Genomic DNA, 65,816 nt, shown 5'->3' with positions numbered 1-65,816 from the left:
TAGTACACCTTTATTACTCCCTTCAGGGGATCTGACCTCAACCCCTCCTTCACCTAGTCCACAGATGTCCATCTGTCTCCCCTATAGCAATCCTTTGGGATCCTCCCGTCCACCCAGCACATTCCTCAGCCACTCTGTCTTTCTACAGATCTCACTCCTTAATATACTATGCGTCTGATCTATCATGTTTTTAATATCTCAATGTTCAAAATTTCAAATCCAACAGTAGCAATGCCTCTGCATTTTGTCTGATCACAAAGCTCTGGCCTTTTGTTTCTCTTTTATTTCACACTAACTCTGCATCGAAGTAACCTACACACTGTAGTGGCGTAGTCTGAGCATAAGCATAACTTTTTCTTAGTCTCTTTAAGTTCCATTCCTGTGTGGCAACGGTTCTCTTGAACAGGGCTTCTCCGATGAAATTCCTTCCACTGCTTGTATCAATGCTCATGTTCAGCTTTGTCCATTGACTTTCACTGTTTCTTTCCCCTCATGACCGATTGAATACACAAACTTGTCGGATTCAGGTTTATTCACAGCTCTAACTGGTTTGTCAGTTTTAGCTTTGACTCTGTCTTCATGTTTGTCACCTTGCTTTTGTTCTTTTGTTCTATTTCTTTTTTCTACAGACCCTGGCAAAATTGTCTGTTTTCTTACAGACAAGCATTTAGTTGCATTAGCTCCACATTCAACTGCTTTGTGTGTTGTCAGTCCACATCTGAAACATTTTGTGCCGCTATTGCATTCCTCTGTATCAGTGCTTTTGTTTCCATTTCGTGCTCTACCTCTCTGTTTATTAGCATTTGCACATCCTCCAATAAAATAAACATGACTGTCTTTAGCCTTGCCAAAATGATTAGAAGGCACTCTTGATTCTGTCTGTGCTGCTTCAAATATTCTAGCAACGGTGAGAGCTCTTTGTAGTGCTAACCCTTTTTCCTGCAGCAATTTATCTCTGTCTTTTGTATGCACATTTTTCCGCTAGCTGATCCCTCAACACGTCTGACTCCAGTACATCAAACTCACATGATTTAGCCAGTTCTCTTAATGCATTCACATAAGCATCAATAGTTTGTCTTGAGCCTGTACACTTTGTCTGAACTTGTGCCTTTCCAACACCACATTTCTCTGTGGTGTAAAGTAGGCATCAAGCACAGCTACAGTCTGTGCAAATGTACCTTTTCTCCCGGTAGATTGGCGAATATTCTCTGCACTGGTGCTCCAATACAACGTAGCAATGTAGCTTGTCTTACCGCGTTCGTGGCTCCTCCGATTCCACTGGCAATTTCAGAGAAGTAAGATTCCATCCATATTTTATTTTCCATGTACATGTCTGCTGCTCCGAGATTCTAACAGATCATAAGCCAGAACAGGCAGCTGCGGTGCTTGGCTCCATCCATCTTCCCATCAATTTTAACCATCTTCCCTGTCCCTGCTGAAGAAAAGCAGGCCCAAACCATGATGCTGCCACCACCATGTTTGACAGTGGGGATGGTGTGTTCAGGGTGATGAGCTGTGTTGCTTTTACGCCAAACATAACATTTTGCATTGTTGCCAAAAAGTTCAATTTTGGTTTCATCTGACCAGAGCACCTTCTTCCACATGTTTGGTGTGTCTCCCAGGTGGCTTGTGGCAAACTTTAAACAACACTTTTTATGGATATCTTTAAGAAATGGCTTTCTTCTTGCCACCCTTCCATAAAGGCCAGATTTGTGCAATATACGACTGATTGTTGTCCTATGGACAGAGTCTCCCACCTCAGCTGTAGATGTCTGCAGTTCATCCAGAGTGATCATGGGCCTCTTGGCTGCATCTCTGATCAGTATTTTCCTTGTATGAGCTGAAAGTTTAGAGGGACGGCCAGGTCTTGGTAGATTTGCAGTGGTCTGATACTCCTTCCATTTCAATATTATCGCTTGCACAGTGCTCCTTGGGATGTTTAAAGCTTGGGAAATCTTTTTGTATCCAAATCCGGCTTTAAACGTCTTCACAACAGTATCTCGGACCTGCCTGGTGTGTTCCTTGTTCTTCATGATGCTCTCTGCGCTTTTAACGGACCTCTGAGACTATCACAGTGCAGGTGCATTTATACGGAGACTTGATTACACACAGGTGGATTGTATTTATCATCATTAGTCATTTAGGTCAACATTGGATCATGCAGAGATCCTCACTGAACTTCTGGAGAGAGTTTGCTGCACTGAAAGTAAAGGGGCTGAATAATTTTGCACGCCCAATTTTTCAGTTTTTGATTTGTTAAAAAAGTTTGAAATATCCAATAAATGTTGTTCCACTTCATGATTGTGTCCCACTTGTTGTTGATTCTTCACAAAAAAATACAGTTTTATATCTTTATGTTTGAAGCCTGAAATGTGGCAAAAGGTCGCAAAGTTCAAGGGGGCCAAATACTTTCGCAAGGCACTGTACCTGCTGGAGCGAGTGCTACGAGTGGGTGATGCTATGACCAGTGAGCTGAGATAAGGCGGGGCTTTACCTAGCAGAGACTTGTAGATAACCTGTAGCCAGTGGATCTGGCGACGAGTATGAAGCGAGGGCCAACCAACGAGAGAATACAGGTCGCAATGGTGGGTAGTGTATGGGGCTTTGGTGACAAAACGGATGGCACTGTGATAGACTACATCCAGTTTGTAGAGTAGAGTGTTGGAGGCTATTTTATAGATGACATCACCAAAGTCGAGGATCGGTTGGATGGTCAGTTTTACGAGGGTATATTTGGCAGCATGAGTGAAGGATGCTTTGTAGCGAAATAGGAAGCCGATTTTAGACCTGCTGCGCCCTACGGTTGAATCCAGCTCTCTGTCTCCCATCGTGTTCATTACACACACACACACACACAGCTTTTTTGTAAAAAATTAAGCAGAAATGGTGCAATGATGGTGAAGCTTTGATGTTTTGTATCTCTATCACTCATGTCTAATGTAAAGCATTTTGTTTATCTTTAGGCACTGCAGTGAATACCAATGCAAACAATATTCCTGTGCCGGCGGGTCTCAAAGTGCATTTTTATTCTTCAGAGTACCATATCTAATTTCTGACCATTATACAGTCAAACAGCTGAGCAGTGGTTATGTATGTGAGTACTGTGATAGTTGAGTGTGGTGCACTGACTGTTGTGCAATAATTAGTAGTGTCCACTCTCTGCCCCCAGCCTGTAGGGGGCAGTGTACAGTGTCTGTCTCTTCCTGGTGAGGTATTGGTGTCCATACTGTCACTCCTGCCACACCGAGATCTGTCTACAGTCGTCCAAGTCTGCCTCCACCTGCTCCGACTGGTCAATGATCACACACTCTGTAAGTCTCTGAGGAAGTGTGTGTGTGTGCGTGCGTGTGTATCTGTGTGTGTGTCTTCCTCTGTCCTCAGCCACATGGTGTGTTCTCATGATCTAAGAGATCCTGGTACCACTCTCTGGACAGAAAAAGAGATAACCAGAGCCGCAACATCACATTCTCTCATACCCACACACACACACACACACACACACACACACACACACACACACACACACACACACACACACACACACACACACACACACACACACACACACACACACACACACACACACACACACACACACACACACACACAGCATGCACTCACAAATACACGGACGCCAGATGAGGTTGGTGGGAAGAGCTATAGTTTGGTTGGTTGTTTACAGTAGCAACACAACTAACTTGTGTGCAACTATGGGGCAAAACAGACGGGGTTGGTTTAAATTGTTGATAACATGTAAACTATATTTCGCCTCCAACGTTTAAAGTTGCACAATGAACACGTATTGTCTGTCAAATACATTGTTAGAGTTGTTGGTTAGCTAGCTAGCACATTTTAGACATATTAGCATAGACGTGGCATCATTAAGAACACCTCAAAACAAAACATGGTATCAAGAACAAGATCAAACGAGTTGAAACAGTTTCTTGTCATTGTTATAGCTATCTGGCCATCCAGAACCAAAACAACAAACGGCCTTCTGCCCCTTTGAAGCATGCGCATTGTTTTCGTGACATTGTCAGCAAACCCGTCTGTCTATAGGAGGAAGGCTCATTGTAATGGCTGGAATAGAATAAATGGAACAATATCAAACACATGGAAACCACATTTGACTTCGTTCCATGAATTCCATTCCAGCCATTACAATGAGCCCGTACTCCGAGGTCCTCCCACCCGCCTACTCTGACACACACAAAGCTACAGTATACCCATGAGCAGAAATGAAAGTCCTTAATTCTTTTAAACTGTATTTCTCTTTAGGGCAAGTTGTTATTGTGAAGAACAGCTCATCTCTAACTGACCAATTGCCAAGCACTGTGGGCGGGTGTCATCCTCCAAGCCTGACTGTTTTTATTTTATTTTATTTTACGAGGCAAGTCAGTTAAGAACAAATTCAATGACAGCCTACCCCAGCCAAACACAGATGACGCTGGGCCAATTGTGCGCCGCCCTATGGGACTCCCAATCACAGCCAGATGTGATACAGCCTGGAATCGAACCAGGGTCTGTAGTGATGCCTCTAGCACTGAGATGCAGTGCCTTAGATCGCTGCACAACTCAGGAGCCGCACTATCTACAGGTGTTGCGGACTGTCAATCACCTCAGGTGTGCTAGAGTAGGTTTTCAATGTCAAGCCTCTCTGGAAGTGAAGTTAACCCATCATCCACTATATCAACTTATTGCACTCAAGATCAGTTAGAGAAGATCAGTTAGAGAAAGAGATCTAGAAATGTAAATGTAATAATGTGAAGGAATTGTGTCCACGTATATGGATGTACACCACCGTTCAAAGGTTTTAGAACATCTACTCGTTCAAGGGCTTTTTCTTTATGTTTACTATTTTATACATTGTAGAATAATAGTGAAGACATCAAAACTATGAAATAACACACATGGAATCATGTAGTAACCAAAAAAAGTGTTAAAACACATATATTTTATATTTCAGATTCTTCAAATAGCCCCCCTTTGCCCTGATGACAGCTTTGCACATTCTTTGCATTCCCTCAACCAGCTTCATGAGGTAGTCGCCTGGAATGCATTTCAATTAAAAGGTGTGCCTTGTTAAAAGTGCATTTGTGGTAAAGGGGTAAACAGTAAAGGGTGGCTGTTTGAAGAATCTCATATAAAATATATTTAGATTTGTTTACCACTTTTTTGTTTGGTTACTACATGGTTCCATATGTGTTATTTAATAGTTTTGATGTCTTCACTATTATTTTACGATGTGGAAAATAGTAAAAATAAAGAAAACCCTTGAGCGAGTAGGTTTTTTGACCGGTGGTGTACATATATTTGCATATTTCAGAAATGCTAGCCGAGTCTACACTCTCAGAAATAAAGGCTTAGATTTGTTCCTAAAGGGCTACAACTGCTTGTCACTGGGGTGGTACCCTGTAAGGTCCTCCCTTGTACTTAGTTACAGGTACTGTACATAATTGTACCCCTGATAGTACGTTTTTCCACAGGTACAAAAGCATGCTTTTTATTAATATACCATTAATCAACCATTAACAAATGCCTCATAAATAGTCTTATAAGTTGACAATAAATTATTTTACAACTACTGTGCTCTACTGTATTGTACTGTACTCTACTCCACTGTACTATATTCTTTTTTTTACTGTACTTTAATGTACTGTACGCTGCTGTCCTCTACTGTGCTGTCCCAACTTGTGAAAAGATGTCCGTGATTAGGCCAAATCTAGGCTGGCCTGGACCAGAAGAAATCTGAACCAATTATAGATGTCTATGTTTGGGACAAATATAGGTCAGTCCGGACCGGACATCTGTGGACATTGAAATCAAGGCCGGTCGAGCCCAAACCTGACGTCTATAATTGGACCAAATCAAGGCCGGTCCGGACGTCTATGATTGATTCAGATTTGGTCTGGACAGGACCAAAAATCTACGTCCGTGGACATTGAAATCAAGGCCAGTCTGGACCACACCAAAAAAAATATCAAAAAAACACAGCCGGTCCGTCGGCCCGTGCTTAGTGGGCAGAGGCATGTGAACACACAAAGTGATCACCGGATAGATTGAGAGGAATAATCAACGACCATTTGAAGAAAAAAAATAGCAGGGAATTGTAGCAGGTCTCTCACCTGTTCTTTCTCTCCCTGTCTATAGGTTGAAGCTGTTGCATCTCTACATCTGTGCCTACATAGAGAGAGATCAGAGACATCTACCCCACTGTTAGACTACCCACAGACCATACGGGGTGGGTGGGTGTACATGCATGTGTGCAATAAAAAAATGCTGGGTTGTTTGGTTGACAACCCAGCATTGGGTCACTTAGTTGGGTTGTTTTCTTTAAAAATAACTATGTTGGGTTGCTGATTCTGGGTTATTGGTGCTGGGTTATTGAGATATGACCCAGATCAGAAGACTGGGGGTGTAGTTTATTAGGGGCGTGGATTTCAGATAGTTACTTTTTGCCACCCATAAGAGGAAATGTAATTCCTGTTAATTTAATCTGTAGATATGTGTGATGTAAATATGTGGGAGGAGTCTCCAGCACAACAATGTGTTAAGCAGTGGCATGTATTCATGGGTGCCAAGGGAAGCCAGACTTCCCCAAAACTTTTACCAAGCTAAAAATACAAAAACAATTAATCTTTTATCTCTGTGCTTTATAATTTTCCTTCAATTAGCAAGAGGCTGAATGTATCTCACCAGAGAAAGCCTCAGAGAGATCGAAACAGGGCCCCTCTGTCTCTCTATGTGTAGGCCATCTATCTGATGCTGTCTGGTCCAAACGAGTATGATGTTGTTGCCGTCCGTAGCATTGAATGGAATGCAAGGGAATCCAGCCAGCCATTTGGCCTCCCTTGATGGAAAAAAAGTATAAAACAATGAGTCAAGTGTTGAGCTAAACTGTGAAGGGTCCTGGCGCACCAAAAAAAAGTGTTAAGGGAAGCCAACTTGGATTTAGGGTCAAATCACATTGAGAGCAAATGTCAATGACAGAAACAACTTGAATTGTTGTATCTCATTGTGTTCTTGTCCTCCGGTGACTAGCTAGCTAGCTAAAGTTGTCCCTTTCCTAAATTAGCCACGGATAGAGATAGGGATTTGGACTTCTGGTTTTACTTAATTCTCCGACCTGATTATAACAGCATTTCTGATCTAACCATTAATTAATACATTGTTGGCATACCGAGTGGCGCAGTGGTCTAAGGCACTGCATCGCAGTGCTTGAGGCGTCACTACAGACCCGGGATCAATCCCAGACTCTGTCACTGGCCAGCCGTGACCGGGAGACCTATGAGGTGGTCTGGCCCAGAGTTGTCCGGGTTAGGTTAGGGGAGGGTTTGTCCGGCCGGGATTTCCTTGTCCTATCGCACTCTTGTGTCGGGCCGGCGCCTGCAAGCTGACTTCGGACGCTCGTTGGTTTCCTCTGACACATTGGTGCGGCTGGCTTCTGGGTTAAGCGAGCAGTTCGGCATGACAGGGTCGTTTTTCGGAGGACATATGGCTCTCTAGGGTTCATAGGGGAAATGCAACGATGGGACAAGACTGTAACTGCCAATTGGATATCACATAAAAGTACAAAAACTATCATACATTGTTCTGCCCCTGGCCTGAGAGGACAGAAGTTCAATATGTAGCAAGATGTGGAACGCTAATGTTAACTAGCTAACATTGCTCATGAATGGAAGTTAGGCTAGCGAGCAAGCATTTAGCCAGGTAGTCTAGGACAACAAAAAATAAAAGCAATAGACCGTGAAAGAGAGGAGGATGGCATTCGAGTTTCTCTACAAGTAGAGTAAGTCAACATATTTTTCTACATGCAGGAACTCACAAACACACAAACACGCACTCGGAAATCCGAACCGCAGCCACATCATATTTACTGTAGCTCACAATGATTGGACTAAATTGTTTTTGGTATCTTTTAGTTGTCACTGTATTTGACTAAGCAGATGTGATTTGAAGATGTTGAAATGTTGAAGATGAAATGGTGCTGGAATAGTGGAGGCAGCTCTTGTATCCTTTGTGACTTGCAGTAACTCTGTGCTTCTAAATCAATAGTTGTTTAGTGGTCTGAAAATGTCGGCAAAACATTAACTTGCCAGACCATGCTGTCTGTTACATCCAATATGCTTTGTTGACTAAACCGGACAGAGGTTGCTATCCGGTTTTGTGATAAAACAAAGGTCTGGTTGAATTTATTCTGCCACTGTGTCTTCTTATTGTCTCTGGCTTTAGGCCTGTATATGAGGGTCGAAAGGCATGTGAATTAACAGGTTATAGAGCAAACAACACAATTATCACAACACATAGGTTGTAATCTGGGCTTTTTTTCAGGCTGCTGCATAAAAGATTAATATGCAAGGGAGATATGTATATAGCTAAGAAAGCAATATTAAGTGTATGTTGTGTAGTAAGCTGTTAGTGGCCCATGTGCCTCACCGTAATAATTTGGTCCATTTTCACCAACGCGGTATTGTAAACACATTGTTCGTGGCCCGGTTTGTGCTTGTTTGCTTTGACAGTGGTACTGATAGTAGTGGTGGTGCTTGGCTTGCACGTGCAAATTCAGAACACACAACATTCTATAATATAATTATGTTATTTAAACGTGTTAAATTAAAAGCTTGTCGTCCCCTTATGCCATAGTGTGTACATCTCAATTATCAGTAGAAACCACATTTGTTTAAGCAAGTCAACCATATCAGCTATGTTTTTTTAAAGGCAGTAAATGAGGCTGAATGAACTGTTTCGCTGCCAGACAAGGCTGCGCTGAACGTTTTAGCAGTGGTAAGGTGTTGGGACTCTGCTGTTGAAACAGCTTTATGTAGGCCCTAACAGTTTGTGGGCACCGTATGTCACCGTTTAGTGTTGTGTTGTGTAGTGGCTTTGCCGGCACGCATCACACATTTTTGGTTTGTTTGCCCCACCAGCATGCTAAAATCGCCACTGAGCTTTATCCAATTGGTCATCTATTTACTTACTCAAAGTATCATACACGTTTTTTTACATGCTGCTTGTTACTGAAAGTTTCCCATGTTCTCTGGCAGCCAGTTAGACAGAAGGGGGTATTGTTCTTCAAGACACTCTCCATGGAAACAGGGGCTTTTTAACTGTTTAGATGTGTTTAGTTATTTCAACGGATTACAGGTAATTCTGTACCTGGTTGGCCGGGTGCCCGGCCCTTGTTTGTTTTGTGCCTGTTCCTCTGGAAGTCGAGAGGCCGACACGAGTGTTCTGAAGTAGTAAAGGTGAGCCGCTTCAACAGCCGCGCGTACCCAGCCCCTCTCCACCCGTCCATCTGGCAAGAGACCCGGAAAGAAGACTTGACAAAATGCCATTTAGGACGACACATTAATACTGTTAGCCCAAGGCGGTCGATGTCGTCCAGGAGAGAATGAATAACAACTTCATTTTTTGTTTACCTTTTTTTGTAACTCGATAAGGTGTTTGACAGTGTAGAAAGACTTGGCTAAAACGCCAGACTTGAAGGAAGTTCGGGAAGATCGTGGTGAAAGGAATTGAATTGGTCAAAAACGTTCTGTTATAATTGGTCATAGTGGTCTGTTCCCGGGTTGTTGTTTGGTGGGGCTTTCCACTCCAGACTAAACCATGTCGTTACCAGCCATGGGTATGAACCGGCAGAGTCTCTGCTCGCTCTTTCACGCTTGTGATGTGGATAATTCTGGACGGATTGAAAAAGAGGAGTTTTTCCAAATCTGCTCAGAGCTCCTTGTCCCGCCGACGGAGAGAGAGCACATTTTCTCTAAACTGGACATCGACAGAGACGGGACAATCAATCTAGCGGAGTTCATGAGCGGCTTCCACCGGATCTCTGAGCAAGTGTACCGAGGGGACATGGAGAGCAAGAGCTGGGGAGTCTCCTCTCAGGCCTGGGAAGATTTCCAGACCCGACTAGGGGACCATGCCCGGTTCATACCCAGGTCAAGTATGGAACACATTACAAAACAATCGTAACAATCGTACCTGCTCATTAATAAACTTTTGATTTACATATTGTCCAAACGTCGTAGGAATGCATGCGTAAAACAGTTTATATATATATATATCAAATATTTGTGTACTATTGTAGTGTTTTAATTCAAACTTTTGGGCTATTCCGGTGTCAACATTTCTCCCACTTGTATTAGCCAGATGTCTCAGGTCAGTCTAGCTTTTGGATGAAATATATGAAATATCTCTAAGATCACCAATAGAAACCCTTGCTGCAACCTAACCCTGAAATAATGAGCGAGAGAAAGGAAAGAAGGAAAGGAAAGTATCAGTGTCCTATGACAGGTTTTGAAATTAGTTCCCCCATTGAGCAGTTGTCCTGGCACCCCTCTAGGGCTGGCATGGGACTGAGCTGTGCCCTGACACGCTACCATGGAGGGGACATTGATTAACACAGTGATTCCATGTTCCCCATCATGTCTTAAATAGACCTCATTATGACTGTTTGATCACCAGCTTCACCAGCTGTAGAAAGTTACCCATTGGAACTAACATCTTAGCTTGATTCTTTGAAAAAGGGCAACTCCTGGGGCCCTCCCTCCATTAGTGATGGTTTTCCAGTGCTGTGGATCAAATGTTCTTATTATTGTGTGATAGAACAGTCATGTCTGTACTCAGTAGGCCTACATCCACCCAGGGTTTCAGATCCAGAGACCAAGGTCACCATACTATTTTCTATTCTCCTGCCCATAGAAGAGCCATGGGTGGAGTAGAGCCGGGGTCAGTAATGGTACCACTCCTAAATAGTTATAGTTTAAGAATATATTCGAAGCAGGTAACTAGATGTGTTATTACACAACAAAGGAGTGAGGTTAGCTAAAGCAGAAACTCAGGCAACCAGCCTAGGGTATAGCTGGAGGCCTGGGGATATAGCCAATACTCTACAGTCATAGACAAACAAACAGCTTTTTCAATCCTCTCACTGTAAAATATTATGTTTATTGGTTTTTGATAGTGTCATTATTAGTAGTAACAAAAGTATTTTGCATTTCTTTAACTTTAAACATTGCATTGAAGAAGGTGTTCCCTCTGTAAATCCTGGATTTTAAGACCCGGGCGTGTACTAGTGACACTGCCTGTTTTGACAGTGCTGTTGACTGTAGGACAGTGAGTCTATATGCTCAGGGATTATAATCTGGTCACCTTGTTGAAGGCACACACACACACTTTAGATATCTCTACCCATCTGACCCAGTTGAATGAGCCATGAATGAGTTTCTTAATTAGGCATAGATTAACATGTAAAATAGCTCTACAAGAAACAACATTTAAATGTAAATGTAAGTACCTGAATAGATATCAGGTAAATACTGTAGCCTACATAGGTATACAGATTAGAGGTCGACCGATTAATCAGAATGGCCGATAAGGCATTTTTGGACACCGATCATGGCCGATTACATTGCACTCCACGGGGAGACTGCGTGGCAGGCTGACTACCTGTTAATAGAGTGCAGCAAGGAGCCAAGGTAAGGTGCTACCTAGCATTAAACGTATCTTATAAAAATCAATCAATCTTAACATAATCACTAGTTAACTACACATGGTTGATGATATTACTAGTTTATCTAGCTTGTCCTGTGTTGCATATAAGCGATGTGGTGCCTGTTAATTTATCATTGACTCACAGCCTACTTCGCCAAACGGGCCATTTAACAAGCGCATTTGCGAAAAAGCAAAAAAAGCAGTTGTTGCACCAATGTGTACCTAACCATAAACATCAACGCCTTTCTTAAAGTCAATACAAAAGTATATATTTTTCAACCTGCATATTTAGTTAATATTGCCTGCTAACATGAATTTCTTTTAACTAGGAAAATTGTGTCACTTATCATGCTGTCCGTGCAACAGAGTCAGGGTATATGCAGCAGTTTGGGCCGCCTGGCTCGTTGCGAACTGTGTGAAGATTATTTCTTTCTAACAAAGACAGCCAACTTGGCCAAACGGGGGATGATTTAACTGACTTGCCTAGTTAAATAAAGGGAAAAAGAAAACACAATCGTTGCATGAATGTACCTAAACATCAATGCCTTTCTTAAAATCAATACACAGAAGTATATTTTTTAAACCTGCATATTCAGTTAAAATAAATTCATGTTAGGGCCTCCCGGGTGGCGCAGTAGTTAGTTAAGGGCACTGTACTGCAGCGCCAGCTGTGCCATCAGAGTGGGTTCGCGCCCAGGCTCTGTCGTAACTGGCCGCGACCGGGAGGTCCGTGGGGCGACGCACAATTGGCCTAGCGGCAGGGCTTGCAAACTATCACGGATTGCAGCTGTATACCAGCTGCAATCTGCCCAGCGAGGTTAACATTCGCAAGGCTGCGGGGCCACATGGAAATACCAGGACCCGGACTGAGAACATGCGCTGACCAAACTGACGTTTTTAACCTATCCTTGACCTGGTAATATCAACTTGTGTCAAGCAGACCACTATCATCCCCGTGCCCTAGAACGCCTGCCTTCGTAGCCATGAAATGATTGGAAAGGCTGGCTCACATCAACACCATACCAAACACCCTGGACCCACTCCAATTTGCATACCGTCCCATCAGATACACAGATGATGCAATCTCTATTGCACTCCACACTGCCCGCAGTCACCTGGACAAAAGGAATACCTATTTAAGAATGCTGTTCATTGACGACAGCTCAGCATTCAACACCATAGTCCGCTCCAAGCTAATCACCAAGCTCAGAGACCCTGGGACTGAATATCTCCCTCTGCAACTGGATCCTGGACTTCCTGACGGGCCTCCCCAGGCAGTGAGGGTAGGCAACAACACACCCGCCACATTGACCATCAACACATGGGCCCTTCAGGGGTGTAAGTCCATATTATGTCAAGAACAGCTCAAATAAGTAAAGAGAAAGGACAGTCCATCATTACTTTAAGACATGAAGGTCAGTCAATCAGAACATTTCAAGAACTTTTAAAGTTTCTTCAAGTGCAGCCGCAAAAACCATTAAGCACTATGGTGAAACTGGCTCTCGTGAGGACCGGCACCGCAAAGGAAGACCCCAAGTTACCTCTGCTGCAGAGGATAAGTTCATTACCAACCTCAGAAATTGCAGCCCAAATAAATGCTTCACAGAATTCAAGTAACAGACACATCTCAACATCAACTGTTCAGAGGAGACTGCGTGAATCAGGTCGTCATGGTCGAATTGCTGCAAAGAAACCACTACTAAAGGACACCAATAATAAGAATAGACTTGCTAGGGCCAAGAAACACGAGCAATGGACATTAGAATGGTGGAAATCTGTCTTTGGTTTGATGAGTCCAAATTTGAGATTTTTGGTTCCGTCTGCTGTGTCTTTGTGAGACTCAGAGTTGGTGAAAGGATGATCTCCACATGTGTGGTTCCCACCGTGAAGCTTGGAGGAGAAGGTGTGATGGTGTGGGGGTGCTTTGCTGGTGACACCGTCTGCGATTTATTTTGATTTCAAGGCACACTTAACCAGCATGGCTACCACAGCATTCTGCAGCGATACGCCATCGGATGTGGTTTGGGCTTAGTGGGACTATCATTTGTTTTTCAACAGGACAATGACCCAACACACCTTCAGGCTGTGTAAGGGCTATTTGATCAAGAATGAAAGTGATGGAGTGCTGCATCAGATGACCTGGCCTCCACAATCACCTGACTTCAACCCAATTGAGATGGTTTGGGATGAGTTGGACCGCAGAGTGAAGAAAAAGCAGCCAACAAGTTTTCAGCATATGTGGGAACTCCTTCATGACTGTTGGAAAAGCATTCCAGGTGAAGCTGGTTGAGAAAATGGCAAGAGTGTGAAAGGCTACGAGGCAAAGGGTCGCTACATGGAAGAATCTCAAATGTAAAATATATAGGCCATACACCACATATGCTACTGCTCCACATACGCTGCTGCTACACATCAGTCTATTATCTATTCGGTCTATTATTTACTTTACCCCTACCTATATGTTCATAGCTACCTCAATTACCTCGTACTCCTGCACATCGATATTGGTACTCCCTGTATATAGCCATGTTTTTTTTACTCTTTATTTGTTATGCTGCATTGTTGGAAAAGTAAGCTTTTTCACCGTTAGCCTGTTGTTTCATGAAGCATGTTACAAATAAAATGTAGCTGTTCTGTTCCAAATATACTGTAGCTGTTCCAAATGTGTTTTAGATAAAAGGCCTTATGCTGTTGTAAGTAACTTGTATTAACATTCTGTCTGTCTGTCTGTCCGTCCGTCCGTCCGTCCGCCCGCCTGCCTGCCTGCTCATTTGTCTGTCAGTCCGTCCATCTATCTGTCTGCCTGCCTGCCTGAATGCCTGTCTGTTGTGTCTGTAGGAATGAGCAGGCAGCCACGCTGTACCAGAACATCAGTATGACAGAGCCCAGGATGGTGCCTCAGTATGAGAGAGTCATTATGAGCTTCACAAGAGAGATCAAGCAGCACAATGCTGAGATGGAGAACCTGGCCCTGGCTGTGAAACGGTACTAACACACACACACACACGCTCACACACACACACTCACCGACAACCACAGTTTACTTAAAACCCACATACTGTACATACACTGTACACATGCAGACATTCTATCATACCGTACACGACCTCAAATACAAATGGGAAGTTTGATATTTTAAGTAGAAATTGTGCACCAATATTGAATTGTATAAAGCCTGTTATATTAAATGAAGTGCTCTTTAATATAGACCACATGGATAATACAATAAATCCGATTTTTATATGAATGAAGGCTTGCTAATGTGCCATAATTCTGCACTTTGACATGTTCCTCTATCAACCCTGTGTCATTATAGGAATATTTTTTTTTACCCACTTTAATGCCCAAATTCCCATCGTTGTAAAGTCCTAGTTAATTTTGTTGCTTTGACAAAGTAATTTCTGAAGATTATTAGTTAACTGAGCAGGTCAAGCATAACATGTCAACCCTGTTACCCATAGATAGACAGGCTAGAAATACATGTATAAAAAATTATTATACATTCAATTGCCACTTCCTGGTGCACACAACAAGCCTCCATTCCCCCTGTCACAAGGGGATTTGTGTCTGGTTTAAGAAGAAATCACCAACTCAGTCACAATCAATCCTGTTACTTTATTTGGCACTTGATAGGCATTTATTGTAGTACTTTTATTTATTGAACCTTTTTCGGTGGGAAAACTTAGGTTGTTAGGTTGAAAGCCAACGTTTATTTGACCAAGTTACACTTCTCCAAAGGCCAACACAGATATAATACATTCAGTTACAGTATTATGTTTTATTTCTGCTCAGAGCCCATGACCAAGCCGCCATGCAGCTCAGCGAGATGGAGGAGGAGATGGATCAACGCATCCATGCAGCTGAGAACAACACACAGCAACAGGTGACACACACACACACACACACACACACACACACACACACACACACACACACACACACACACACACACACACACACACACACACACACACTTGCATGATTGTCAATTCTAACTTTAGAAATGATGTCCATGTTGTCATGCGATCTGGACAGGTTGTGTTCCTACAGGGTTTAGCCACTGATAAGAAGGGTGGAGGTCATCTCTTCACTCATGCTAAATAGAGAGGACTTGTGATCAGATTACTCATTAAACCTCAAACAATCCTCGGCTGTGTTGACGTCTCATATGTCAAGCTGTTATCATATCTAGATTTTATATGCTGAGTTTTATTTATAATCATTTGTTAAAAGTAACTCCAGTGGGATGTTGACGGAAAATGTCCGGTTTCCATACTTCCATGGAACACGCCTATTCCTAGAATCTCCCATTCCTCTACTCTGGGAACAGTCTTATCTCCCCGTGTGTGTGTGTGTGTGTGTAGTTATGTACATTATGTAAGTGTGCTACATCAGCTCTGTTTGTTGTGCAGCTGCTGTATGCTTTAGTCTAAGAAAAGCACCCGCACCTAGACTCACCTGTGTGTTGTGGAAAGGTTGTTGTTTAATTGTTTCAAGCTAACGTTAGCGAACATAAGATGGACATTCAATGGGCTCTAAAGTGCCAGCAGTTCACTCACATTTGCTAGTGAAAGAAATGAAATGCAAATATGAAAAGTAACTGGTCGCATTTGTGTGAGTGGGATATACATTTAATTATGCGTCTCATTAGTTGTATTTTCCATGTAACATTACAAGGATCACGCAACCTGATAACTATAATTATGACCCACATCACAAAAAGCATTACGAAAGTATAATAAAAAAGAAATATAAACATATTGGCATTAAATGGTGTCGGGAGTTTAGAAGAATGAATGAGTGTCCGGTATTAGCTATAGAGGCCATGCTTCTAAAATGCCTTTGCACTAGATTTGAGATTTTATCAATTTCGAAAGTCTGATGTATGTGCCGCAAAGCAATCCAATTGGCACCTTTACATAGGCTGAAACACCGGACTCTTCTCGCGAACAGGTACAGATTCCCTTTTCTTTTTATGTTATTATGGATAACATGTTCATTTGATACTGATGCTCTGATTCAAACATTTGTTCTTCTTATCATATCAGAGTAATAAAAAAAACATGTTTTATCGTGGATAAGATGTGTGTACATTCTTTACCTAAACAAATAACTTGTTATTATTTGTTTAATACAATACTTTTTTTTAACTCAAAGATTAAAGGCCCTTTGTGTGATTTTGTACCATATGTGTAGATGGAACGTTGTCAAGAAAGAAAGTATACCAACCTTTTATAGGCTTGCTTTGGTTCAAGTGCTACAATTGCGATCAGACTCATAAACAGCTTGTGGCACGAGCATGCGGGGAAAAGAAAACCCCAATTGGGTGTTCTGCGCGAGTCTGATACTCTACAAAGTTGGACAGGGTTGGCAGGTCTGCTCATGTTCCTTGATACACCCGGGCCCCCTCCACCTGTCACCCAAACTGCCCTAAAATAGCACAGCTCAAACTCTTATCAGTGGAACATAGAGGAGTGATACAAAAGAACTACAAACAAACACAAGCATACACATGCACACACACAGAAGAACACACTACCGCATTCACACACACACAGAAACACACATGCATGCACATACACTGTGCCATTTGATTTGGATAGTAGTTGGGTGTTTTGACAGTAGCTGTATCTGTATGTTGACAGTGTGTGAACATTTGATGATGATGTTAGACTTTAGAATTGTGTCTTGTATTCTTGTGGAGGCCATAATAGATGGGATGCTGCTACACCGCATTCTATTCTGTTATCTGTAGGAGGCCAAGAGGACTGAGGCAGCTCTGAGTGAGCTGAAGAGACACTATGAGTCTGAGGTGTGTGAACTGCAGCACAAGCTCCAGAAGATGCAGCTGGTGAGTTTACCATTCGACAATTCATCACTTATACAGTTCCACCTAGTACACGCTAAAGATATCCTTTATATTGTAGGTGGTGTGAAATAAATATAAACTTTTCCAATAAAGTCTGAAACTTGATACACAGTTTGGGGCCAAGTTTCATTCTGTTAATGAAAAAGTGAACAATTAACCAATAATGTGGCATCTATTGCCTGGACGACTAGTCTAGCCAGTCACTCCTGTTCACCCACTCAGCATGTTGGTTCATTGGTTCATGAACATGTGAGACATCCAATCAGATTAACTCAATCACAATTGAATGAAATCCATCTATGCTGCTATCTGTGCCATTGAATATTGTGATTCACTGACAGCAGGCAGCGATGTGTGTTAAAGGTATCTACTCCCTCCTCAGATTGAAGACCAGTACAAGAACATCAACATGAAAGATGAGTCTTCAACCCTGAAGAGAAAGATCAACGAACTGACTCTGGTGAGATGGGTCTTCCTGCTAGGCCTATATCACTCTGTACAAATACTTTAACTCTCTTCCATTTCCTGATCTCGCTCTTCTCTCTCTCTGCCTTTTACCTCTCTCTCTCTCTCTCTCTCTCTCTCTCTCTCTCTCTCTCTCTTTTACCCCCCTCTCTCTCTCTCTCTCTCTCTCTCTTTACCTTTCTCTCTCTCTCTTTACCTTTCTCTCTCTCTCTCGCTCTCTCTCTCTCTCTCTCTCTCTCTCTCTCTCTCTCTCTCTCTCTCTCTCTCTCTCTTCTTTCTTTACCTCTCTCTCTCTTTCTTTACCTTTACCTTTTTTTCTTCTTCTACTTTTACCTCCCTCTCTCGCTCTCTTTCTTTACCTTTACTTCCCTCTCTCTCACTTTACCTTTACCTCCCTCCCTCCCTCTCTCTTTACCTATCTCTCTCTTTCTTTAACTTTACCTCCCTCTCTCGCTCTCTTTCTTTACCTTTACATCCCTCTCTCTCACTTTACCTTTACCTCCCTCCCTCTCTCTTTCTTTACCTCTCTCTCTCTCTTTACCTATATCTCTCTTTCTTTACCTTTACCTCCCTCCCTCTCTCATTCTTTACCTTTACCTCCCTCCCTCTCTCTTTCTTTACCTCTCTCTCTCTTTACCTATATCTCTCATTCTTTACCTTTACCTCCCTCCCTCTCTCTTTCTTTCTTTACCTCCCTCCCTCTCTCTTTCTTTACCTCTCTCTCTCTCTCTCTCTCTCTCTCTCTCTCTCTCTCTCTCTCTCTCTCTCTCTCTCTCTCTCTCTCTCTCTCTCTCTCTCTCTCTCTCTCTCTCTCTCTCTCTCACTCCCTCTCTCTCTCTCTCCCCTCTCTCTCACTCACTCCCTCTCTCTCCCCCTCTCTCTCTCTCTCCCTCTCTCACTCCCTCTCACTCCCTCTCACTCCCTCTCACTCCCTCTCTCCCCAGGAAAACCAGCGGTTGAAGCAGGAGTTGATGCAGTCTCAAACTAACATAGCCTTCCTTCAGAGTGAACTGGCCTCTCTGAAGAGTGATCTGACAGACCACAGCATCAACTCTGAGCGGTGAGACACACATGCACACACAAATCATACACATACACTACTGTTCAAATGTTTGGGGTCACTTAGAAATGTCCTTGTTTTTGAAAGAAAAACACATTTTTTGCCCATTAAAATAACATCAAATTGATCAGAAATGCAGTGTAGACATTGTTAATGTTGTAAATGACTATTGTAGCTGGAAACGGCTGATTTTTAATGGACTATCTACATAGCCAGAGGCCCATTATCAGCAACCATCACTCTTGTGTTCCAATGGCATGTTGTGTTAGCTAATCCAAGTTTATAATTTTAAAAGGCTAATTGATCATTAGAAAACCCTTTTGCAATTATGTTTGCACAGCTGAAAACTGTTGCACTCATTAAAGCAGCAATAAAACTGGCCTTCTTTTGACTCGTTGAGTATCTGGAGCATCAACATTTGTGGGTTTGATAACAGGCTTAAAATGTCCAGAAACAAATATTCCATGCGAGAAATTGCCAAGAAACTGAAGATCTCGTATAGTATAACGCTGTGTACTACTCCCTTCACAGATCAGCGCAAACTGTCTCTAACCAGAATATAAAGAGGAGTGGGAGGCCCCAATGCACAACTGAGCAAGAGGACAAGTACATTAGAGTGTCTAGTTTGAGAAACAGATGCCTCACAAGTCCTCAACTGGCAGCTTGATTAAATAGTACCCGCAAAACATCAGTCTCAATGTCAACAGTGAAGAGGCGACTCCGGGATGCTGGCCTTCTAGGCAGAGTTCATCTGTCCAGTGTCTGTGTTCTTTTGGCCATCTTAATCTCTTATTTTTATTGGCCAGTCTGAGATATGTCTTTTTCTTTGCAACACTGTCTAGAAGGACAGCATCCCGGTGTCGCCTCTTCACTGTTGACATTGAGACTGATGCTGATAATGGGCCTCTGTACGCCTATGTACATATTCCATAAAAAAAATCTGCTGTTTCCAGCTACAATAGTAATTTACAACATTAACAATGTCTACACTGTGTTTCTGATCAATTCGATGTTATTTTAATGGACAAAAAAAAATTCTTTCAAAGACAAGGACATTTCTAAGTGACCCCAAACTTTTGAACGGTAGTGTATGTCATGCTGTAACGTAATCTAGTGATGTCATTAGGGCTCCCGAGGCTGTGTCACAACCGGCCGTGATTGGGAGTCCCATAGGGCGGTGCACAATTGGCCCAGCGTCGTCCGGGTTAGGGTTTGGTCTGGGTAGGCCATTATTGTAAATAAGAATTTGTTCTTAACTGACTTGCCTAGTTAAATGAAGGTAAAATAAAAAATAAAAGTAATAATCTAATATCTCCTAGATGTATTCCTATTTGTGAAATGATCAATCTAATTTTTCAGAAGTGACACATTGAGAATCCCACTGAGACACACAACACACAGACACAAAGCCAAAACACACATGTGAGCGCACACACACGCACACAGAGCCTGTGACACCTCATCCCAGCCTGAGCTGTAAGTTCGCCTTGAGCCATCCAGTCACTCAATCAGTCAGGCAGTAGAGGCCACAGCCCCAGGCCAGTGTGACTGTGTGACTGCCTCCCTGCCTGTGTGCTTGGCTGCTCCCTCCCCTCCCTGGGGTGGTAACATGTTTCCAGGCTTGGAACAGGATATCCTAGTGTGACCTCACACTCAGTCTCACAACCTGGTTACCTGGCAACCAGTCTCACACTTCGCCTTTGAACTTGTTCCAGTCAAACTAAGTTTGTGTTGTGAATGTGCCGATTCTTTGAGACTGTTGAAGTGTCTGCTTTTGTCTGCATTATTAGAATGTACATTCTCCTGTTTTTCTCATGTATGTGTTTTGAGAGTGTGTGTAGTATGTGTTATTGTAGATTATGTAGTATGTGTTTTTAAAGGGGAATTTGTAGTATGTGTTATTATAGTTTATGTATTATGTGTTATGAGTGTTTATGAAAGTGTATGTATTAGTTGTGAATGACTGTGTTTGTATGTGCAGGGATGAGGCGATGATGAGAGACTTCTCTGATGAGAGGGAGAACCTGGAGCGACAGATAGAGATCCTACAGTAAGTCTGGCCAATCATAGTGCTTGTCTGACACATAAACAGGAACACTGACAAATGCTCACCTAACCCACAAACAGGAATACTTCAAAACTCACAACTTGATGTCGAGTTGCCTGTATAAACTGAGGAACATGAAGTTGTAAGCCTTGGGAGTTTTGTGAGTCTTAAAGAGTTTCTGTTTTTGAAAACCTCAAATGTCATTTTCCTGAGAAGACCTGCCAACGGCTCTTTTGATCACCTCTTCCCGTTCTTGTCCTCTTCTCTCTCCTCTGTTTCTCTCCCTCTCCCCTCTCTCCTCCTCTGTTTCTCTCCCTCTTCTCTCTCCTTTGCTTCTCTCCCTCCTTTGCTCCCCTCTATAGAACAGCCAACAGGAAGCTCCATGACAGTAACGACGGGCTGCGCAGTTCCCTGGAGAACACCCTCAGCAAGAGCAATAAGGTGAGGTAGACAACCACATAGCCATGGTAACACCAGCATGCTCTCTCTCTCTTGCTCTCTCCCTGCCTCTTATCTTTGTTCTTCCCCGTCCCTCTTTCAATTATCTCCCTATCCCACACCCCTTTTATCCCCCTCTTCCCATCACTCCCTCTCTCTTTCTCTCTGATCTCTCTGCTTTTAACGTCAGGGTTGAATCTCTAATGCCAGTCCTAAGGGCTTGTCTGTTGGAGGAATCAACTGAGCCATGTTTGAGGCAATGACAGACAACAACAAAAACAACAGCAACAACAACATATTTCAGTCTTGACCCCTAACTCACTCTCCTCATAACCTCGTAACTTCCACTCTGTCTCACACACTCTCATCTAAAGATAATTCCTATACTCACACATAGGGTTCAGTACATACAGGTCAGTGCACATGCACGTGTGCACACATAAGTGTATGGACACACACCCAAACATGAACAAAAACACACCCACACACACACACAGTGACCCAGACAGTTGTGACAGTGATGTTGTGGTTGTGTTTCAGCGTGGTAGCAGTGCTTCCCCAGCCAGCACCATTAGCAGGAGGAGCAAGAGTATCTGTTACTCATCTCCATACCGTGACAGGTAAGACAGAACTGGACTAGCAACAGCCTGCTGGTGTGTTTGTGCAGACAGTAATACAGGTACACACTGCACACGTACATGTGTATGTTCAAACTCAAGTTTATGTACAATAATTATCAGGTGGAAGATTAGCATTGGACATGTGCGTGTTTGCATTGTATACTCATAGCCATCCATACAGGACTCATAGCCATCCATACACAAAACAGCACAGTCTATGTTCTAGCTTGGTTGTTGGAGCTAGCTTAGTTGTACGGTGGTTCCTTCTTTGAAAGTTGTGTCATACTGCAGCACACCTTGCGGGCTGCTGCAGAATTCTCTGGCACGTTATTTAATTGTCAGCCATTTTTTCTGTTAATGCAAGTCAGTGCTAGTTTGACCACCAGAGGGCATCTTTGAGAAGCATTTGATAGTCTTCCATATTGGCATTACAAGAGCATTTAACTTCTCTAGGGTAGGGGGCAGCATTCGGAATTTTGGATGAAAAGTATGCCCAAATTAAACAGCCGCTACTCGGGCCCAGAAGATATGATATGCATATAACTAGTAGATTTGGATAGAAAACACTCTAGTTTCCAAAACTGTTAAAATAGTGTCTGTGAGTATAACAGAACTGATTTGGCAGGCGAAAACCTGAGAAAAATCAATTCACAAAGTTTTTTGGGGGGGTTTTGTAGTTTTCTATTCAATGCCATTATAGTATCCATTGACTTAGGACTCAATTTGCAGTTCCTATGCCTTCCACTAGATGTCAACAGTCTTTATAAATGGTTTCATGCTTGTATTCTTATATATGAGGGAGTAAGACCAGTCTGAATGAGTGGACCAGCGACGGGTGGCATAATGTCAAATTTGTCATTTGGAACCACTCGAAATGATTGGTCATATAAAAACCTTGTGTCCCAGATGCATAATGAGTGCTCTAACTCCCCCCTGCGGTGGTCTGGAGCAATGAAGCTGTGATTCCGGGGAACCTCTTAAGTCGATGAACCACTGTAGTGAGGAAAGGTTTCTGTTTCGAGTAGCCTATGTGGATGTTGAGAATGATGTCTGTCTATACTGTCCCAGGTTCTACCAGGCGGGTGTGGATGGTGTGGATGTGGACGGAGACCTGCTGGGCCTTTGTGGAGGTGAAGGTGGTAGGAGTTCTCTGGGGTGTCGGCGGCCCAGTCTGGACACCCTAGCCCTGGCTCTGTGTGACCCGGCCATGCAGGTAAAACGCAGCAGCGAGGTAGACAGCCTGCCCGAGAGCTCCCTAGACAGTGGCATGTCCACCCTGCGTGGCTTCAACAACGAATATGACTCTGAGCAGGAGGTGAAAGGGCACGAGGAGGAACAGAGGGTGGCAGGGAACACAGACAGCCTGGCGGGGGGCCACTCTGACAATGACGTAAGACACAAACATACAGTAATACACATACACACACACTACACCATACACACACACAAGCACTACATACAAACACACACACATAGACTATGCCGTAGTACACACATACATGTATGCACTATACGCACACACACAGACACATGCTTATTACACACACAGACACTCAAACACACACACACACTTTACAGTAATGCACAACACACACACACACACAAAGACATTATACACTCATCGTCATCCACTTGTACTACATACACTTATTGTTACTGATAACGCTCATTATGTATTGATGTTAATACGATAGTGTTAATGTGTCAGGTTGCAGAGATGCGAGATGAGATGGTGTTTGGATCAGACAGTGATTCTGTCCTGGACTGGAAACCTTTGGAGTCAGTCAGCCGGACCAGCTCTGGAGCGTCCACACGCAAAGCCCTCTCTGCCATCACCAATGAGGTACAGGACAGAGGGCAGTGGTGTAAGAAGAGAGGAGAGCGTAAATCCTGGATTGTAGAACTAAAATAAAAGCTCATTTTGGAGCTTTAAAACCATTTTTAAAATAAACAGACACTTGGCGGAATTACTTGGTTAGCAGGCAGACGTAGTAGAAAACACTTGAGCGTAAAATGGTTGACTTAGTTCAGGAGAAACTGTTGATTGTTGACTATGCATGACAAGTGAGTTAACATCATTCCAGTATTATGACATGGTCCAGTACAATACAGTCAAGGTGTGCCTTTAACCTCTTTCACTTTCTTTCTTTCGCTCTCGCTCCCTCTCGTGCTTTCTCTTCCCCTCTCTCTCTCTCTCTCTCTCTCTCTGTGTGTCTCCCTCCCCCTCTCTCTCTCTCTCTGTGTATAGGGTAAAGAGAAGGAGTCAGCTGACCTGGGCTATATGACATCAGAGAAGGCCTACAGGGTGGTGTTGGCTGGCGATGCAGCGGTGGGCAAGTCCAGCTTCCTGCTCCGCCTCTGCAAGAACGAGTTCCGAGGAAACACCAGCGCCACCCTGGGTGGGTGTGTCAGCGTACCTGTGTTAGCTCTCACCTGCTTACAGTATCATTCTATCCACACATTACTTTTGACTGTAAATGGTGAACAAGGAGTTTGTCTAGCTGGACCGCTCGGGCTCGGTTAAGCACGCTTTCACACTACTTTCCCCAACACAGCTTGGCTTGTGAAGTGTCCAAAGGTTCTATTTTTTTATTTGAATTTTTTTATTTAACCTTTAATTTAACCATTGAGATTTAAAATATATATTTTCTAGAGCGTCCTGGCCAAGATAGGCAGCACCAAGTCATTAAAAAAATTACAGACAAACAACATGAAAAACTACAAGTAATCTAGTAAGAGTATAACAAAATCAAAAACAGCTAATTAAAAACATTGACAGGTCAGGGAATCAGTCTCAAGATCATTCAACAGTGATTTAAAAATACCAATCGGGACAAGTTGTTCCAGTTTAAAAGTATTTTGTAAGGCGTTCCAAGACGATGGCGCAGAGTACATAAAATCCCTTTTACCAAATTCAGTTCGGACATTTGGAACAGTTACCAGGATAAAGTCCAGCGAACGAAGGGAATACCCACCACATTTCTGAACACTAAAAATGCCGAAATAAAAAGGTTGTAAACCCAAAATGGCTTTGTAAATAAAAGTATACCAGTGACGAAGCCTACGAGTGACTAGAGAAGGCCAGCCAACCCTGGTATACAAAGTGCAGTGGTGCGTAGAGATTTTGCAGTTTAAAATAAATCTCAAAGCTCCATGGTAAAGGGTGTCAATTGATCTCAAACACTGAGCTCAAACACTGATATATAGAATATCCCCATAGTCTAGTAAAGGCATAAATGTAGCTGATACTAGCCTCCTTCTGGCTTCAAAAGAAAATCAGGCCATATTCCTAAAATAAAATCCCAATTTCAGCTTCAAAGTGGTTGAATATGCAATTTAAAAGAGAGGCCGTCATCAATTAAAATTCCAAGATATTTATATGAGGTTACAATCTCAATCTCCTTGCCCTGACAGGTAGTAATAGGTGAAAGGTTCAGAGGTCTATTTCTTGCTTTAGAAAACACCATTAGTTTAGTTTTGTCAGTATTGAGGATAAGCTTCAATCTACACAAGGTATGTTGATTAGTATAAAAAGCAGTTTGCAAGTTCTGGAAAGCACAACAGTAAATAACAGTATCATCAGCATAAAAATGAAGTTGTGCATTTTGGACATTTTTGTCTAAATCATTTATATAAATAATGAATAAGAGAGGACCAAGTACAGAGCCTTGGGGCACACCATTAAAGACATAAGTCCATCAAATTGAGTGCACTGAGTTCTATCAGACAGATAGTTAGCAAACCATGCAACTGCATGCTCTATCCCATGGTGCTGGTCAAGTATGCATGCTTAGTTGCCTGGGACAGATATAGAATGCATATTTAGATAGTAATGGGATTGTCTTTTGGAGTAGTGTGTTTGAACATCCTCTTGTGTTGATCCTCAGGGGTGGACTTTCAGATGAAGACTCTTGTAGTGGATGGAGAGCCCACCCTACTACAGTTGTGGGACACAGCAGGCCAGGAGAGGTGTGTGTGTGTGTGTGTGTGTGTGTGTGTGTGTGTGTGTGTGTGTGTGTGTGTGTGTGTGTGTGTGTGTGTGTGTGTGTGTGTGTGTGCGTGCGTGCGTGCGTGCGTGTGTGTGTGGACACGTTTTACTATATTTGTGAGAACCAAAAGTCCTCACAAGAATAGTAAACCAACAAATATTCAGAGAAGTGAGGACATTTTGGTCCTCACTTGTAAAAAGGCTAGTTTAGGGGTTAGGTTTAGTGTCAGGGTAGATTTAGGGTTAGAGTCAGGGGTTAATAAGAGCTGTGTGTTTGCATGCATGTGTGTGTGTGTTAGTGAACATGTCTATTTCAGCCAATCTATGTAGTGGTGCTCTGTTAACCTCTGTTAACCTATCCATGTGTGTGTGTGTCCTAGGTTCCGCAGCATTGCGAAGTCGTACTTCAGACGAGCCGACGGGGTCCTCCTGCTGTATGATGTCACCTGTGAAAAGAGCTTTCTCAACGTGAGAGAATGGGTGGACATGATTGAGGTAGTAATGATTTATATAATACATTTTTACATCCAATTGATATGACACTATTCCAAGATGCTCAAAGCACTTCACATTTTTATTTTATTTTATTTAACTAGGCAAGTCAGTTAAAAACAAATTCTTATTTACAATGACAGCCTACCGGGGAACAGGGGTTAACTGCCTTGGTCAGGGGCAGAACGACATTTTTACCTCGTCAGCTCGTGGATTCGATCCAGCAACCTTTCGGTTATTGGGCCAACGCTCTAACCACATATTAAGGACCAAATTCACCCTATCCGCCACCAATGTGTAGCACACATCTGGGTGATACCACGGGATGTAAACATTTTGGGAGGAGAATGACTGTGAGAAAGTCGGTTCGGGTGACTTTTAAAATGACATCGTACTCCAAAATGAATGAATATAAACATTTAAAAGATATGGCAAGTAGAAATCAAACTGGATGGACATCAGAAGTAGAGGACGGCCAGGGTTAAAAACAAACCAAATATAACTATTGTAAAATAGATTGTGTCTGTAAAATGTGTATAGTATGTATAAGCTGGAAGTAGAAGCCTAAGTGTTATTGTTTAATAGTTTACTCTAATTAAGGGGAGGGGTGATAGGGTTTGCGGGGAATAATAAAGGAAGGCATATTTTTTTTAAAGTGTGTATGTATGTATATGTATGTATTTTTATATATATGTACATGTGTGGGTATGTGTATATATATATATATACAGTGCCTTGCGAAAGTATTTGGCCCCCTTGAACTTTGCGACCTTTTGCCACATTTCAGGCTTCAAACATAAAGATATAAAACTGTATTTTTTTGTGAAGAATCAACAACAAGTGGGACACAATCATGAAGTGGAACGACATTTATTGGATATTTCAAACTTTTTTAACAAATTAAAAACGGACAAATTGGGCGTGCAAAATGATTCAGCCCCCTTAAGTTAATACTTTGTAGCGCCACCTTTTGCTGCGATTACAGCTGTAAGTCGCTTGGGGTATGTCTCTATCAGTTTTGCACATCGAGAGACTGAAATTCTTTCCCATTCCTCCTTGCAAAACAGCTCGAGCTCAGTGAGGTTGGATGGAGAGCATTTGTGAACAGCAGTTTTCAGTTCTTTACACAGATTCTCGATTGGATTCAGGTCTGGACTTTGACTTGGCCATTCTAACACCTGGATATGTTTATTTTTCAACCATTCCATTGTAGATTTTGCTTTATGTTTTGGATCATTGTCTTGTTGGAAGACAAATCTCCTTCCCAGTCTCAGGTCTTTTGCAGACTCCATCAGAACTTCCAGAATGGTCCTGTATTTGGCTCCATCCATCTTCCCATCAATTTTAACCATCTTCCCTGTCCCTGCTGAAGAAAAGCAGGCCCAAACCATGATGCTGCCACCACCATGTTTGACAGTGGGGATGGTGTGTTGCACCAATTTGTAAGTCGCTCTGGATAAGAGCGTCTGCTAAATGACTTAAATGTAAATGTAAATGTGTGTTCATGGTGATGAGCTGTGTTGCTTTTACGCCAAACATAACGTTTTGCATTGTTGCCAAAAAGTTCAATTTTGGTTTCATCTGACCAGAGCACCTTCTTCCACATGTTTGGTGTGTCTCCCAGGTGGCTTGTGGCAAACTTTAAATTACACTTTTTATGGATATCTTTAAGAAATGGCTTTCTTCTTGCCACCCTTCCATAAAGGCCAGATTTGTGCAATATACGACTGATTGTTGTCCTATGGACAGAATCTCCCACCTCAGCTGTAGATCTCTGCAGTTCATCCAGAGTGATCATGGGCCTCTTGGCTGCATCTCTGATCAGTCTTCTCCTTGTATGAGCTGAAAGTTTAGAGGGACGGCCAGGTCTTGGTAGATTTGCAGTGGTCTGATACTCCTTCCATTTCAATATTATCGCTTGCACAGTGCTCCTTGGGATGTTTAAAGCTTGGGAAATCTTTTTGTATCCAAATCCGTCTTTAAACGTCTTCACAACAGTATCTCGGACCTGCCTGGTGTGTTCCTTGTTCTTCATGATGCTCTCTGCGCTGAGACTATCACAGTGCAGGTGCATTTATACGGAGACTTGATTACACACAGGTGGATTGTATTTATCATCATTAGTCATTTAGGTCAACATTGGATCATTCAGAGATCCTCACTGAACTTCTGGAGAGAGTTTGCTGCACTGAAAGTAAAGGGGCTGAATAATTTTGCACGCCCAATTTTTCAGTTTTTGATTTGTTAAAAAAGTTTGAAATATCCAATAAATATCGTTCCACTTCATGATTGTGTCCCACTTGTTGTTGATTCTTCACAAAAAAAATACAGTTTTATATCTTTATGTTTTGAAGCCTGAAATGTGGCAAAAGGTCGCAAAGTTCAAGGGGGCCGAATACTTTCGCAAGGCACTGTATATATATTTACCCCGAAAATAAAAGGGGGATTGGAAACGATGCAGAAAATTACATCGATGGAAGCAACAATCTATCCGCAATATTAAAGCTGATTCGCCCTAAAAATAAAAATAAACATTTAAAATGTCATTTCCCCCTACAGAAATGAACCCAATATAACAATAGTCCATATTATCAGGCAGGTGTGCTATTGGGTAATCATTATTATCACCTGGTGTAGCCCACCTGATGCAGCATAGTGGCTATAAATAATTAGGCTGAGGATTGCCAATTTACCCCATTGGGCTAATCATTAACCAGATCACAAACTCTAAAGTCTAAACATTAGGCTATCATGTTGCTAGTTATAGCAATATCCCACTGGGCAAAAACATGTTGAAGCAACGCTGTGTCCATTTCATTGCAGTGTTGAGTTGTGTGATAAGTGTGTGCATCCCATTTGGGACGCACTCAGTTTTGAGTTTTGGATAGAGGTGTTGTTGTGTTTGTTGTCGGTGTTGTTGGCCTGTGTTTTAACCTGCTGTCCATCTGTGTTCAGGACGTGTCCCAGGATGACATTCCCATCATGCTAGTTGGAAATAAGTGTGACCTGAGGGAGCAAGCGCTACAGGACAGTGTCACCTGTGTCCCCACCAGCTTCGGAGAGAAGCTGGCCATGGTGAGACCACTCAACCCCAACGTCTTACTTAAACCTTTACATTAAGTTACATTTACATTTGTCATTTAGCAGATTATTTTATCCAGAGGGATTTACAGTCACGTCTAGTTGTACCCTAGAATATAGCCTGGTCAGGTCAATGTATGGAACTTCGGCCTGATTTGAGAGTTGCGTTGTTTGTTTCCTTTCAGACATATAATGCCCTCTTCTGTGAGACCAGTGCTAAAGACGGATCTAATGTCATAGAGGCCGTGCTGCATTTGGCCAGGTAAGAAATACCGGATCCTAGACATCTCTGTTTTCTCTCTCTGCTAAGTGATTTACCTGTAAATGTGTTGCTCCTTAGAGTACTCTCTGATCTGACTGAGTTTGATACTTTTAAATATTTTTTTACAGGTCCAAAATGTAGAACAACATGTAAAGTTTTGCTGGCCTCTAGTGTGCAAGAGTGTTCTGCACTCTAATTAAGCAATAAGGCACGAACGAGTGGGTGTGGTATATGGCCAGTATACCACGGCTAAGGGCTGTTCTTACGTATGACGCATTGGAGTGCCTGGACACAGCCTTTAGCCGTGGTATATTGGCCATATACCACAAACCCCCGAGGTGCCTTATTGATATTATAAACTGGTTACCAACGTAATTAGAGCAGTAAAATGTATGTTCTGTCATACCCATGGTATACGGTCTGATATACCACAGCTGTCAGCCAATCAGTATTCAGGGCTCGAACCACCCAGTTTATTATGCCCATAAGCAATAAGCACCTCGGGGGTTTGTAAGTTCCGAGTTGCGTCGTGCCTAACAACAGCCCTTAGCCGTGGTATATTGGCCATATACCACACCTCTCGGGCCTTATTGCTTAATTATACTAATGCCAATACAGTGGAGGTATGCCTTTAACTCTTTCTATATTATTCTTCTCTTTTGTTCTCATTCTCCTCCTCCCCCCATCAGAGAGATGACCAAGCAGGTTCATGGGGATGAGAACCAGGAGTCTGTGACTAACCTCTACAGAAGTCCCAACAAGAAGATGCCCACTGTCACCTGCTGCACAGGATAAGAAACCACACAGGAACACTACTAGAGTAACCAAAACTCAGCACCAGAGCAACCACAGCAACAGAACACCACAATACAAGAATACTGTCAGCAAAGACAGAACAAGAGAAAAATGAGACTTCAGAAGAACAGAACACAGGAGAATCCAGTCAGAACACTTGAGTACCATAGCACTAGAATGTCAAACAGCTTATTTTCTCGTATGAGATCAACTGTGCTTGTTTTAAGCTATGTGTGCATGCGTGCACGATTATGCAATTATATGTTTGCATGAGTACGTACATGTGTCTTCTTATGAAGCCTCTGTGTCGAAGCCACGGTCATTTGTATTGCAGATAGCTATTGTATATATCAATGTACAGGTAATGTCTGAAAAGTACCATGTACTGGCAAATTATATTCTCAACAAGTCACTAGAAAGCTTGGGATAGCAGCAATTTACATGACAGATATGATGAGGAGAGACAAATGCATGTGATAGGTGGTGAACAGGAGGGTGGGGAAATGTTATTTTTACAATGGAAGAATGATCTTATTAGCAAGCTGTTTATTGCTAAGGGATAAGGCGGAGGGAGGACCTACAGTTTTGTAGATATAAATATAGAATTTCATTCTAGTTTTGTGATAGTAGACACAGTAGTGTCAGAAACATCCTCCATGTACAACATTTGTGATAAAGAGTAACAACTGCATGTCAAGGAAGGAGTGTCATGATTATCAGTTGAATTCTGATTGTAGGAGCCAAGAGCAACATCTGGAGAGAATGATGTGATTGGATGACCGTGGGAGGAGCAAAATGTCAAATGTATGAATGTGGTGTGAATGAATGGGGCACATTTTATTTCTGTGTGTATATTGTAAAATATTGTTATCATTAATATATTATGTAATGTTAGACTTGCCATTTGGACCTCTCCTGGGTCACTAATGTCACTGTGAGCCCACACCTGTCTGTCTGAGCCCTCTGTGTGGTCATACTCAAAGCGCTTTACTATTAAAATGTAGCATGAACAAAACCCAACGTGATATGACTTCCCTTATCCAGGCAGAGTCTGAACATAATATTTCATGCTGAATATATATACACAGTATATTTCATGTTGAGGGCATGGATTATAAAATAAGTTATAATATAATTTATCTGGAGTGTTATCTACTCTCTTGCTCAGTCACACACACACATACACAAACACACACCCCAAATGTCCACAGAGAGTCACTTCCTGGGGGAAATAAATTAAACAATCAGATAACTTCTTAAATTTGATTTGTTAGGACACCCGTGTCACCCATATTCCCTGAGCATTTTTACGAGGAGCTGCAGCATGTGCCAGCATTTATTCAGGCCATTTGTGTCTGGAAGTCTGGCACAGAGCCCAGCCCCACCTCCCATTAGTTTACATTTTAATGAGCTTGATGAGGCGAGCCTAGTCATTTGTCAAACAAAATGTGGGGTGGGGCAGGCAGGCAGGCAGGCATGGGATACTTAAATAATCACAAATGTGTAGCAGGCAAGGTTATTGTTTGGAATGGATTCATTAATTTGATGTGGGCGGAACAGAAGCGTGTCCTAAGTGGAAATCAACAGGGTATTTTTTATACTCACAGAGCTGAGTCCCACGACTTCACCGTTGAATGGGTTTCAGCCCTGGGTTTGACCCCTGGCACTTGTTTACATGATTTATAAGACACTGGTAATAACTTTATAACAACCTCTGTCTTGGATGGTGTTCTTTTCCCTGTGACGAAGTGCTTAGAGTGGGTTGAAGGAGGGTGATGATGGCCTTCACGATTCTGGATCTGTCACACTGAAGAGCTGTTATTATCAACCCCCCTTGAGCTATCAGCAGGGCTTCTGAAAAGATTGTCCTTGTATGAATATCTAATACACATAACACTCAACCATACCTTATAGAACAAGCACACACAAATTACAAACTCACATGTGCACACACATACACCATTCACAGTCTGACAGGTAGTATTTAGGCTAATCACACGTCTTTAATGAACATTGTCTAACACTACGACATCAACATAGGATCAAAACCCCTTAAACCTGTAATATTACCAGAAACACATCAGCAGTCCAACTAAATCAGAACATCCCGCCATCTGGAGAGGTCAGAGGTTGTTGGAGAGGCCATCGGACTGTGTGGAATTCTGGGGCAGCAGACTGTGTGGGACTCCACACCTCCAACTATTCTCCCCCAAGGCTGTCCTGCCTGGGGTATCAATCACATTATGACAATGTCATCGTCATAGATTATTTAACCATGTCACATAATCTGTGGGGCATACTGTTTTTGGACGTTTTTTTAAATCTATGATTAACTGAAGATACGCAAACGTAAACCTCGGCCTGGTTTGAGTTAATTTATCTCACATTATGACCGAGGTGAATAATAGTGAAAACTCTTTGTCCATCTGACATAACTTTTTGATGTCAAATGTTACATTATATTATATTTCATGTCATGTCTGGAGGGGTAAGAATGCCCAGCTGTACAGGTCACGGGATTCATATGAGTAATAACCCAGGGGAAGGCTCTGTGCTTGTACAAATTATGTTTAATAATACCATATGTGACTCATAACCTGGATTCTGGCTCTTTACATAGCAACATTTTAATATCTGTTTTTTTTACATTGGATAAAAGTATAGACTCAGAGCTACAAAATGGTATATCATACACTGCATTTGAGGAAACAAATTAATTATGTTTTGAAAGTTGATAAACTCATGTAAACTCATTTTTGAGAAAACTGTCTTTCAATGTTTTGGTACTACTATTAGAGAGCCCTTCTTTGTCTACACCCATTCAGCATTGTTCACACCCTCTTAATAGGCTGACCACAAAATATATTTAGAAATCTATGTTATTCAATTATTGCGCCAACGAGCGTATGCGTTGCCAAGGGCTAAAATAGAAGTCCTAGAAGTCCTATACCTATTTCTGACACAGATTGCGCTGCAAGTCCTGCCTCTCCCATCTCCTCATTGGTTTATAGAAGCAGGTACCCACGTGCCATCTCCTCATTGGTTATACCCACGTGGGTGATTGAAAGACGAACTGTTGCCGGTTGTCGTGGTAAAACTATGAACTAGATGCCAATCACTGTATAAGTTAAATGATGAAACGGCCTGGAAGGAGGAGGGGTGACTAGAAACGATTCGGTTGACCGTTTTTATGTGTGGACTAATTGTTGGAGTAGAGGTCCTTGTGCATTTCAGGTAAAAAACAACCTAATGTTTATTATTATATCCCAGGACTAATTAACAAGCAACAGCAAGCTAGCTAAATAGGTCAAATTAGCTAGCAAGTGCAAGCTAACTAGCTAAATTGCCATAAATGTTTAATGCTTTTCAACCTGTCCCCAAATTAATGTAATTGGTTCAGAGTATGTTGTGATATTTTAACCTGCGTGTTGTGATCGCGTTTGGTGTGGGGGGACAAAAGATATATATGCAAGATGGCGCACGAGCGCAGCCGGTTTGGGTTCCGTGTTAGCCCCTCCCATCTCTTTAAGGATTGATCTGTGCGTTCTGTACTAACTAACTTCTGTTGTCACGTTATGACCTTAGTTCCTTTGTTTTGTCTTTTGTTTTAGTATGGTCAGGGCGTGAGTTGGGTGGGTTGTCTATGTTCGTTTTTCTATGATTTTCTATTTCTGTGTTTGGCCTATTATGGTTCTCAATCAGAGGCAGCTGTCAATCGTTGTCCCTGATTGAGAACCATATTTAGGTAGCCTGTTTTTGATTGTGTTTTGTGGGTGGTTATTTTCAGTCTTTGTGTGTCTGCACCAGACAGAACTGTTTCGGGTTTGTTTCTTTGTTGTTTGTTATTCAGTGTTCAGTTTTTTAATGAAATAAATCATGAACACTACCACGCTGCACCTTGGTCCTCACCTTCTTCCCAAGACAGCCGTTACATCTGTACTAACTAACTCCCAGACATTTAGAGAGAACAGCTCACTGAACATTACTCGCCCTAGCAGAGCTGATTAGGCTGTTATGTTATCCAGAGCGTTGGTGACTTCAACTGTGCTGTCAGATTGAATTTATGGACTATGGACAAATGGACAGAGTGTTTCGCATTCAGAGTGCACACTGGACACTTTGGTCAATAAGTAGGGTTGTTCCGAAAGCTCTGACCTCACAACGACAGTCAAGCACCCAAGCTAACTGGCTAACATTGGCTAGCTACTTCCAGACACATAATGAGAGAACACCCCACTCTGACCATTTTACTCCCCCTAGCAGAGCTGGTTAGGCAGTTTTCATGTTATCCATAGCGTTGGTGACTGACTGTGCTCATGGCAACAATTTAATTACGCTTTGTTACTGACATTTACTGACCCCAGACATATACAACAGGTGTTGAGCGTTTAAAAATGAATCCGTTATTATGTGACCTGGCACACGAAGACGAGAGTCTTTTGCTAAGAAATGTAGCTAGATAGCTAGCAAGGTAAACAATGAATCCCAACGCATGACGTAAAGTTAGTTAGTGAGCCAGCCAGCTAACGTTAGCTAGCTAGCTAATGTTAGAGTCACGTCAATTTGAATCTGGTATCAGGATAAATATGACAATGAGTAACAGATTGTATCCTATGTACCTCGCAGGGCAAACAGAGAACTGACTTGTTTGTGACAAAGATAATATAATAATATATGCCATTTAGCAGACGCTTTTATCCAAAGCGACTTACAGTCATGTGTGCATACATTCTATGTATGGGTGGTCCCGGGAATCGAACCCACTACCCTGGCGTTACAAGCGCCATGCTCTACCAACTGAGCTACAGAAGGACCACAAGGATATTATATTATAAGATATTATAAATATACCCTGACAGAAATAGTTCCTGCTTCTGAGCCGGCCTGTCAGAGTTGAGACTGGGCGTGGTTTAAACTCACCCAGCCTATCGTTGATTATTGGTGCAGATGCTGGTCCCAGCCCCCTAAGCGCTTCAGTTGATAGATGTAACTGTTGCTGTGAAGAATATCTATGCGCTCATGCTCGATACCGTTATCTTGCACCTGGCCACTGTTATCTAACAAAAGACTGTTTGTTCTCGCAACACAATGTTCTGAATGTGCCCCCCCAACTCATTGCACAGTTCCTGTCTTCATTTTATTCTGTATTTTTCCATCATGAGAAAGGCCCATGGCCCTGAAACTGTTAACAATGTTTCAAGTCAGCTATGTTGCAAAACACGTACATACACCCACACAAGCCAATAGCAGATAATATTCAATCACATATATGGTAACGGGCTATAATGCATAACACAGAATCATCATACTGACAGTGCACTAACTTGAAATTAAAATACTTTGAGTGGAGTCTTTTAAGACATTTAGCTAGCTAGTTAACTTCTTGCGTCGAGCCATCCCGGATCCGGGATCGTGACTACAGCCTCAAGTCCATTACCATAACGCAACGTTAACTATTCATGAAAATCACAAATGAAATTAAATCAATATGCTAGCTCAGATTTTCAAAATATGCTTCTCAACCATAGCAAAACAATCATTTGTGTAACAGTATTGATAGCTAGCGTAGCATTAGCATTCCGCAGGCACCATTTTCACAAAAAACAGAAAAGCATTCAAATAAAATAATTTACCTTTGAAGAACTTCGGATGTTTTCAATGAGGAGACTCTCAGATAGCAAATGTTCAGTTTTTCCTGAAAGATTATTTGTTTAGGAGAAATCGCTCTGTTTTCTGCGTCACGTTTGGCTACCAAAAAAAAACGAGAATTCAGTCATCAAAACGCCAAACTTTTTTCCAAATTAACTCCATAATATCGACTGAAACATGGTAAACATTGTTTAGAATCAATCCTCAAGGTGTTTTTCACATATCTCTTTGGTTATATATCGTTTGTGGAAGTCTCCTCTCCCCCCTGAATCACATGGATGAATGCGTGCAGCTTGGAGATTACGCAGCAATTTCGACAAAGGACGCCGGGTGGACACCTGGTAAATGTAGTCTCTTATGGCCAATCTTCCAATGATATGCCTACAAATACGTCACAATGTTGCAGACACCTTGGGCAAACGGCAGAACGTGTAGGCTCGTTCAGGGCGCATTCACAGCCATATAAGGAGACAATGGAAAACAGAGCCTCTCAAATTCTGCTCATTTCCTGTTTGAAGTTTCATCTTGGTTTCGCCTGTAGCATCAGTTCTGTGGCACTCGCAGATAATATCTTTGCAGTTTTGGAAACGTCAGAATGTTTTCTTTCCAAAGCTGTCAATTATATGCATAGTCGAGCATCTTTTTGTGACAAAATATTGCGCTTAAAACGGGAACGTTTTTTTTATCCAATAATGAAATAGCGCCCCCATAGCTTCAACAGGTTAAACAATGGACCATAATCACAACTCATGACGTTTCTACCCTGCATGAATCTGCAGGTAGTTAAGCAACCAGGTTCTATGGCTATAACTAGTCAAGCAAATGTGTCTGAGATACGAAGAATAAGATCATACACATAATGTTAGCTAGAAACCCAGCCTGCTAGGGTTGCCAACTGTCCCGTATTAGCTGGGATATCCTTTATATTTAGAGTTGCCAACTGTCGCCTATTAGCCGGGATGTTCCTTATATTGGGCTAAATTGGTTGTCCCATACGGGACCTCCTTTGTCCCGTATATTCATCCAATCACAGTATAGCGTAAGTAATTTCTGTTGTTGTTCGGTCGGTTTGGCATATCAAGGAAATATTGATAAACCTGCAAAAAAAAAGACTGCAGCTACAACAAATAATGGAAATCAAAAAAAGACGTGGGTTAAAGCTGTCAGTGGTGACTCGAGGAAAGCTTTCTGTACTTTATGCAGTCGGGAATTCTCAATTGGCCATGGAGGGAAGAATGACCTAACTCAGCATGCATCCACAGACATGCACAAGAAGGCCACGCTAGCTAAAGTTGCTAGCAATATCGGTGCATTCTTCGTGACGTCTACTGCGGAAAATGACAAAATCTCGGCAAGTGAAGCCTCGTATGTGTACCATACGGTTAAACACGGACTCAACTACAATGGCACCGACTGTCTTGTTAAGTTCAAATGTGCTTTATTTCATGACTCAAATGTTGTGAAGAAGATGCACTTGGGAAGAACAAAAGCTGAGATGATTGCAAGGAACGTTTCAAGATCAAATACTGTGCGGGATATTTTGGATGATCTGATCTGTCCCCGACCGAAGGTGAGCCCGAGTATTTCTCAGTTGCCAGAGATGCCTCAAACAAGGGACATAGAAAAATGTTTCCAGTGTGCGTGAGGTAATTCTCAAATCAAATCCAATTTTATTTGTCACATACACATGGTTAGCAGATGTTAATGCGAGTGTAGCGAAATGCTTGTGCTTCTCGTTCCGACAATGCAGTAATAACCAACAAGTAATCTAACCTAACAATTCCACAACAACTACCTTATACACACAAGTGTAAAGGGATGAAGAATATGTCCATAAAAATATATGAATGAGTGATGGTACAGAACGGCATAGGCTAGATGCAGTAGATGGTATAGAGTACAGTGTATACATATCAGATGAGTAATGTAGGGTATGTAAACATAAAAGTTGCATTGTTTAAAGTGGCTAGTGATACATGTATTACATAAAGATGGCAAGATGCAGTAGATGGTATAGGGTACTGTCACGTCCTGACCATAGTTCCTTTTTATGTCTCTATTTTAGTTTGGTCAGGGCGTGAGTTGGGGTGGGCAATGTTTGTTCTGTTTTAGATGTCTATGTGTTTGGCCTGGTATGGTTCCCAATCAGAGGCAGCTGTCAATCGTTGTCTCTGATTGAGAACCATACATAGGCCGCCTGTTTTCCCACTATGGGTTGTGGGTAGTTGTTTTCTGTGTCTGTGTTTTCACCATACAGAACCGTTTCGACTTTCGTTGTTTCACGTTTGTTATTTTGTGTTCAGTTTAAATAAATTTAACATGGACACGTACCACGCTGCATATTGGTCTGATCCTTCCTATTCCTGTTCCTTAGATGAAGAAGATCGTTACAGGTACAGTACATACATTTGAGATGAGTAATGTAGGGTATGTCAAATCAAATCAAATCAAATCAAATTTATTTATATAGCCCTTCGTACATCAGCTGATATCTCAAAGTGCTGTACAGAAACTCAGCCTAAAACCCCAAACAGCAAACAATGCAGGTGTAAAAGCACGGTGGCTAGGAAAAACTCCCTAGAAAGGCCAAAACCTAGGAAGAAACCTAGAGAGGAACCGGGCTATGTGGGGTGGCCAGTCCTCTTCTGGCTGTGCCGGGTAGAGATTATAACAGAACATGACCAAGATGTTCAAATGTTCATAAATGACCAGCATGGTCGAATAATAATAAGGCAGAACAGGTGATACTGGAGCAGCAGCACAGTCAGGTGGACTGGGGACAGCAAGGAGCCATCATGTCAGGTAGTCCTGGGGCACGGTCCTAGGGCTCAGGTCCTCCGAGAGAGAGAAAGAAAGAGAGAATTAGAGAGAGCATATGTGGGGTGGCCAGTCCTCTTCTGGCTGTGCCGGGTGGAGATTATAACAGAACGTGGCCAAGATGTTCAAATGTTCATAAATGACCAGCATGGTTGAATAATAGTAAGGCTAATAGTAAGGCAGAACAGTTGAAACTGGAGCAGCAGCATGGCCAGGTGGACTGGGGACAGCAAGGAGTCATGTCAGGTAGTCCTGGGACATGGTCCTAGGGCCCAGGCCAGTTGAAACTGGAGCAGCAGCATGGCCAGGTGGACTGGGGACAGCAAGGAGTCATCATGTCAGGTAGTCCTGGGGCATGGTCCTAGGGCTCAGGTCCTCCGAGAGAGAGAAAGAAAGAGAGAAGGAGAGAATTAGAGAACGCACACTTAGATTCACACAGGACACCGAATAGGACAGGAGAAGTACTCCAGATATAACAAACTGACCCTAGCCCCCCGACACATAAACTACTGCAGTATAAATACTGGAGGCTGAGACAGGAGGGGTCAGGAGACACTGTGGCCCCATCCGAGGACACAGGGCCAAACAGGAAGGATATAACCCCACCCACTTTGCCAAAGCACAGCCCCCACACCACTAGAGGGATATCTTCAACCACCAACTTACCATCCTGAGACAAGGCCGAGTATAGCCCACAAAGATCTCCGCCACGGTACAACCCAAGGGGGGCCAACCCAGACAGGCCGACAACAACAGTGAATCAACCCACCCAGGTGACGCACCCCCAGGGACGGCACGAGAGAGCCCCAGCAAGCCAGTGACTCAGCCCCCGTAACAGGGTTAGAGGCAGAGAATCCCAGTGGAAAGAGGGGAACCGGCCAGGCAGAGACAGCAAGGGCGGTTCGTTGCTCCAGAGCCTTTCCGTTCACCTTCCCACTCCTGGGCCAGACTACACTCAATCATATGACCCACTGAAGAGATGAGTCTTCAGTAAAGACATAAAGGTTGAGACCGAGTTTGCGTCTCTGACATGGGTAGGCAGACCGTTCCATAAAAATTGAGCTCTATAGGAGAAAGCCCTGCCTCCAGCTGTTTGCTTAGAAATTCTAGGGACAATTAGGAGGCCTGCGTCTTGTGACCGTAGCATACGTGTAGGTATGTACGGCAGGACCAAATCAGAGAGGTAGGTAGGAGCAAGCCCATGTAATGCTTTGTAGGTTAGCAGTAAAACCTTGAAATCAGCCCTTGCTTTGACAGGAAGCCAGTGTAGAGAGGCTAGCACTGGAGTAATATGATCAAATTTTTTGGTTCTAGTCAGGATTCTAGCAGCCGTATTTAGCACTAACTGAAGTGCTTTATCCGGGTAGCCGTAAAATAGAGCATTGCAGTAGTCTAACCTAGAAGTGACAAAAGCATGGATTAATTTTTCTGCATCATTTTTGGACAGAAAGTTTCTGATTTTTGCAATGTTACGTAGATGGAAAAAAGCTGTCCTCGAAATGGTCTTGATATGTTCTTCAAAAGAGAGATCAGGGTCCAGAGTAACGCCGAGGTCCTTCACAGTTTTATTTGAGACAACTGTACAACCATTAAGATTAATTGTCAGATTCAACAGAAGATCTCTTTGTTTCTTGGGACCTAGAACAAGCATCTCTGTTTTGTCCGAGTTTAATAGTAGAAAGTTTGCAGCCATCCACTTCCTTATGTCTGAAACACATGCTTCTAGCGAGGGCAATTTTGGGGCTTCACCATGTTTCATTGAAATGTACAGCTGTGTGTCATCCGCATAGCAGTGAAAGTTTACATTATGTTTTCGAATAACATCCCCAAGAGGTAAAATATATAGTGAAAACAATAGTGGTCCTAAAACAGAACCTTGAGGAACACCGAAATTTACAGTTGATTTGTCAGAGGACAAACCATTCACAGAGACAAACTGATATCTTTCCGACAGATAAGACCTAAACCAGGCCAGAACATGTCCGTGTAGACCAATTTGGGTTTCCAATCTCTCCAAAAGAATGTGGTGATCGATGGTATCAAAAGCAGCACTAAGGTCTAGGAGCACGAGGACAGATGCAGAGCCTCGGTCCGATGCCATTAAAATGTAATTTACCACCTTCACAAGTGCCGTCTCAGTGCTATGATGGGGTCTAAAACCAGACTGAAGCATTTCGTATACATTGTTTGTCTTCAGGAAGGCAGTGAGTTGCTGCGCAACAGCCTTCTCTAAAATCTTTGAGAGGAATGGAAGATTCGATATAGGCCGATAGTTTTTTATATTTTCTGGGTCAAGGTTTGGCTTTTTCAAGAGAGGCTTTATTACTGCCACTTTTAGTGAGTTTGGTACACATCCAGTGGATAGAGAGCCGTTTATTATGTTCAACATAGGAGGGCCAAGCACAGGAAGCAGCTCTTTCAGTAGTTTAGTTGGAATAGGGTCCAGTATACATCTTGAAGGTTTAGAGGCCATGATTATTTTCATCATTGTGTCAAGAGATATAGTACTAAAACACTTGAGCGTCTCTCTTGATCCTAGGTCCTGGCAGAGTTGTGCAGACTCAGGACAACTGAGGTTTGGAGGAATACGCAGGTTTAAAGAGGAGTCCGTAATTTGCTTTCTAATAATCATAATCTTTTCCTCAAAGAAGTTCATGAATTTATCACTGCTAAAGTGAAAGTCATCCTCTCTTGGGGAATGCTGCTTTTTAGTTAGCTTTGCCACAGTATCAAAAAGGAATTTCGGATTGTTCTTATTTTCCTCAATTAAGTTAGAAAAATAGGACGATCGAGCAGCAGTAAGGGCTCTTCGGTACTGCACGGTACCGTCCTTCCAAGCTAGTCGGAAGACTTCCAGTTTGGTGTGGCGCCATTTCCGTTCCAATTTTCTGAAGCTTGCTTCAGAGCTCGGGTATTTTCTGTGTACCAGGGAGCTAGTTTCTTATGAGACATTTTTTTAGTTTTTAGGGGTGCAACTGCATCTAGGGTATTGCGCAAGGTTAAATTGAGATCCTCAGTTAGGTGGTTAACGGATTTTTGTCCTCTGGCGTCCTTGGGTAGGCAGAGGGAGTCTGGAAGGGCATCAAGGAATCTTTGTGTTGTCTGTGAATTTATAGCACGACTTTTGATGTTCCTTGGTTGGGGTCTGAGCAGATTATTTGTTGCAATTGCAAACGTAATAAAATGGTGGTCCGATAGTCCAGGATTATGAGGAAAAACATTAAGATCCACAACATTTATTCCATGGGACAAAACTAGGTCCAGCGTAGACTGTGACAGTGAGTGGGTCCAGAGACATGTTGGACAAAACCCACTGAGTCGATGATGGCTCCAAAAGCCTTTTGGAGTGGGTCTGTGGACTTTTCCATGTGAATATTAAAGTCACCAAAGATTAGAATATTATCTGCAATGACTACAAGGTCTGATAGGAATTCAGGGAACTCAGTGAGAAACGCTGTATATGGCCCAGGAGGCCTGTAAACAGTAGCAATAAAAAGTGATTGAGTAGGCTGCATAGATTTCATGACTAGAAGCTCAAAAGACGAAAACGTCATTTTTTTTTTAAATTGAAATTTGCTATCGTAAATGTTAGCAACACCTCCGCCTTTGCGGGATGCACGGGGATATGGTCACTAGTGTAGCCAGGAGGTGAGGCCTCATTTAACACAGTAAATTCATCAGGCTTAAGCCATGTTTCAGTCAGGCCAATCACATCAAGATTATGATCAGTGATTAGTTCATTGACTATAATTGCCTTTGAAGTAAGGGATCTAACATTAAGTAGCCCTATTTTGAGATGTGAGGTATCATGATCTCTTTCAGTAATGACAGGAATGGAGGTGGTCTTTATCCTAGTGAGATTGCTAAGGCGAACACCGCCATGTTTAGTTTTGCCCAGCCTAGGTCGAGGCACAGACACGGTCTCAATGGTGATAGCTGAGCTGACTACACTGACTATGCTAGTGGCAGACTCCACTATGCTGGCAGGCTGGCTAATAGCCTGCTGCCTGGCCTGCACCCCATTTCATTGTGGAGCTAGAGGAGTTAGAGCCCTGTCTATGTTGGCAGATAAGATGAGAGCACCCCTCCAGCTAGGATGGAGTCCGTCACTCCTCAGCAGGTCAGGCTTGGTCCTGTTTGTGGGTGAGTCCCAGAAAGAGGGCCAATTATCTACAAATTCTATCTTTTGGGAGGGGCAGAAAACAGTTTTCAACCAGCGATTGAGTTGTGAGACTCTGCTGTAGAGCTCATCACTCCCCTAACTGGGAGGGGCCAGAGACAATTACTCGATGCCGACACATCTTTCTAGCTGATATGCACGCAGAAGCTATGTTGCGCTTGGTGATCTCTGACTGTTTCATCCTAACATCGTTGGTGCCGACGTGGATAACAATATCTCTATACTCTCTACACTCGCCAGTTTTAGCTTTAGCCAGCACCATCTTCAGATTAGCCTTAACGTCGGTAGCCCTGCCCCGGGTAAACAGTGTATGATCGCTGGATGATTCGCTTTAAGTCTAATACTGCGGGTAATGGAGTCGCCAATGACTAGAGTTTTCAATTTGTCAGAGCTAATGGTGGGAAGCTTCGGCGTCTCAGACCCCGTAACGGGAGGAGTAGAGACCAGAGAAGACTCGGCCTCTGACACCGACCCGCTGCTTAATGGGGAGAACCGGTTGAAAGTTTCTGTCGGCTGATTGAGCGACACCGGTTGAGCGTTCCTACAGCATTTCCTTCCAGAAACCGTGAGAAAGTTGTCCGGCTGCGGGGACTGTGCCAGGGGATTTATACTACTATCTGTACTTACTGGTGGCACAGACGCTGTTTCATCCTTTCCTACACTGAAATTACCCTTGCCTAACGATTGCGTCTGAAGCTGGGCTTGCAGTACAGCTATCCTCGCCGTAAGGCGAGCACAGCGGCTCAATTAGAAGGCATCATGTTAATGTTACTACTTAGCTTCGGCTGTTGGAGGTCCTGACGAATCGTGTCCAGATAAAGCGTCCGGAGTGAAAAAGTTGAGGAAAAAATAAATAAATATATGAACGGTAATTAAAAAGTGAAACCCGTAAAGTTGTCAGGTAGCAAAATAGGTTGGCAACAAAACGCACAGCAATTCGAAAACAAGCCTGCAAGTTGTCCCGTTGTGTAAACATTATATTAAGTGGCATTGTTTAAAGTGGCTAGTGATACATTTTTACATACATTTTTCCATTATTAAAGTGGCTAGAGATGAGTCAGTATGTTGGTAGCAGCCACTCAATGTTAGTGGTGGCTGTTTAACAGTCTGATGACCTTGAGATAGAAGCTGTTTTTCAGTCTCTTGGTCCCTAATTTGATGCACCTGTACTGACCTTGCCTTCTGGATGATAGCGGGGTGAACAGGCAGTGGCTCGGGTGGTTGTTGTCCTTGATGATCTTTATGGCCTTCCTGTGACATCGGGTGGTGTAGGTGTCCTGGAGGGCAGGTAGTTTGCCCCCGGTGATACGTTGTGCAGACCTCACTACCCTCTAGAGAGCCTTGCGGTTGTGGGCGGAGCAGTTGCTGTACAAGCCAAATTTCTTCAGCCTCCTGAGGTTGAAGAGGCGCTGCTGCGCCTTCTTCACCATGCTGTCTGTGTGGGTGGACCAATTCAGTTTGTCCGTGATGTGTACGCCGAGGAACTTAACTTACTACCCTCTCCACTACTGTCCCGTCGATGTGGTTAGGGGGGTGCTCCCTCTGCTGTTTCCTGAAGTCCACGATCATCTCCTTTGTTTTGTTGACGTTGAGTGTGAGGTTATTTTTCTGACACCACACTCCAGGGGCCCTCGCCTCCTCTCTGTAGGCCGTCTCATCATTGTTGGTAATCAAGCCTACCACTGTAGTGTCGTCTGCAAACTTGATGATTGAGTTGGAGGCGTGCATGGCCACGCAGTCGTGGGTGAACAGGGAGTACAGGAGAGGGCTCAGAACGCACCCTTGTGGGGCCCCAGTGTTGAGGATCAGCAGGGTGGAGAGGATCAGCGGGGTGGAGATGGATACTGGACTTCCTGCCCGTCAGGAAGTCCAGTACACAGTTGCACAGGGAGAGGTCGAGATCCAGGGTCTCGAGCTTGATGATGAGTTTGGAGGGTACTATGGTGTTAAATGCTGAGCTGTAGTCAACGAACAGTGTGGTTGCGATTGCGTAATCTGTGGACCTATTGGGGCGGTAAGCAAATTGGAGTCGGTCTAGGGTGTCAGGTAGGGTGGAGGTGGTATGGTCCTTGACTAGTCTCTCAAAGCACTTCATGATGACGGAAGTAGTCGTTTAGCTCAGTTACCTTAGCTTTCTTGGGAACAGGAACCATGGTGGCCCTCTTGAAGCATGTGGGAACAGCAGACTGGGGTAAGGATTAATTGAATATGTGGGTACGACATCGCTGATGCACTTGCTAATAAACTCACTCACCGAATCAGCGTATTGGTCAATGTTGTTGTTTAATGCAATTGCGGAACAAATCCCAATTCACGTGATCGAAGCAATCTTGAAGCGTGGAATAAGATTGGTCGGACCAGCGTTGAACAGACCTGGGTACGGGAGCTTCCTGTTTTAGTCTCTGTTTATAGGCTGGGAGCAACAAAATGGAGTCGTGGTCAGCTTTTCCAAAAGGAGTGCGGGGGAGGGCCTTATATGCATTGCGGAAGGTAGAATAACAATGATCCAGGGTTTTACCAGCCCTGGTAGCACAATCAATATGCTGATAGAATTTAGGGAGTCTTGTTTTCAGATTAGCCTTGTTAAAATCCCCAGCTACAATGAATGCAGCCTCAGGATATGTGGTTTCCAGTTTACATAGAGTCAAATAAAGTTTGTTCAGGGCCGTCGACGTTGTCTGGTTGGGGGGGAATATATGCGGCTGTGATTATAATCAAAGAGAATTCTCTTGGTAGATAATGCGGTCGACATTTGATTGTGAGGAATTCTAATTCAGATGAACAGAAGGACTTGAGTTCCTGTATGTTATGATCACACCACGTCTCGTTAATCATAAGGCATTCCACCCCGCCCCTCTTCTTACCAGAAAGATGCTTGTTTCTGTCGGCGCTATGCGTGAAGAAACCAGCTGGCTGTACTGACTCCGATAGCGTGTCTCGAGTGATGGAGTACAGTGCACATATGCTATATGAAGACAATGATGAAACTGCAAATGGCATACATCAAGCTGATGAACTGTCTGGAAAAGCATGAACTGGATATTAGACACATCACAACCTTTGCAGCAGATAATGCCAATGTCAACTTTGGAAAACACCTCTCCGTTTACCAGTTATTGAGCAGTGCCAACAATCACATTCTGAAAGCTAATTGCCCATTTCACATAGCTCATAATGCCTGCAAGCACGCCTGCTGTCAGTGGATATTGAGACAATTGTTTTCAAGAACTTCAGCTACTTCTCAGTATCTGCTTCCCGAAGAGAGGAACTGCGTGCATTTTTTGGCTTTGTTGACATTGAATGGAGTGAAACTCTGCGACGTTTGCACACGATGGCTCTTTCTTCATCTAGCTGTCGATCGTCTCCTGCAAACTGAAACAGATAATACATCCCATTTTTAATAAACCCCCCCTTAGTCAATACATTTGATGTTTTTACATGTTTCTAAGCTATGAGTAACAGTGTTTTTATTTTTTATTTTAGAGTAATAGAATCACTGTCACATAAAACCATGCATGGATAGGTTTCTTTGAACTGAGCTCTTACTTTGTACTTCAGGTCCCTTGGGGAGACTTGTCCTGTGGCACTGAAGATATTTTTGAGTATGAAGAAAAAACGGATGCTGCTGAGATTTATCTGTGCTTTTTCCACAACTGACCAACTGGTAAAAAAGCTGGAGGAAACAACGCTCTGCATCAGATGGTTACGAAGAAGTACAACATTTCAAAATGAAGATTCTTCAGCGGAAAACAGAACAGCTTTTTTTTGGGTACCAGACCAAGCAGCTGATGGACAAACAATTGTCAGCACAAAGGTCCAAGCAGCAACAGGACTTTGTGAAGTTCTATGACACTGTCATTACATACATTGACAAGTGGTTTGATTTCTCACCAGAAAATGTATTGCTGAAACTGAAACCGATCCGCCTCTATGAGGAGCTCTCCTTCACTGACCTGGAGCAGGTGGTGGTTGCCCTCAAAATGACAGACAGTCATTATGGAACAACTCTATGAAGAGTTTTGTGCTAGCCGGGAGGAAATACAGAAAGCCAGACAGGATACCACAAAATCTACCAGTGAGAAGTGGGGGGCAGTTTTCCAAAACCTAGGGAAAGCCAACTTGATCAACATTTTCAGGATTGTCTAATTTTGTCCTCAGTGTGCCAGGCTCAAATATCTTTGTGTAGAGGATTTTCTCTCTGATGACCATTAAATGGTCAGACTCAAGAAACAGATGCAGCACAGAGGCTCTGTGACAGAGCTGATAAAAAATGAACTTCAAATATCTGTGAACTGTGACTTGTCATGTAAGGACTTCTCTCTGGCTACGCAAAAGGACAAAGGACTGCTTGAATCAGTCATAAGCATCAAAAAATATCAATGGAAAAAGTAGACTTGGTGAGTGACTCGTGCCCCTCTTCGTCTTTTGCATTTTAAATGTTTTTCTTTTTTTTTTGCAGTAAAGGTCCAAATTGTAATTTCTTTTATATTTTATTTAGAGTTTTTTTCACATACGTTTACATAATGATATAGTTTTAGTAAAGCTATAGACTAAATGGAGTATAAAAATGTTTTGCCTTTCCAGTTGACAAAGAATATGATATATGATATACACTGTATATTCATTCACACACGATACCCACACCGCCGTGGCACCGAACACTGGCACGCCACGTTTTGTCCTTTATTTGGTAGTGAGAAAGTTGGCAACCATACAGCCAGCTAACATTAGCTAGCTACCCAGCCTGCTAAAGTTAGCTAGCTAACAGTACACTTGAAATGAAACCACTTTGTCAAAATTAGAAACGTGTAATATCTGAAATTGTAGCTAGCTAGACTATCTTACCAGTATACATCATGGTTGGACGTATCTCCTGCCCGATGCCATGCATGGTTGCCCTTAGTTTGACGATGTAATCCAGACTGGTGTTTTCTCCATCTCTTTAGCTATCATACTCGAATTCCACTGATTTCAAAACTCTGTCCTCCAGAAAGTGGAGAGCATACACATAACGTTAGCTAACGTTAGCAAGCTAACAGTACACTTTAACTTGACATTATGTTTATGCAGTTTTACTACAAAAGCCGTGTTTGACACAATTACCTAGACATACTGACCAGTTCCAATAGACAGACGCATGCTATATGGCAGAGAAATCCAAACTCATCTCTCGGGCATGTCCAGCCCACTCATTATCTCAGCTAATCATGGCTAGCGGGAAGTTTTTTTTTCTGTGGCTAAACCAACTAGGTTCATGAATTTAACAATTGTATTCATATTTTTATTTTATTTTACCTTTATTTAACCAGGCAAATCAGTTAAGAACACATTCTTATTTTCAATGACGGCCTAGGAACTGTGGGTTAACTGCCTGTTCAGGGGCAGAACGACAGATTTGTACCGTGTCAGCTCTGGGGTTTGAACTTGCAACCTTCTGGTTACTAGTCCAACGCTCTAGGCTACTCTAAGCAGAGTTGCAAAGAAAAAGGTATATCTCAGACTGGCCAATAAAAAGAAAAGACTAAGATGGGCAAAAGAACAGACACTGGACAGAGGAACTCTGCTTAGCAGGCCAGCATCCCAGAGTCGCCTCTTCACTGTTGACGTTGAGACTGGTGTTTTGCAGGTACTATTTAATGAAGCTGCCAGTTGAGGACTTGTGAGGCGTCTGTTTCTCAAACTAGACACTCTAATGTACTTGTCCTCTTGCTCAGTTGTGCACCGGGGCCTCCCTCTCCTCTTTCTATTATAGTTAGAGACAGTTTGTACTGTTCTGTGAAGGGAATATAGTACACAGCATTGTACGGGATCTTCAGTTTCTTGGCAATTTCTTGCATGGAATAGCCTTCATTTCTCAGAACAAGAATATACTGATGATTTTCAGAAAAAAGGACTTGGTTTCTGGCCATTTTGAGCCTGTAATTGAACCCACAAATGCTGATGCTCCAGATACTCAACTAGTCGAAAGAAGGTCAGTTTTATTTAATCAGCACAACAGTTTTCAGCTGTGCTAACAACATTTCAAAAGGGTTCTCTAATGATCAATTAGCCTTAAAATGATAAACTTGGATTAGCTAACACAGTGTGCCATTGGAACACATGAGTGATGGTTGCTGATAATGGGCCTCTGTACGCCTACGTAGATATTCCATTAAAAATCCGCCGTTTACAGCTACAATAATAATTTACATTAACAATGTCTACACTGTATTTTTGATCAATTTGATGTTATTTTTATGGACAATTCTTTTTTGTGATTTTTTTTTCTAAGTGACCCCAAACTTTTGAATGGTACTGTATGTTTTTAATATATATATATATATATATATTTACCAAAAGGGGCTGTAAAATTCAAAATCAAATAGCTAAATGATCCATAGTATGATCCATAGTATGACCACCCACAGGGGCTCGCTAATTTTTTAGCACAAACAGGTGTAACTTTTGACTGGTAGAAGATAATTCTGTTCTGATTGCAGATTTGATAAGCGGAGAAGTAGACCAAGATGTCATACCCTCTAACTTGTTGGGAAAGTGATCTAAGTAGCTGATTTGTGTCAGAAGTTGGATTGTTGCATTCGTAGTGAATGGAATGTTGGAAGTCACAATGTTAGCTTAGAAATTCCATGGAAGTAGATGAAGTTTAATAAGTTTAATACAAGTTTTACTATTTAAAGGAAAGTAGTTAGTCAAACCTACATTTAGTAAAATAATGGGTCTGATTACTTTGATATACAACTACACTGAGTGAGAAAAACACTAAGGAGTCCTTCCTAATATTGAGTTGCACACATACACAATCCATGTCTCAGTTGTCTCAAGGCTTAAAACTCTTTATTTAACCGGTCTCCCCCCTTCATCTACACTGATTACATTTGATTTAACAAGTGACATCAGCAAGGGATCATAGCTTTTTATCTGGACACCAAGGAAATAGCAGGTGTCCTTAATGTTTTGTACACTCTGTGTACAGTATATCAACCTTATTACTTTGGATTGTGGGGCAGTTAGATCACAAAAATGTCTTAACTACATTTGTTGCATGTGATAACAAAGGAAAAAAAACATTAGACAGAAGATGGGAATAAAAGGCAGGATCATGTGGACAACACTCTTGGGAAAGCAAAGCAACTTAATAATTCCTACTGTGGGTTTCACAATTTACTTTCAGTGTAAATTAAGTTGGTCAAATGGCTGGTCATGGCTCACATCAATTCCTTCATCCCAGAAACCCTGGACCCACTCCAATTCTCATACTGCCCAAACAGATCCACAGATGACAAAATCTCTACTGTACTCTACACTGTCCTTTCCTACCTGGACAAAAGGAACACCCGAGAATGCTGTTCATAGACTACAGCTCAGCATACAAAACCATAGTGGCCTCCAAGCTCATCACCAAGCTAAGGTCCCTGGGACTGAACACCTCCCTCTGGAACTGGATCCTGGACTTCAAAAGGTGGTGAGGGTGGGAAACAACACATCTGCCACACTGACCCTCAACACAGGGGCCCCTCAGGGGAGCGTGCTTAGCCCGCTCCTATACTCCCTGTTCACCCACAACTGCGTGGCAGCACACGACTCCAACACCATCATCAAGTTTGACGATGACACGAGGGTGGTGGGCCTGATCACCAACAATGATGAGCTTATCATGGACTACAGCAAACAGAGGGCTGAACACACGCCCATTCACATCGCTGGGCTGTAGTGGAGTGGGTCGAGAGCTTCTGGTTCCTCGTGTCCACATCGCTAAGTTCCTATCATGGTCCAAACACACCAACACAATCGTGAAGACAGCACGACAAGGCCACTTCCCCCTCAGGAGTCTGAAAAGATTTGGCATGGGCCTTCAGATCCTCAAAACGTTTTATGGCTGCAACATTGAGAGCATCTTGACTGGCTGCATCACCTCTTGATATGGCAACTGCTCGGCATCCGACCAGAAGGCGCAACAGAGGGTATTGCATACAGCTCAGTACATCACTAGGGTCGAACTCCTTACGATCCAGGACCTTGATACCAAGCAGTGAAGAGAAAGGCCAAAATAAAATCTTACTTTTGTTTGATTCGATACACACACATTGGAATCTACCCACATACTAAAAGCCCATTCCTGCTTGCTCCGGAAAAATGCGATCCAGAGGCTCCGTAAGGAGATTGTGACACAATTGCGGAGCCTGCGGAGCTTGCAGAGGCCAAATCGAGCTCCGAACCGCATTGCCGTGGACCTCACAAATTTTGTAACAATGCAGAGGGCTCTGTATAGGTCCTGTATAAACACAAATTCACTCTCTTGACAACTTCCTTCACAACAGCTCTGCTTTGCTCCACGAAGAGCAAGAAGTATGACTGCCCTGACTTCTGCAGAGGCCATATCACAGTAAATGCCTTTTACACTGACACTCCAACTCACTCACTCACTCACTCACTCACTCACTCACTCACTCACTCACTCACTCACTCACTCACTCACTCACTCACTCACAACACGTACACACAGACACGCACACACTCATCACATACACTGCTGCTGCTGTGAATGATCTATTCTGTTGCCTAGTCACTTTAACTCAACCTACACTGCCTTCAGAAAGTATTCATTCCCCTTGACTTACTCCACATTTTGTTGTGTTTTGTATTTTAATTTATGGATCCCCATTAGCTGCTGCCAAAGTAGCAGCTACTCTTCCTGAGGTCCAGCATAATTAAGGCAGTGTATACAATAAAAAAAAAAAAATTGCAATGCATTCACAGATTTCACAACACACTGTGTGCCCTCAGGCCACTACTCCACCACTTCCACATATCTACAGTACTAAATCCATGTGTATGTACAGTGCATATGTTATCACGTGTGTGTGCCAATGTTCGTGTTGCTTCACAGTCTCCGTTGTTCCATAAGATGTTGTTTTTAAATAAAATGTTATTGCTTGTGTCAGTTACTTGATGTGGAATAGAATTCTCTGGAGTCATGGCTCTATGTAGTACTGTGTCTCTCATAGTCTGTTCTGGACTTGGGGACTGTGAAGATACCTCTTGTGGGGTATGCATGGGTTTCGAGCTGTGTGCCAGAAGTTTAGAAAGACAGCTCGGTGCGTTCAACATGTCAATACCACTCATACAGTTGAAGTCGGAAGTTTACATACACTTAGGTTGGAGTCATTAAAACTTGTTTTTCAACCACTCCACAAATTCCTTGTTAACAAACTATAGTTTTTGGCAAGTCGGTTAGGACATCTACTTTGTGCTGAGACAAGAAAATGGTCATGGCTTTAGAAGCTTCTGATTGGCTAATTGACATCATCTGAGTCAATTGGAGGTGTACTTGTGGATGTATTTCAAGGCCTACCTTCAAACTCAGTGCCTCTTTGCTTGACATCACGGAAAAAAATCAAAAGGAATCAGAAATCAGAGCTCAGAAAAAAATTGTAGACCTCCACAAGCCACGCTCATCTGTAAAAACAATAGTATGCAAGTATAAACACCATGGGACCATGCAGCCGTCATATCGCTCAGGAAGAAGATGCGTTCTGTCTCCTAGAGATGAACATTTACACATACTATCCAGATACTGACTGTTAGCACTTGGTGGTTTGTAGCAGCTTCCCACAAGAATGGGCTTTAGAGGTGAGGCAGATGAATCTGTAGCCATATTCCTTCAACAGTGTTTCATCGCATTAGCCTACGTTAGCTCAACCGTCTCGTGGAAGGGACACAGATCCCAAAGAAGTTATTGACATTAGACTGTCTCTAAGCTTTACAGGAATGTGGTTCTGAATATAGAGCGCAACACCACCTCTGTTGGCATTTCTGTCTTTTCGGTAGATGTTATATATTGCTACCCACTGTATCAACAAAGGTATTTTCTTAGTGAATTTCAGATATAGTCAGAATATGAATGTCATCTGTTACAAGCAAGAACATAGCATAGACAAGTTATGATGACTTCAAGGACCGTATTTCTTATGTTAATATGGGTTAATTTAACATTTTTCTGGGTTGCTTGATTGTTTTTAATGCTTTTACTGGGAAGCTTATCAGAGGTAGACGTACTCATGTTATTTACATTGGAGTTGATAGAGCAGGGTGAGCTGCATAAAGTGGTCTTCCTACTATTGTTAGAATCACCTTTGGCAGCAATTACAGCTGTGAGTCTCTGGTTGAGTCTCTAAGAGCTTTTCACACCTGGATTTTACAATATTTGCCCATTACTCTTTTCAAAATTCTTCAAGCTCTGTCAAATCGGTTGTTGATCATTCCCAGACAACCATATTCACGTCTTTCCATAGATATTAAAGCAGATTTAAGAGGAAAGTGTAACTTGGCCACTCAGGAACATTCACTACATTCTTGGTAAGCAACTCTTGGCTTTGTGTTTGTTATTTTCCTGCTGAAAGGTGAATTCACCTCCCAGTGTCTGGTGGAAAGCAGACAACCAGGTATTCCTCTCGGAATTTGCCTGTGCTTGGCTCAATCTGGTTATTTTGTAACATAACTCCCCAGTCCTTAACAATTACAAGCATACCCATAACATGATGCAGCCAACACATGCTTGAAAATATGGAGAGTGGTACTCAGTAATGTATTGAATTGGATTTGACCCAAACATAAAAATGTGTTTTCTGAACAAAAAGTTCATTGCTTTGCCACATTACTTTAGTGCCTTGTTGCGAAAAGGATGCATGTTTTGGAATACTTGTATTCTGTACAGGCTTCCTTCTTTTCACTCTGTCAATTAGGTTAGTATTGTGGAACTACAATGTTGTTGATCCATCCTCAGTTTTCTCCTATCACAGCCATTAAACTGTCACTGATTTAAAGTCACCATTGGCCTCGTGGTGAAATCCATGAGTGGTTTCCTACCTATACGGCAAACAGAATTAGGACTGGGTGTATTGATACACCATCAAAAGTATAATTAATAACTTCACCATGCTCAAAGGGATATTCATTATCTGCTTTTAGGTGTTTTTCAGCCCTTTACGAGGCATTGGAAAACCGCTCTGGTCTTTGTGGTTGAATCTGTGTTTGAAATTCACTGCTCGACTGAGGGACAATACAGATAATTGTATGTGTGGGATACAGAGAGGAGGTAGTCATTAAAAAATTGTTAAACACTATCATTGCACACAGAGTCCATGCAATTTATTATGTGACTTGTTAAGCACATGTTACTTCTACTCCCACTCTCCCTCTCCGGCGCTCGACTTCACAGGTCTACTAACTACCAGTCCTGGCAACCCATCAATATGCACACCTGGCATCTCTCATTACACACACCTGCTCCCCATCATGGTGCACACCTGAACTCCATCACTACCCTGATTACTCCCCCTTTATCTAGCACTCCCTAGCATCACTCTTCAGGCAGTGTTGGTTATGTTTCCTTGTCAGATGGTTCTCTTGTCTATGCTATGTTCATTATTATTAAACTCACTAACTGCGCCTAATTCCTGACTCACTGTGCGGTGTTACAGAAATCTGCCTAAACAAATGGAAGCAGCAGTTAATCAGGACATCTCCCAGATGGTCAGCGACCAGGGACGCATACTTCGCCAACACCATGACCAGCTGGCACAACTGGCTAAGAATGAGGTCTTCCGCGTTCTTTAATGTCTCGAAATTCCCCGAGGGGCGTCACCACCAACAAGCAGAGGGTTCTCCACCACAAGTTGAGCCAGCCCATCCCTCCTGGACAAATATGACGGGTCTCCATCCAAATGCTGTGACTTCCTACACCAGTGCTCCCTCTATTTTATTAATCAGATGGGAGCCCCCACCACAGAGATGTCCAAGGTTGCCATGGTTATTTCCCTGCTGACCGTACAGCGTTGGAGTGGGCTACGGCCATCTGAGAGGAGAGGAGGAGCTGAGTTCCTATAAGGGTTTATGGCTTTGTTCAGGGGGTCTTCGACCATCCACCGGAGGGCTGAGAGGGGTGTGAGCGCCTACTCCAACTACGTCAGGATGACCATGGTGGAGTACGTGCTCACCTTTCAGACAGTGGCAGCATCCAGTGGATGGAATGAGCCGGGCTCTGCATCCTACTCAGAAGAGGATTGCGCAAAGAAATCCAGACAGAGCTGACGTGCTGAGACGACAATCTAACTTTGGATGCACTCATCTTGAGGACCATCTGTCTGGATTTCCTTCTTCATGATTACCCATCGCCTCTCTCCCTGCTTCATTCACCATTGAGTCAGAGGTAGGGGCCCCTACCCATGGAGGTAGGGGCCACACACCTCCCCACGACTGAGCAATGCTGTCAGAGACAGTTGGGGCTCTGTCCCTATTGTGGCCAAGAGGGGAAGCAGCTTCAATGGTGTCCGTTATGTCCCAACTCCGAATCCACAAGAGCAGAGGGATGGCCCCGTGATCATCCCTCTCCTGGGTTAGGCATGAGCAATCCATCACCTTCTGACAAACCTTTTTTTAGTATCGATTCCACTAGCTGGCTGTCCTTCAACTATTGTTTCTACAGCTCTAGTGGGTTCCAGTGCAGCGGGGAATTTTATTGATCAGACCCTTGCCTCCTCTCTGCACATCACCCCATACCCATTCTCTTCCCCGTTTCCGGTCCAAGCGTTTGATATGCCACCAATGGGATCCGGCGCTATTACGCACGTCACAGCTCCCCTCACTGTGGGACACAAGCACCAGGAAAGCCTTCCCTTCCTCATCATCTCTGCACCCGTGCACAAAGTTATCCTTGGCCTCCCGTGGCTCCAAATCCATAATCCCACCATCTCCAGGTCAGTGTTGTTTTATCCAGGAATTTTTTAATATAAATTTGCAAAAAATCTTAACCTGTTTTTGCTTTGTCATTATGGGTATTGTGTGTACATTGAAGAGGAAACAATACAATGTAATCAATTTTAGAATAAGGCTGTAACCTAACAAAATGTGGAAAAAGTGAAGGTGCCTGAATAATTTCCGAATGCCCTGTATCAAATCTTTTGAAAAGCCATTTAAGTAAGGTCAGTCTGAACATCATCATTGGATTGGAGTTAGATAGTTTAAAACAGCGAAAAAGGAGATAGGTCTAAATGTTTAAAAAATATATATACTCTAGTCAATGGCCTTTTTTTTGTCATTGAAATGCGTTGGTACCCATTGCAACAGCTTCGTTTTGGGCTGCTCAATGACATGAAAGAGTTGTGACATGAAAGAGTTGTTAGCTGACGTTAGCTAGCTACTTTTTTGTCACACACTGAACTTAGACAAACAGCTGTAAATGTTGATTGGTAGCAGATAACTCTGCTCTGATTCCCAGATTAAATAGCAAATAGGTGTTATACCTTGTTCATTTTTTGTGAGTATCCATAGCAACGGCTCCATGTGGGTTGCTCATTGACGACGTATGAGAGAATTGTTAGCTGGCGTTAGCTAGCTAGTTTTCCTCACTCTAAACTCTGACAAATAGCTGTAACTTTTCATTGGTATAAGATAATTCATTCCTGATTCTAGATTTGAATAGCAGAGAAGTAGAACAAAATGTCATACCCCCTATGTTTTTGTTAGAGTCCATAGTAATGGCTCCATTTGGGCTGCTCAATCACGAGACTGAGAGAGCTGTTGCGTTTGCTAGCTACTTTTTGTCACTCAAAACTCAGACAAACAGCTGTTACTTATGATTGGTAGAAGATCATTCTGTCCTGATTCCAGATATGAATTGCAGAGAAAGTAGACCAAGATGTCATACCCTCTAAGCAGAGAAGTAGAGGAAGATTTCAGTGCTGATGTTTGTCAAAAGATACACTTTTACAGTGAATAGAATAGAACGTTGGAAGTGATTATGTCACAATGGGGCCTTGAGGAAAGCCCATGAAAGTGGGTGTTGAACAAAAAAAACTATTCAGGTTTCATAGTTAAAACATTTTTTGATTCAAACAGCTGTATGCAATCACACTATTCCAGTCCACTCCGCAGTTTGAATGACATGTCTAGCTTAAACCATGTAAGAGGAGTAGCATTGTAAAGAATAATAATAACCACTAGATGGTAACTCCTTCAAGACTGTTGGAAAAGCATTCCTCATGAAGCTGGTTGAGAGAATGAAAAAAGTGTGCAAAGCTTTCATTAAGGCAAAGTATGGCTACTTTGAAGAATCTCAAATATAAAACCTATTTAGATTTTTTTTTCAAACTTTTTTGGTTACTACATGTTTCCATATGTGTTATCACATAGTTTTGATGTCTTCACTACTATTCAACAATGTAGAAAATCCCTTGAATGAGAGATGTGCCCAAACTTTTGACTGGTACTGTACGTGTCAGCAACCACAGCTAATGAGATCTCTGAAACTCTTAACAAGGAGTTGCAGTCAGGTTTGGAATGAGTGGCCAGAAATAATCTGGTCATTAACATCTCTAAAACTAAGAACATTGTTTTATGTACAAATAATTCCAGAAATTATATACCACAGCTGAATCTGGTAATGAATCGTGTGACTGTTGAACAATTTGACGAGACTAAATTACTTGATGTTACCTTATATTGTAAACTGTCCATAATAAAGAGAGGTCTGTCCATAATAAAGAGATTCTCTGTTTTTTGACATCACACAAAAAATCTTGATTATTGTCCAGTCCTGTGGTCAAGTGCTGCAAAGAAAGATCTAGTTAAGCTGCAGCTGGCCCAGAACAAAACGAAACGTCTTGCTCTTCGTTGTAATCAGAGGGCTAGTATACATACTATGCATGCCAGTTTCTCTTAGCAAAGAGTTGAGGAGAGACTGACTGCATCATTTCTTATTTTTATAATAAACATTATTGTGTTGAAAATTCCAAATTGTTTGCATAGTCAACTTACACACAGCTCTGACACACACACACACTTACCCCACCAGACATGCCACCAGGGGTCTTTTCACAGTCCCCAAATCCAGAACAAATTCAAGAAAGCGTACAGTATAGAGCCATTATTGCATGGAACAAACACCCTTCCATCTCATATTGCTCAAATGAACAGCAAACCTAGTTTCAAAGCAACACCTCACGGTACATATTGTTGGCATGTTTTGATATGTAAGCTCTGTGCTGTTTTTAAATGTATAGTTCTGTCCTAGAGCTGTTATTTTCTATTAATATTCTGTATTATGTCCTATTTCATGTTTTGTGTTGACCCCAGGATGAATAGCAACTGCTTTCGTAACAGCTAATGGTTAAAGGAAAAGGATTACCACATTTATTGTTTACAGGACACTCATGTGATATATTCTGATGAAGTGGCCTGGGAAAAAGAGTGGGATGGTAAAATCTATTTCTGTCAGGAGCTAAGGAATTAAAAAAGTGGTATGACCCTATTCAAAAACAATCTAGATCTTGAGGTGCAATCTGTTAAAATAGATCCTCAAGGAAGATGGATTGCATTGAATATACTACTAAGGCTCCTTTAGGTATCAAGAAAAAAAATATATAAAAAATTATCAGGTAAAATATTGATCTTGGCCTATACTACTATAGCCCAACACATTGAATAGAACATTCATGAATGGCACGAAAAGACAGCAAAAAAAACGAAGTTTGGAAGTGTTTGTCCTAAATCTAGGAGCTATAACAAAGCTCAATAACCATTTTTTTCATTTTACAGTTTATTTTTGGGGGGGTAGGCACAAACCTACCTTCATACAGTTCTTACATTCGTTTTTTTAAACCAATACCGGTTACCTTCAGACCAGTCCCATGACACTTGTGGGGGTCATAGAGCAAAACGAAGAACACCATATTAGTTCAGTAGCCCAAATGGTTTGGAAGCTACAAACAGAAGTTGGCATATTGACGGTACAAATTTCAGACAAGTCCCCCGACACTTGTGGAGATTGTAGAGCAAAACCGAGGCTACCATCGTGTTCGAGAGAGTCTCCCCTTTCCATAGATAACTCCAAGAGAGACATAACTCTACCATTCCAATTTACAATGTAATTTAAGAACAAGATACCCTTTTCAAACATCTTTCCCATAAATACAGGTATTTTATGAACCAGCACATTTGAGTTCTGCTATAATATTTGTTCTATCTATTATCTTTGCAGGGGGATGAAATTGAAATTGTAGCCAGCTCTGCAATGTCTGTTTGAAAAAGAGAGATACTTTGAAAAAAGTATCATTTTCTATTTATCAAAAATGAGACATGGCAATCTGCACAAAGGCAAAAAGGCCATTTTTAAACAATGGATGAGCTTTTCTTAGTAATATACTTGAGAACCATTTAGGGTTCAAGTACAACTTTTGAATAGGTGAAGCTTTTAGAGAGAGGTTTAGTGCTTTTATATTTAATAATATCAACACACCCAATTCATATTCAATATATAGATAGACAGGCACACTTTATTTAGTCTGGTTTAGCATCCCAGATGCTAAACCAAAAATAGTTTTTGCAAATATGATTTGAAAAATAAATCATCAGGAGTATGCAGCGCCAAAAGTAAGGGAGTAAAACTGAGATATGACTGAGGAGTTAATTAGGGCTATTTTCCATAAATAGACATGTATTTACCTCTCCATAATTGCAGGATCTTGTCTATTTAAAAAAAAAAAAGTTTTCTATTGAAATTCATTGTGGAGAGCTTATTTATATCCTTGTGATATGAATACCAAGTGGAATACAATGGATCCCTTCACAGTCAGCCCATTTTATAGGTAAACTGCAGGGTCATGTTAAAGTTGTATTTTTTAAAGATCCAATGCATAATATTGTAATGGGGCGGTGCACAATTGGTCCAGCGTTGTCTAGATTTGGGGACGGTTTGGCCAGCAGGGATGATTTTGTCCCATCTCGCTCTAGCGACTCCTGTGGCGGGCCGGGTGCAATGCACGCAGACACGATCGCCAGGTGTATGGTATTTCCTCCGACACACTGGTACGTCTGGCTTCCGGGTTAAGCGGGCATTATGTCAAGAAGCAGTGCGGCGTGGCTGGGTTGTGTTTTGGAGGATGCACGGCTCTTGATCTTTGCTTCTCCCGAGTCCGTATGGAGTTAAAGCGATGGGACAAGACGGTAACTATCAATTGGATACCAAGAAAATGGGGAAGACATTTTTAAAAATAAATATATTGGTCATTATATTTAAATATATTTAAATAAAAATATTGGTATTGCTCAAAGAATAAAAAAGGTCCTACCGAACATTATTCATCATGATCAGATGGGATTTCTTAAAAGGAAGACAACATTATAAACTAGAAATAATGGAAAACTTTGAGAATGCTTGGAAACCAGGTGAAAGTCACGTACAACAATCCTTTATGTAAAATAATAAATAACGGTTACTTCGATGAGAACTTTGAATTGTCAAGAGGTGTAAAACACGGTTGCACTCTGTCACCATACCTATTTATTATGGCCATTGAGCTGTTTAAGGGACTAAAAATGTATGGATTAGAGACAAGTTGGCTAACTGTGAAGTCGATGTGATTGGTGTACATATCTCGGAAAAATTGAGGGATCTTGCAACTATTAACTTTGATAGAAATTTTTGCAAAATAGATAGGATCTTGAAACCGTGGAGAGGGAAACACCTTTCCATTTACGGGAAGATTACTCTGATTAAATCTTTAGTGATATCACAGTTTACATATTTATTCATGGCTCTACCGACTCCAGGATAATCACTTTTCTAATCAAGTAAGAAAAAATATTTAACTTTTTTTGGAATAATAAACCATATAAAGTTTAACAAGCATATTTATATAACGAACATGCATTTAGAGGGGTAAAACTACTACCCTAACAAAATTGGAAGAGACAGTAACTTAAAGGAGAAATGAAAGACTTAGTTTGTCTGCCACCCATTAGAAATCATAAATGACTTAAAATGTTTAGTATGAATCGAAAAATGTATCAGTTTCACTTAAAGTCAAAAGGTTTGATAGCCATGCCTTCAATCTGTTTGTTTCTATTTGAGTTGTTATGTAAAATACTTATTACAAAAAGTATGGTCAATATATGTGCAGCCTTGTGCAGAATCAATAAAGCACCTTTTCTGGTACTGTCCATCGGTGGCTCGCTTGAATGGTTATGTCATAATATCAGGGTTCAGATGCACCTGCAAAAACTGCATTGTTACGGGATCTGAAAAGCAACGATCAGTCAATGGGAAATGTCATTATACTATTGGGTAAAGTGTTTATTTTTAGGGAAATATCCGTATATATCGCCTCATTACAAGCCACATGGCATCTTTCACATCACATCCCCAATGATGCTCAAGTGGTTAATCTAAAGAAAAATAATGTGAATTGACATCAATAAACTTTATGCCACAAGTGACTGACGCTTTTCCCCAGGTGAGGGAAGCATATTCTGTTCTGAGGAACTCAATTTAACCCTGCGCAATACCCTAGATGCAATTGCACCCCTAAAAAATAAAAAAATTTCTCATAACAAATTTGTTCCCTGGTAATACAGAAAATACCCAAGCTCTGAAGAAAGCGTCCAGAAAATTGGAACGGAAATGACGCCACACCAAACTGGAAGTCTTCTGACAAGCTTGGTAAGACAGTACCGTGCAGTATCGAAGAGCCGTGTCCACATCACCAATGAACTATCATGGTCCAAACACACCAAGACAATTTTGAAGAGGTGATGTACTAGGCGGTGTCAGAGGAAAGCCCAAAAAATTGTCAGAGGCTCCAGTCACCCAAGTCATAGACTGTTTTCTCTGCTACCGCACAGCAAGTAGTACCGGAGTGCCAAGTCTAGGACCAAAAGGCTCCTTAACAGCTTCTACCCCCAAGCCATGAGACTGATGAATAATTAATCAAATGGCCACAGGACTATTTACATTGACACCCCCGCCCCGCCATTTGTTTTGTACAATGCTGCTACTCGCTGTGTAGCTATGCGTAGTCACTTCACCCCTACCTACATGTACAAATTACCTTGACTAACCTGTACCCCCGCACATAGACTCGGTACCGGTAGCCCCTGTATATAGCCTGGTTATTGTTATTTTATTGTGTTACTTTTTATTATTTTTTACTTTAGTTTATTTGGTAAACATTTTCTTAACTTGATCTGCGCTGTTGGTTAAGTGCTTGTAAGTAAGCATTTCATGGTGAGGTCTACACTTGTTGTATTCAGCGCAAGTAGAAAATAAAGTTTGATTGGATTTGATTTGATTTGAGATGTGATTAGGAATCAAATTTCAAATCAAAATTATATATTTAAAGGAGAGAAGTAGACCAAGATGTCCCACCCTTTCTTTATTTTTCTAACTTGTTGGGAGAGTGGTAAAAATGTCAGTAGTTTGCGAGAAAGTTTTGGGGGGAAATTGTTTAATGCTGTTACTAAAACAGATCATTGTACTCTGATTCCAGATTTAAATAGCAGCGAAGTAGACCAAGATGACATACCCTCTTCATTTTTGCAATTGATGTAATTGACGCGGTTAGTAAAGCAGCTGTATTGTTTGATTGGTATGTGATATTTTTGATCTAATTTCAGATTTGAATAACAGAGAATATTTCATATGCTCTAGCTTTTTGTGTAAGTTGTTTGTCTCAAAAGAAGCATTGTTTTCAGTGACTAGAATAGAATGTTGGAAGTGGATATGTCACAATGGGTGGGGCCTTTAGAGTGTTGAGAGAATACCATAAAAGTATGCAAAACAAAAATAATATTTTTATTAGTTTAAAAGCATTGTAAAGAATAATTACAATAACTACTAGATGGTAATTTTCCATGAAGAATAATGCTGTGACTTGATTCAGCTCTTTGGTTTAGTGTTTCTGGCTTGAATGGTTCAAGACTTACTGTTGGTGAGTCATTTTATGCAAATGTGTGCACATTTATATAGTTATAGTTAATAAATGTTTTAAAGAATTTGAAGTTAGGATAGCCCGAACATGTGAATGTTGGTTTGATGACTATAGCTTGAACGGTTCAAGAGTTACTGTTGGTGGGTTATTTTATGCAAATGTATGCACATTTATACTGTTATAGCGGATTAACAAAAGGTAGGATAGCCTGAAAATGTGAATGTTCGGTGTCTCCAACTTGAAAGGTTCAACAGTTACTGTTGGTGAGTTATTTTATGCTAATTTCACAAATGTACAGTGCATTCGGAAAGTATTCAGACCACTTCCCTTTTGCCACATTTTGTTATGTTAAAGCCTTAAACATTTTATTCATCAATCTACACACAATACCCCATAATGACTTAGCGAAAAACAGATTTAAAAAAAAATGTCAGTTAATAAAAATGTCAATTTATAAAAAGTTAAAGGAAATGTAATTGATGTGGTTAGTAAAACAGCTGTATCATTTGATTGGTGTGAGATATTTTTTGTTCTGATTTCATATGCTCGAATGTTTTGTCTAACTTGTTGGGAAAGTGGTAAAAGTAGCTGATTTGTGTTAAAAAGTTGAATTTTTGCATTCACAGTGAATGGAATGTTGAAAGTCATGATACCACAATGAAAGCTTTAGAATGTTGAAGAAATCCCATAGAGTGGATGAAGTTTAATAAATCTAGTTTAATAGTTTAAAAAGTATAAATCTTATCAAAAAGTTGTGTTAGCACATTATTCCCAACCAGTCTGTACATTTTTTTTAAATGATGGTGTTTCAAGCTTACATGGTGTAAGAAGAGTAGCGTAGTAAATAATAGCTATAAGTCAGAAATAAGTGGTATAATATTTAATGTGGCTTCTTTCACAAGCCACACTAATAAGTATGTTGAATATTTTAAGTTGGGACTCTTGCTTCACAAGCCCTATTAACTACAAGACTGAAATAAGTGGTTAAATATTTAAAGTTTGGCTGCTTTCACAATCCACATCAATAATAGCTAAAGTATATACGGTGCATTCGGAAAGTATTCAGACCCCTTGACTTTTTCCTCATTTTGTGACATTACAGAATCATTTAAAAATAATAATAATAATTACACTAATCAATCTACACACAATACCCCATAATGATAAAGCAAAAACATTTTTTTTATCAAAATAAAAAAAAAACTTTACTCAGTACTTTGTTGAAGCACCTTTGGCAGTGATTACAGACTGAAGTCTTCTTGGGTATCACGCTACAAGCTTAGCGCACCTGTACTTGGGGAGTTTCTCCCCTTCTTCTCTGCAGATCCTCTCAGCTCTCTCAGGCTGGATGGGGAGCGTTGCTGCTCAGCTATTTTCAGAACTCTCCAGAAATGTTAGATAGGGCTCTTGCTGGGCCACTCAAGTACATTCAGAGACATGTCCCGAAACCATTCCTGCGTTGTCTTTGCTGTGTGCTTAGGGTCGATGTCCTGTTAGAAGGTGAACCTTTGCCCCAGTCTTAGGTCCTGAGCGATCTGGAGCAGGTTAATCTTTCCCTCAATCCTGACAAGTCACCCAGTCCCTGCCACTGAAAAACATCCCCACCACCATGATTCACCATAGGGATGGTGCAAGGTTTCCTCAAGCTTGGCATTTGAGGCCAAAGTGTCCTTTAGGTGACATTTGGCAAATTTCAAGTGGGCTGTCATGTGCCTTTTACTGGGGAGTTGCTTCTGTCTGGCCACTCTACCATAAATGCCTGAGTGTTGGAGTGCTGCAAAGATGGTTGTCCTTCTGAAAAGTACTCCCATCTCCACAGAGGAACTCTGGTGCGCTGTCAGAGTGATCATCAGGTTCTTGGTCATCTCCCTGACCAAGGCCCTTCTCCCTCTATTGCTCAGTTTGGCCGGGCGGCCAGCTCTAGGAAGAGTCTTGGTGATTCCAAACTTCTTCCATTTAAGAATGAGTGAAGCCACTGTGTTCTTGGTGACCTTCAATGTTGCAGAAATGTTTTGGTACTCTTCCCCAGATCTGTACCTCGACACAATCCCATCTCAGAGTTCTACGGATTATATATACAGATGTGTGCCTTTCCACATAATTTCCAATCAATTGGATTTACCACAGGTGGACTCAAATCAAGTTGTATAAATATCTCAAGGATGATCAATGGAAACAGAATGCACCTGAGCTCAATTTAAAGTCTCATACCAAAGATTCTGAATACTTATGTAAATAAGGCAAGTGCAAAAATGTTTTTGTTAAAACATGTTTTCACTTTGTCATTATTGGGTATTGTGTGTAGATTGATGAGGAAAATGTTTTATTTAGTCAATTTTAGAAAAAGGCTGTAATGTAACAAAACGTGGAAAAAATCAAGGGGTATGAATACTTTCCAAAGGCACTGTATACAGTATGTGGCTGATACGATGGGCTACTCCTGTTCTTGACATCAGAGGGCAGCACTGTCCTACAGTGTCATTCTCTGATCAGGCACTTTGAATGTAGCTTGCTTTATCATAATATTTCAACGTGGAATGCATTTGCACATAAATTATGTACTTTGCTGAATGGGTGTTTTTTGGTGTAATGTAAAGTTGTGTAAAGTTGTGTGATTGTATTATAACCATAACATGTGTCACTGAGACAGATTAGTGTGGTTGACATCCAGGGTAGTGAGATTAAGGAAGTATCTGCGTATTTACATCCTGCTTATTTCACCTCCTGGCATACTTACAAAACGTGTGTATGTGTGTGTGTGCATGCGTGAGTGTGCGCAAATGCTTGTGAGCGTGCC

General features: G+C 41.9%; 1 protein-coding gene across 1 annotated transcript; it reads left to right on the top strand.

Moving 5' to 3' along the window:
• The first annotated feature begins 9,046 nt into the window (after positions 1-9,046).
• Positions 9,047-31,307, top strand: LOC118357989 (ras and EF-hand domain-containing protein homolog). Its single transcript, XM_035735308.2, has 17 exons — positions 9,047-9,938; positions 14,332-14,478; positions 15,286-15,376; positions 17,249-17,344; positions 17,745-17,822; positions 18,772-18,887; positions 20,869-20,937; positions 21,297-21,375; positions 21,913-21,992; positions 23,061-23,382; positions 23,701-23,835; positions 24,241-24,391; positions 25,880-25,961; positions 26,361-26,475; positions 29,428-29,547; positions 29,739-29,815; positions 30,505-31,307. The coding sequence occupies exons 1-17, from the start codon at positions 9,607-9,609 to the stop codon at positions 30,608-30,610; spliced, it is 2,196 nt and encodes a 731-aa protein (XP_035591201.1). The 5' UTR covers positions 9,047-9,606; the 3' UTR covers positions 30,611-31,307.
• Positions 31,308-65,816: the final 34,509 nt, after the last annotated feature.

The sequence above is a fragment of the Oncorhynchus keta genome, chromosome 25, assembly GCF_023373465.1.
Source record: "Oncorhynchus keta strain PuntledgeMale-10-30-2019 chromosome 25, Oket_V2, whole genome shotgun sequence".
NCBI classification, from domain to species: Eukaryota; Metazoa; Chordata; class Actinopteri; order Salmoniformes; family Salmonidae; genus Oncorhynchus; species Oncorhynchus keta.
The sequence above is the reverse complement of the archived record's forward strand: the minus strand, read 5'-3'. Positions and strand labels throughout refer to the sequence as shown.

Bases quoted from the DNA above. Each gene is read 5' to 3' on its own strand.
- LOC118357989 (XM_035735308.2), top strand. From the start codon at position 9,607: ATGTCGTTACCAGCCATGGGTATGAACCGGCAGAGTCTCTGCTCGCTC. The intron at 23,383-23,700 runs GTAAGACACAAA...TTAATGTGTCAG, and splicing joins GGGGCCACTCTGACAATGAC to GTTGCAGAGATGCGAGATGA. The intron at 26,476-29,427 runs GTAGTAATGATT...ATCTGTGTTCAG, and splicing joins AATGGGTGGACATGATTGAG to GACGTGTCCCAGGATGACAT.